Source organism: Pipistrellus kuhlii, unplaced genomic scaffold (genome assembly GCF_014108245.1).
Source record: "Pipistrellus kuhlii isolate mPipKuh1 unplaced genomic scaffold, mPipKuh1.p scaffold_m20_p_8, whole genome shotgun sequence".
Taxonomy (NCBI): Eukaryota; Metazoa; Chordata; class Mammalia; order Chiroptera; family Vespertilionidae; genus Pipistrellus; species Pipistrellus kuhlii.
Genome location: NW_023425584.1, coordinates 4,254,341 through 4,325,228, shown reverse-complemented (window position 1 = coordinate 4,325,228; position 70,888 = coordinate 4,254,341). Strand labels below are relative to the sequence as shown.

Sequence of the window (70,888 nt, the reverse complement as noted above, 5' to 3'; positions counted from 1 at the left end):
GCCCCTTGGGTTTTCAGCTTAGAAGTACCCTAATTAAGTTCACAACAACGTACCTACCTATATAGTTTACGTTTAAAAAATGTGGCTCTCCGGAGAAATGTCAATCGTTGTGCTGTTGGTATTTGGCTCTGTTGGCGAATGAGTTTGCCGACCGTGGAAGGCAGCGACCCCCGCGCTGAGAACCAGCCCTTCCCAGTGACTGGGAGCGCCGTGAACAGTCCGATGCCCAGGCCACCTGCGTGCATGCGCACGGGCGGCTGCCTCCTCCACACTGTCCCACCCCCCACCCCTGTCCTCCCCCGCCTTCCAGGCTGGCTCGGCGCCACCTCCCCAGGAAGCTGCCCCAACTCTGCCACGTGCTGCCCAGATGCCCAGAGCCCGCTCCAGCCTGAGGCCCACTCCATGGCCTCACGCCTACCGGTCCCTGTCCCAGGACACCTGGCATCAAGGGGGGGGGGGGGCCGGCGTCGCCCCTGCCTCGTGGGAGAACCAGGAAGACAAGGGAAGACTGGGGGGAACCGGAGGGACCGGTTGGGGTCTGGGCTGGGTGACCATCCACGATTTTCCCAGCGTGTTTTTTGTTTGATTAAATCCCAAAGGATGTTTTTTCCCTCCAGTTCCCTTTTCCCTCCAGCTCCCTTTTCCTTTAGCTTTTCAAGCCATGTGGTTCTGATTCATTTATACTTAACTAATTACAACGTTGGTTTTGTAGGAGCCATTTGATGTCCGCGAGCCGGCGGAGCCCTCTCGTACGATGTTCTAACCCCGTTCGCTGAGCAGCCCGGAGCGGTCCTCCGCCAGCCGTGAGCGAGCGGCGGCCGGTGCCGGGAGGTTACGGTCTGGTCTCCACTCGGTCACGGGGACCAGGCCTTGTGGTTACAAGGCCTTGGAATTTGGCAAAATGTGTCTTTTGACTCCCAGTGAAATTCTTAAAGGGTTCTCAGGAAAAAAGAAGAAGAGAACACGCACAGGAGACAAGCAGCTCTTACACGGCCAGGCCCTTCCCTTCCGAGGAGCCTCCTGCAGGCTCATGTCCCCCGGCCGCCCCCAGGACCCACGGCCGGCGTTTGATGGCTCCATAACGTCCAGGGGCCTTTTCAGATCCCACCCTGTCTCCAGGCTCTCAGAAAGTGGCATTTGTGTAAACAGGTAGGATTTTATGGGGGTACATGTGTTCTGGCCAAGCTGGCCGCCAAGCAGCTCTATTTTTTGTTCCTTGGAAGACCAAAGGAACTCAAGCCAGCGGAGGGCCCACTATGTGCTGGACCCACTGTGTGCTGGGCGGGTGCTCTGCAATGCCAAGGGCGAACAAGGATGAGAAAAGCACAGTCCTGCTCTAACGGGTTTGGCTCAGTGGATAGGGCATTGGCTTGTGGACTGAAGGGTCCCAGGTTCCATTCCAGTCAAGGGCATATAGCTTGGTTTCAGGCACATCCCCAGTAGGAGGTGTGTAGGAGGCAGCTGGTTGATGTTTCTCTCCCATTGATGTTTCTAACTCTATCCCTCTCTCTTCCTCTCAGTAAAAAATCAATAAAATATATTTGGGGGTAAGGGGGAGGAAAGCCCAGTCCTTGCTCTCAAGGAGCTTAGAGTCTAATATTCCCATAATGTGCAGCAGCAGCTCTCACCGATTGACCAGGGCAGACACTGTGTTTCCAGAACGTGCTTCCATTGGTATCTATGGCAACTTCAGAGACTGAATCTTCATAGATTCCACGAGCACATGAGGAAAGTGAGTCTCCGAGCGCTGAAGTGACAGGGTTGGGGAAGCCGTAGACCTGGGATTGGAACCCAAGTCTCTCCCTCACCCCCAAAGACCACAGTCCGTGGAAAATGGAAAGAAGCTTCTGAGGAGGACTAGGCCACAGACATTACTGTAAAGGTCAAGGAATGAGGCCGGGGTAGCCTGGGAGGCAGAGACATGAGCTAGTATTGCTGAACACCTACTGTGTGCTAGGCACCGCAACCCCATTCCACAGCGCAGTGAATGGGTGAGGAAGCTGGGGCTCCGAAGGGAGATGTCACGTACCCAGGGCCACCGGGCTGGTGAAGAGGAATGCAGAGTTCAGGCCTGTTCCCTCCGACTCCAAGGTTCTCTCCAACACACCCTTACAGATGTGATAACGTTTCCCCCCTCTGGACCCCCGCCCCAACCCGGTTCATTATAAAACCACCATCTCCTGCATTCAGCTAAATCCATATACAGTGGGATTGTGCAGATAAAACCCAGAGAAAGCCAACGTAAGACAATTTAAATAAATGCTAAACGGGGGAACGGAGCTTGGCCCTGAGAGGGATGAAATAATGGAAACCGGGTTGGGAATGATTAACAATGGAAAAGATGTCTGAAATGCAATCACCCCGCGTGGTAAAAGTGCGAGGTTCTCAGCAAGAGCGCGAGGAGGGAGCAGACAGTGGCCAAACCTGGGCGGTGGCCAAGCAAGTAGGAAAGCGAAAACCGTGAGATCAAAACCTGTCGAGGTTGGTCAAGGGAGAAGGGAGCTGGCGAGGGGGTGACAACGCGCAGTTTCTTTTGAAAAGAGAGAGGAGAGAGAAATAACTCTGCAGAGGTCTGCCAAGGCTCGGCCATTTTTTAAATGGGTTTATCTCATTTAGCACATTTTCTCATTTCGTCTTTTTGGGGAGCCTTCAAGAATTGGCTCGAGTCTCATCCACGCTGTGCAGAGGGAAGAACAAAAGCTCAGAGACAGAACAGGACTTTCCCAAGGTCGTTGACTTGGAAAGCATTAGCGGGATCGTGCGCTTGTCCTGCCTAAAAAAAAACAAAAAATCTGATGGCTTCTCATTGGTCCTCCGATAAGCTGTAAACATCGCACCAGGACCCATAAGAATCTGACGTCTCTGACACATCGTAAAACGAGTACCCCATCACCCTGAATGTTCTAGTCACAAGTTATTTTTAGTTCCTTGAGTACATTGTCTGATTTCCCATTTGGAGCCTTCGGATATGCTGTTATGCCCGCAGGAATGTCCTTTCTCCGGCCCTTGATTCATCTGCCTCCTTTGATTGCTCAAGTGTTAGCTCAAATGACTTCTCCCCCGAGGAGCCTTCCTTGACTGCACAGTCCACAACGGGGCCTTCCCACTGCTCTCTTGGACAACACCCCACCTTTTATCACAGACTGTGTTAGTCACACATTGGAGCGTTTTCTTGTCTTGTTTTCTCCTAGGCCAGTCGTCGGCAAACTCATTAGTCCACAGAGCCAAATATCAACAGGACAACCATTGAAATTTCTTTGGAGAGCCAAATTTTTAAACTTCTTCTAATGCCACTTCAAAATAGACTCACCCAGGTCGTGGTATTTTGTGGAAGAGCCACACTCAAGGGGCCAAAGAGCCACATGTGGCTCGCCAACTGCAGTTTGCTGACCACAGTCCTAGGCCATAGGCTCTAGCAGAACTGACTTATTAGTCTGAACCCTAACATGAAACACCCCTTACCAGGACCCAGTGCTCGTTCTGGATGGATTCCAAAAGAGCCTTTCTCAGGGAGCCACCCCCTCGGCCCTGCCCACTCACAGCCCCTCCTGATGGGGGAGCCCCCAGCGGGTCATATGACTCCACAGCTGCCGGGATACCACATGAACAGCAGACCTTCACACGACCCCAGGCAGGGCTGTCAAGACCTGGGATAGAATCAGCCCTGAGAATCCACACCGAGGGCATCGTGAAACCCTGAGCTGGCACATCCCAGTCCTCCTTCCAGACTTCCCAGGGAGCACTGGAGCCGGGGGCGTGTCATGTGCTGAAGTCAGGGCCTTAAGGGGCACCTGCTGTGGAGATGGGAGGCAGCAGAACTCCTGAGAAGTGAATGAAACTGGGCCAGCGCTGCCACAAGGGGAGAGACCCGAGAGCCTCGCATCCCCAGGGCTGCGTTGCTCCTGCCTGAGCTGCAATTCCAGTTCCCACCAGGGGAGCCTTCAGTGAGCCTCCTCTTCCAGGAGGCAACTAACTGTTACATCAGAAAATAATCTCCAAGGCAGTCAATCAGTGCTCCTCTCATCATTGATGTTTCCCTCTCTCTCTCCCTCTCTCTCTCTCTCTCTCTCTCTCTCTCTCTCTCTCTCTCTCTCTCTTCTCTCCCTCTCTCTCTCTTCTCTCCCTCTCTCTCTCTCTCTTTCTTCCCCTTGCTCTCTGAACTCAATTTAAAAAAAAAAAATTTTTTTTAAGGTAATCGCCAAGCAAAAGTTATATATCCAAAATCTGTTTGGGCTTGTACTAAGAGAGTGACATTAGCCACTGCAGAGTGTTTTCAGGACAGATAAGCTGAAATTGTGCTAGGCTCATTGCCTTTCTGACCTCTGCCAGGGTGGCCAGTGTAACAGTCACAACTCCTCCCGTCACAGGAGACAAAACCCCAGCTCACAGTGGCTTTGGGGACTGATGGACCCATCACGTGTGCCTTGTCACCTCAGGCCTGCTTCAGTGCCTAAGAGATGGCGATGATGATGGAGGAAAAGACGGCAGAGGAGGAAGGGAAGACAATGATAATATTAGGGATGGACTCCAGTCTCCAGATTCTCACCTGAAGGGAAGGACCTTTGGAAGTCACCTGGGCCACCCAGCTCCTGTGCCCTGTACCAAGATGCTGAGAGAGAGAGCTGGACTGTGTGCCCAAGTTGGGGAGACTGAGGCTCAGGAGGAGGGAGAGCTTGCCCTTGGTCTCCCAGCCAAAGAGGTAGCAGCGATGGACATGGAACCCCAGTCAGTCAGCTCTGAAGCCTGGGCCCTCCCCCAGAGCCTGCTGCCCTCCCCCACCCCCGGCACATGGACATGGATGTGCGCCCCAGTTTCGCAGAACGTCCGTGGCGCCTGTGAACAATTGTGCCCATGACTTCGCCCCGTGTGTTGGGAAAGGGGCCATTGCATATGGGACCCTCCTCTCTTTTTCTTTGGGCTTCTGTCTACCATCGTGAGCACCGGACAAAAGAATCGCTTCTATTGTCAAAGGGAAAGAAAGAACACAAATTATGAGAGCCACCCATATTTCAAAAGCCATTTCACATCTCCCCTGAGAGTCCGCTCCGTACAAACATTGCACAGATAGGAACAAAGCCACGCACGAAAGGAAAGTAGGCCAGCTCTGCCCGCTCCCCGCAGATGGCGTGGGGCCGTCACGCACATCCATTCTGGTCCTGGCCAGCGCCTCTGTCATTAGCGTTGGCCCACGCGCTGTTTAAAGAAGTGTCTTCTTACCATGAAAAGAACAAAGTCAAAGTGGAAACATCTCTGGACACGTTTTTGAAGAGCTGAAAAGAGCCCAGGAGAGCCAGACGCCGAGCCAGCACATCACCGGGTCTTTGTGAAATTCGAGTTTACACAGACACGTACGCCGTGGCAGCTTATATATAACGTCTCCCCGGGCCTCGAAAGCAATGGACTTACACGCAGCCTGTTGGACGCGTTTGCACACGGATGCTTTCTGGATTTCTATCAGCGGTAACGGCACCAGGCGTTGCTTTATAGTAGCCAGACAATTAATGGCATTGTCTAGACATGACCCACACTTTACATCGCGCCATGGCAGCCGCGGCCGGTTGCTTAGGCAACCGCTACTCCCTCCCCTCTCTTCCTGCCCAGGGAAGTCTCTTCCCAATAATAGAAGTTGAAAATGGTAGAGGCAGCATATAGAGTGCTGACCAATCACATGTAAGGAGAGCTCGCTAAGGAACTGCTTGGTAAAAATAAATGGGTGCAGGCCCCGACTGGTTTGGCTCAGTGGATAGAGCATCGACTTGAGGACTGAAGGGTCCCAGGTTGGATTCCCGTTAAGAGCAAGAACCTTGATCACAGGCACATCCCCAGTAGGGGGTGTGCAGGAGGCAGCTGATTGATGTTTCTATCCTATCGATGTTTCTAACTCTCTATCCCTCTCCCTTCCTCTCTGTAAAAAATCAATAAAAATATTTTTAAAAAAGAGAAGAAAAGAAAAGAAATGGGTGCAGGCGGAGCAGCCTGGTGCTTCCTGCTTCCCTTAGTGGTTGCAAAATGGCTGTAACCACGAAGTGACAAGCCTAAGGACAAAAAATAAATAAAATAATCAGCAGGCTAAGCATGGCAGAGCTGAAGGATAGAAAGATGCTGGCTTTCTGATGAATGCAGAGCCAGGAACCTACCTCAGCAACCCACCCCTGAGACATCTCCCAGGTGGGAGAACAACAGTATCTGGTAGCTAAGAGTTTGTATTGCCCAGCTTTGGGTTCTAGGAAAGGCCCTCGTCTCCTGCGCTTCCAGGGGTTCAAAGTAGGAGTCTATTCCTTTCATCCTTGCCATGACCACAGGATGCTGGTGGCTGCCCTGGGCAGAACTCCCTCTCCCGCCCGCTGCCTCCAAAGGACCACAGCTCATATGTACTGGGCATTTTCCAAGTGCCAGGCACGCCTCCGTCGCACTCCACTTGTGCTGTATTAAACCTCACAACAATGGGGTTTCCTAGTTGGAGGGGGGACTGAAAGGAGTTTTTAGGGGTAAAATAGGTAGTTTAAAAAAAATTTTTTTTAATTAAAGGATCCATGAAAACAGCCCAGGGCTACAGAGCTGCAAAGGGGTACATTTCCTTAAGACAAGGGAGTTGGCAGTAGCAGAAGTTACATTTCCATCAGACAAGGGAATTGGAAGAAGCTGAAGTTACATTTCCATAAGATAAGGGAGCCAGGAGTTGGAAAAAGGTCTATATTTACAAAATAAAGAAGGAGGAAGAAAGCCCTAAGGGAATAGGAGAGCTATAGGGAGAAGAAGGAGGAGACTTCAATACTTCAGTGAGGCTTAAGCTTGGGAGTTGCCATAGTGACCAACCTAAGGGAACAGTGACCAATCAGAGGGGATATCAAGGCACAAAGATCTGCAGGCTTTATAAACCGTTATAAACCGTTATAAACCATTATAAGCCATTATAAACCATTATAAACCATTATAAACCATAGGGGAGAGTGACTCAGTGGGACTCTTTCCCCTTCCCACATGGAGTCTGTACTTGTTTTCCAATAACTTTCTACCTTTACTATTAAAAAAAATAAAATAAATAAAAAAACAAACAAACAAAAGCTCACAGCAATCCTATGAGATAGTTCCTATTTTTAACCCCATTTTCCAGAAGAGGAAACTGAGGCTCAGGAACTTTAAGTAACTTGCCCCAAACTACACAGTACGCACGTGACTGAGCCAGCAGGTGAACTCCAGAGTTCAAGCTGTAACCACTTAGCTCTACTCTCTCACCCTCCTCTTCCTCCTGCCCTCCCCACCACCTAGTGGACAACAGAGGATCCAAACATTTTTAGTGGGTGCACCCCTTGTACACACCCAGGAGCCCAGAGGCTTGGGCCTCTAACTGTCTGAGAAACCGAGGAAGGCCTCCAGAAGAGTTGTGATGAGAGTAAAGTATGTGCAGATAAGGCAGAATCACAAACAAACAGAATGGAGGGGGAGGTTGTTCAGAGTCCACAGTTCCCAGTGTAGGTGCTGACTTCGGCTTTTTTAAATAGAAAAAAGAATTAATCAAACGCGAGGAGCTTAAAGAATTGCGAGGAGGAGTGAAGAACCACATTCTAGGCAGCACAGCCAGCAGCACTGCCCTCAATCACATCACAGAACTGGTCCAACGAGGACCTCACTCCCTTCCCCCCACGTCCTCCCGCCCCAGCACCACAGCTCCCAGCACCAGCCCGGAGGGGTTTGTCCAGGCCCCCTCTACTCTGCTTCAACAGCTCCTAAGGGCAAGGTCAGGCCAAGTGCACCTGCTTGGCAGAGCCTGGGTCCCATGTTACCCTAGCTGCAAGGGAGGCTGGGAAAGAAGACCTTGATGTCCTCAGCTCCTACGCTGGGGGATGGGTTCTGCAACTACCAAGACTCACAGGAAGAGCGTTCAGAGGCTGGGTGACCAAGGACAAGGTCGAGCATCCACTGCAGGCGGCATTGGAGGCGGAAGGAACGGTTATGCAAAGCACAGGAAGTGTGCGCCGGCCTTGGCTCAGAGCAGCGCGATGCCGCTGCGCCCCGGGAGTGTATATTTAGTGCCACATTGTGCCTCCCGAATGGCTGTGCGGACAGCTTGCCTTTGCATTTCAATGCCTTCGGTCTGCAAGGGCAGAGCCTGTTCCTGACGGGCCTCAGAAGACCTGGAGGGGTGCCAGGCGTTCCAGAGAGACTCAGTGGCTGCTGAGGAGGAGGAGAAGGAGGGGAGAGCGGTAAGAAGACAGAGTCCTATGCAGGACCCTACTGTCCAAGGCCCAAGGCCCCGGGGAAGCAATTCACAAAGGACCCCAGCCTCTGCAGAAGGCCATCCTCTTACGTAAGAACTGCCCTCTTGAAAGACACCAGAGTCCTGCCAAGAAAAGTTCCCTCTCAAGAGCTGGCTTCCAGCGGTCCCGTCCTTCCCCTCCCTCACCCCCCACAAGCCTTCACCACTTACCCTGAGGGGCAGGGGTCAACGCCTTCCTAGCTCCCTCTCCCCCTCCCAGCCATTGGTGACCTGGGCCTGGGTCACCTTTCAGATTCTGGCTAGAAAGCCGGCCCTAGGCTCTGGTCCAAATGAAGCCAAATGGAACTGGTGTCAGACAGTAGCGTGAACACAGCCAGAGCACGCGCTTTCTGCTGGAAACACGGAGGCTTCCCCGGCCAGGACAGTGGCCCGTCCCGTCTCCCTGCGCTCACCCCGGCCCCCAGCACCGCCGCCTCGCACTGGGGTGTCCCTGGCGGGCCTCGTGGGCCCTGGCAGCCCGCCCAGGAGGTCCAGGGAGACCCCTGACCCCTCCGAGACTGGTCTTCCTCCGAAGAGGCTGGACAGGCGCCTTCCCGGGCGCCAAGAGGGAAGGACCCTCTGGGAGCGCTCTGCACTGGGGGGCGAGGGGGGAGTGGAAATATGCTAAAGAGTCCTCATCTCTCCTCTGTCCCCCAAGGCCCCAAGTCACACTCACTGCCAGGAAGATGAGCCAAAGCTGAGGCCTCTGATGGCTGGGCTTCCGTGGAGGGAGCGAGGACAAAGATGGTCTGACCCTCCCCCACAATGCCCCCGGCGGACCTCGACGCCCTCCCAGTGTTGGCTCCTGTAGCTCCCGTCCAGGCCCAGCATTCAGCCAAGGGGCTGACCCTGGCCCTGCCGTCCTGCCTTCAGCCTTGACTCACACCGCCCCCTCTCCCCCCCCCCCCCTCGAAGGTATGGCCCTGCTCAGCCTGCACACCCACGGCCTGCCCATTAGCGGCTGTCCGGGAACCTCCTCCGTCCCCACGGTTAGACGGGCTCACAGCATTTTGAAGACGTGTTTCCCCTTCATGTCTGGTCCCCAATGCTACGCTTCATCCTTCCCAATGGGCAGCGACTTTCCCAAGGGCAGGAGCTCACCATTCTTTTGTGCCTAGCCTAGGGCTGGTCCTAGCGCACGGCCAGCTAGTGAGGGAAACATGCCAGCTTAGCCATGATCTCGCCTTCCTCTTAGCCTTCTCACAGACTGGCCCCTCGGTCTCAAACATGCTTCCTACCACCCACCACCAAGGCCCGTGTCCCCATGCTAAGCTTGCATCCAATCTGGCCTCACCGGCCCAGGACAGTACCCCGCTCCATGAGCCAGAAAGAGCCGGGCGCCTTCTGCCAGGGCCCTGGCCACACTTCAGCAGGTCCTCTCCGGACCAGCCGTACGCAGCCCGCTCCCCGGGCTCAGGCGCTCTCTCTGTGAGATACACGGCTGGCGTCCAGAGCAGGCCAGTGCCCCCGCCTGCCCGGCCACAGTGCCCTGCACCTTGGGCCTCCTTCCCGACACTCACTTCCTGTCCCTTCATCCTTTCTTGCAGAGCCCATGTCCCTTTAAGGAAACATAAGATGCCAGACACCTGCTTTCCCAGCCTCCTTTGCAACTGGGGCACAGGCAGGTGACCAGTCCCGGCCAATGGGAGCTGAGCAGCTGGGGACTGGGGACGCCTGGGGAAGGTCCCTCAGAAAAGCGAGGTGACCCTGCAGGGCAGTGAGGAAGCTACAAGGGATGGTGGAAAGTGGGAGGGAAGGCAGAGAACTGAGCAGGAAGTGGAAAGGGCAGAGTTAGACAATAGTCATCAACCTCTCTTTTAAAAATTTGTGAGAAGGAGATTGGATGATACCAGGGGAGGGATTATGAAGCAAAAATGATCGTATAATATAGATTTGATTAGGTAAATATCCTGGGGAGAAAAGGAAAAGAGGAGAGGGGATTGAAATCGCCTGGCCAGCATGGCTCAGTGGTTGAGCATCAACCCAGGAACCAAGACATTACGGTTGGCTTCCTGATGAGGCAGAGCACATGCCCAAATTGCTCGATTCCCAGGGTGGTGGGGGCCTGCAGAAGGCATCCGATCAATGATTCTTTCTCATCATAGATGTTTCTATCTCTCGTTCCCTCCCCCTTCCTCACTGAAATCATTAAAAATCTATTTCAAATAAAAACAAAACATCTTCATTTTTTTTTAGAAAGCCCCTCCCACAGGCTGTCATGTGACTCTTGAGCGGCTGACCACACCTCGACTCCGTGATGGGCACAACCAGGCCTGAATAGTATTGTTGTCTTTTCTTCCCCTGTCACAGTGATTGGACCAGAGCAGACACGTGACCCAAAGGAGGCTGGTGAGTGCCTTTCCTAGGCCCTGTGCTGCATGTATTTAGAAAGAGGCAGCAAGATGGTGGCAAGCCTGTCCCAGGAGGACATCTGTAAGGCGGGAAGTGAGCTGGAAGAGGAAATAAGTGTCTGATGATGCCATCAGTCACGTGGATCCGGCCATTCCTGGAGTTGCTGGAATATCCTTAGACTGTTCAGTTAGGTAAACCAGGGACTTCCATTTCCAAGTAGAATGAGGTGGATTGCAATAGACCAGTGGTCGGTGAGCTCATGAGTCAACAGAGCCAAATATCAACAGGACAACCATTGAAATGTCTTTTGAGAGCCACATGTTTTAAATTTAAACTTCTTCTAAAGCCACCTCTTCCAAATAGACTCGCCCAGGCCGTGGTGTTTTGTGGAAGAGCCACACTCAAGGGGCCAAAGAGCCGAATGTGGCTCGCGAGCCGTGGTTTGCCAACCACGGCGATAGACCGACACTCCCTCTGAGGACAACTGGAAAGGATGAACTAAAATACATATTAAAAAAACAAACACTGCTATGGAAAGGCATTGGCCACCCACTGACATGACCAGACCCAGAGGCATCAGGGTCAGGGAGCAGGAATGGTAAGGAGAGGAGCGGGTTCCGAAGCCCCTGTCCTAGGGGCACCTGCGGGCTCGGGGTGCAGGGGAGGAAGACGGGAGCGCAGACTTTCCCGGCAGAGCTCGCTCCCGGGGTCAGAGGCACCGATCAAGGTTTGGTGAGCCTCGCAGGTCTGGAAAGATAAACGCAGAGATGAAAGGGCCCGAGATTCCTGCGAGAAGGAGGAATCTGAGCTTGGCACTCATTTTTCCTCAAGATATTTGTCAGGTTCTGAAGCAAGGCAGAGAGCGTGTTTGAAAAGCACCGCTTCAGCGGTCTCACGGCGCTGAGGCGACGGGCCGGGGTTCAGGCTCAGCCGGGGGAGGCGGGCCCCGGAGATGCAGGTCCCTCCATTGCAAGGCCTGGAGGACTGTGCCCGGTGGGCAGGAGAAGACCAGTTACATAGAGACCACCCAAAACTGCACCCAGCTCAGCTCCGCTCGGTCCAGTTAGAGCCGCCCCCACCCCCTGTCTTCCTGGTCCAGAAAAAGGTGAACAAACCCTCCCCGAAGGAAGATCCCATCGTCTGGAAACATGGAAGATTCCATGCACACTGTCTGATATTCCATCAAATATTAATAGTATTGCCCGGCCAGCCTGGCTCAGTGGTTGAGCATCGATCTATGAACCAGAAGGTCACGGTTCAATTCCTGGTCAGGGCACATGCCCGGGTTGTGGGCTCGATCCCCAGTGTGGGGCGTACAGGAGGCAGCCCATCAATGATTCTCTCTCATCATGAATGTTCCTCTCTCTCCCTCTCTCTCTCTCTCTCTCTCTCTCTCTCTCTCTCTCTCCTTCCTCTCTGAAATTAATAATATATATATATATATATTTAAATATATTAGGCATTCCAAAAGACAAGACCATATGACTAGAAAAAAGGTGGTGGGGGCAGACAATAGAAATAATTATGTGAGCCGATAAATCTGCCTTTTCGCTTAGGCCACCTGGAGGTGGGTTTCCATCACTCAGGATCCAAAGGTTCCTAACGGCTTCATCCCAAGGCTCTTCCTGCCCTCTCCAGCCCACTCACCTCACAGCAGCCGAGGCAGAGCTTCAACCAGCCAATCACGTCCTTTATCTAGGTTTGAACTTGAATATTTTATTTTTTTAATATATTTTATTGATTTCAGAGAGAGGAAGGGAGAGGAAGAGAGAGAAACATCAATGATGAGAATCACTGACTGACTGCCCCCGACTGGGGATTGAGCCCACAACCCGGGCATCCTGATTCATGGATTGGTGCTCAGCCACGAGCCACAGCAGCCGGCTGAGCCTGAGTATTTTAGACCGAAGGGTTTCCATAACAAAAATCACCATACGTGTACGTGCTCTTTCTTTCAGCAGCAATGGCAATCATAGCTAGTACTTTGCATGGAACTATCTAGTTACAAATTACTTCACACACACCACCAATATTCCAGGTCATACGATGTATTTCAGGTAAAGAACAGTCTCTCTATTCATTTGTAGATGAAATAACCTGCATATGTGTTTATGTCTTGGCTACAGATGAAGAAGTTGAAGATTAGAGAGAGTCAATGACCTGCCCCAGGTCACACACAAGTCAGTGGCTCATGACGTCTTGAACCCGGGCTTCCCGATTCCACTGGACAGGGGGTCCAGGAGCCCTGGGTGCTAGTCCTGGCTCCAGCCTTCCCCGGCTCTGTGACCCAGGGACACAGGTCACCTCTCTGTGACGCAGCACACTCACTGCCCCTCCGTACTGACTGGCCCTTTCCCAGCATCCTTCACGGCGTACCCAGTCTATGTCCCTGGCTTTGGAGCAAAAGGGTGTTACTATGAGGTCTCTGGGTGCCGTTTCGGTGGCTTCGTTAACACCAGAGAATTGTATGTAAATGTCACATGAATGTGCACTCTGTGAGGGCACATGAGAGCCCTATGACTGCCCCCTCCCCCAAATTTAAGAATTCCTTCCAAGAGCATGCTAGATGAGCAGCCACACACGGCATGCCCTAACAGTTTCCCCCCTCTCTGGCTGGATTTGCATTTGAACATGAACTTGCCATGCCTAACCCAGGGCAATGATAGGCATCAGGGAGGCTCAGCTCAGAGGGCAGGGCAGGCCGGTGAGTTTCTGCTTCCTTCGGTAAAAACAGCGCTCACGATGAAGCGGACAGCATGTACGACTGTTCCTTCCATTTTGTTCGGTCTCAGTAATAACTCTGCCTTGAAGCAGGGAACAGAAGTAATGATCCCTCATTGTACAGTTTCCAAGAAGTTAAAAGAAGTGCTCAGCTTCAACAGTCAGTACCTGGCCCTCGGCAGCACCAGGACATGAGACTGAGCTTCTGAAAGGGGGCGGCTGGCCCTGAGGGCTCTCTCTAGGGGTGGGGATCAGGCCAGTAAAGGAGGAGGCCGTGTCCTTCGAACATGTCTTCCTCCTCCCCCCTCCCATCTCCTGAAGCCCAGGCTCAATGAATAGTCTACCCAGCGCCCCTCTGGACACCACTGCCAAGGCACAGAGGGACAGCAACAGCAGCCGACGTCCCTAGCGTGGTGTTAACAGGTCACATCTCCTCACCAGCACACTCTCCCCTCGCTCACATGCGTGTTTCTGGGCGTGCTGAGCACTACAAACCAAGTGCAGCTGGTCCCGAGCTGACGGCCAGGACTCCACACACACACACACACACACACACACACACACACACACACTCGTGTTTAGAGGACGCCGGCTGCCAACTTCTTGCCTGGCAAACCAGCAACATTTCAGCGGTTTATAAATATGATCCCAGTCCGTCTTGGACGTCTCAGGTTCAAGCCCATCTGTGTCAGGTGCTCGGAGGGCTCCGGGTCCCTTTCCATCCACACCCCACCCTCTACCCCCACCACGCCGTCCACGTCCCAGGATGCACCGCGCTCCCCAGCACCAAACATCTGACCTGGACGGTCTGCAGGCCCCATCGGTCATGTCAGTCTGTTCTTTTTTTTTTCTCTCTCTCTCCTGTGTTATGGAAATGTTATTTTTTCCACTCATATACCAGCCACCTCGCACCCCTCCCACATCAGCCCGCTGGAAAAGATTTATTTTGCTTTGCCGTGGCATAACTGAACATCAGACAAGTGCATCTCTGGTGCAGACGGCATATTCCTGGGAACGGACGTTTGAGACCCTGATGGATCGGCATGACAGAGCCGCCATGTGGTCCTGGCCGATGGGGAACTGGCACCCCGGCATCATGTTTATGTCCCCCCCGGGCCTCGTCAGGGGCAGCAAAGACTGTCGGGGGTGGGGGAGGGGGGACGGCTTTTCTCCACAATACGTGAGGGTTTCAGGAATAGTTGGCAGGGCCTTCAAAGAGGCCTGCTTTTTTTTTTTTTTAACATGAGATAATGTATGTTTTCTTTCTACTTACTTGGAGAAGGTCATGTTGGGCGCCACCCAAGTTCACTTTTAAATCATTTTTCTGCACGCTAGACGCGGCTTTTGAAGCCGTCCGCCCCGGCCCACGGGGAAAGCCAGTGCCCTGGCCTGGGCCCGTGGCCCCACTGTGTGCCTGGCAGCCGTCGCAGGAAGTGTGTCAGAGCTGGGTGGGCACGGGCGGGTGGGGTGGGGCGGGCCCCTGGGGCTCAGTTCCCCCGAACGGAAAACCCTCTGACGCGGCCCCGGCCTGTGCGTCTGGAGCCGGGCAGGTCAGGTGTCACCCTGGCCTCCAAGTCTCAACACCCCTTTGTGTCTGCCCCGCTCCGCTGGCCTTCAGACGGGGCGCATGGCGCAACAGCGGGCCCTTTCAAGGCGCAGGCCACAGGAAATGGCATCTGAAGGGCCTGGCGTGGAGGGTATTTTTATACCGTTCACTTTTTCCCTTTTTTTTTTTTTCATCTGTTTTCTGCATTTTTTTTTTCAGTTTGCTTTTTCTCCGTGATTTATTGTTGTATTATTCTATTTTTAAACCAAGACATACTTTCCCATCAGACGCTTTAATGTAACTCATATGAGAGCTGGAGGTGGGTGGACCTCAGACAGGAGCGGACTTCCCAAGGCCCAGATGCTTATCGGAGCCCGTCCACCCCGGCTGCCGTGGCCCGGGGGCAGCGCCGCCTCTCCGGGGTCAGGAGTGGGGTGCCGGCCCTTCCCATGGAACATGTAACCTACGGCCTCCCTGTCCCCCTCAGTTCGCCTCCCTTCGGGGTAGAAACAGGGATGTCCCAGGAGGGACCATGGGGTCACCCAACACAAGAAGGAAGAAAACCAGTCTAGCCCAGCACAGCTTGCCCACCTTGGGACTGGTCCACAGGAGCTGGATTTCAGAGCAGGATCGGGGCGGGGAAGGGGTCTGGGGGTTAGGGTCCCTTTCCTCCTCTTTGAAACGCTTCCACATCTCAGGAGACCGCCTCAGCTCCGAGCCGGCGAGACCAGGGCTGAGTCTCTTTAAAAGTAATGCCCTGGGTTACGTCTGTATAAAATGCTTTTCTTCCGTCAAGATTAAAGAAATAGCCAAAACCGGTTTGGCTCAGTGGATAGAGCATCGGTTTGTGGACTGGGGGGTCCCGGGTTCGATTCCAGTCAAGGGCATGTAACTTGGTTGCGGGCATATCCCCAGAAGTGGGTGTACAGAAGGCAGCTGGTCGATGTTTCTCTCTCATCGATGTTTCTAATTCTATATCCCTCTCCCTCTCTGTAAAAAGTAAATAAATAAATAAATAAATAAATAAATAAATAATAAATAAATAAATTAAAAAAAAAGATTAAAGAAATGGTTTGTCAGACAAATGGTGGGTGCTCAGCAAAGAGGTAGCTGGTCTTAGCATCCCAAGATCTGCTCCAAATGCCCAGTCAGTCTGAGTTCTACCGTCCAGCATCACCCTTTTATTTCCGGGTGTGCCTTCTCTGCCTCCCTTTGCTCCGCTCCCATCGGTGAGACTGTGGAAGGTAAGGGCCGCACACCATGTGGCCTCTCCAGAGCCACAGGAAGCGCCCCCCCCCGGGAGAGCAGCTGCTGCAGATGGAGCGGCTGGGATGACAATGACGTTGGCACGGTCAAAAAACCGTGGGTGGGGAAGAGAGGGATCCAAGATAGGGACGTAGAGGGAAATGAGACCAGGTCAGTTTTGCATAAACCAGGGTAAAGACTTTAAATCTTAGTCCCCAAAATGGTTAGGGCATGGGAGCAGGGTGGGCATTGAGCAAGCCAGTGTGACATGACCTGATTTACGTTCACTCACCGGGTTGACCCTCAGCTTGTTCACCTGCAATTACCTAGCCCAGTGGTCAGCAAACTCATGGGTCAACAGAGCCAAATATCAACAGAACAACAATTGACATTTCTTTGGAGAGCCACATTTTTTACACTTAGACTTCTTCTAACGCCACTTCTTCAACATAGACTTGCCCAGGCCGTGGTATTTTGTGGAAGAGCCACACTCAAGGGGCCAAAGAGCCGCATGTGGCTCGCGAGCCGCGGTTTGCCGACCACGGGCCTAGAACTCCGTTGGGAAGTGGAGTGCCCGGTACAAAGCCTGAAATATATTCACTCTGCATATCTGTTCACAGTACGTGTTATCTTAATTCTGCATCCTCACGTACTCTGCAGGGCCCAGGGGAAAATAAGCATCTACCTGGTCCCTGGGTGGCTAAGAATGGGGATAATGACAGTCAAAGAAATCACCAGTTTATAGAAAATCACAGGTTCTTTGGATTCAGATGCCGGTCTCCCATCTTTGAAGGCCCCCCTCCTTTGCTAAGAGAGGGAAAGTGATAAGTATCCTGCGGGACTGTGGTGAGCTAATACATGTAACATGTAACATACATGTGTGTGGCTTCTGGACGGGGTGCAATGGCAACTGAAGCACAGTTTAGATTTCTCAAAATCCCATAGAATAACAGGCAACGCAACTAAAGAGCAAAAATCCAAAGCCCATACATAACGTTTAAAACCAAACCAAGTACAACGGAAGCCCACAGGTCCTAAAGCACTGGTAGCCACACGCCCTGCGTGTTACTGACATCTCGGAGAGGGAACGTCGGAGGAAGCAACGAGGCATCTGATGCCCTGAACACAGCGAACCCCGAAATAGCCAAGAGGCACTCATGAGAGAGTGCACCAGGCCAGTTTTAACATGGCAGCAGAAACGGGGAGGGTTTTGCTGGGTCCAATAGGGGTGCATGCCAAAGGCCTGAAGAGATGGGTGTAGTTTCATTCCTACGAACTCTCAAAACGGCCCCACAACGCTCCTTTCTAGATCAGGGTTCCACACTGAGGAGAAAGTTCTAGAAGCTTAATAAAAATTCAACAGGACAAGGAAAACAGAGACAGAGGAATGAAAAAACTAAAGATAAAGTCAGAGAGAAAAACAGAGCCAGGAAATATCAAAAACCAAGATGCTATATTTTTTAACTTACCATGAAAGCAACAGAGGGAAGGAGTATAAAGTTACAAAAGCTTCATAAACCAGTTTTCTTCCTGGAAGTTTAGGGAAATCAAATTAACAGAAAAAGTATCAAGAACAAGTCCTATACAAAGTTACTGTAAAAAAAAGGGGGGAGGGGGTGGGAGAGATTAAAGAATAGAATAATATTCCTACAGATAATGAGAACACATCAGAAAATTTTTTTAAAAAGAGATAAAATTTCTATATTATTTCAAAATAAGTAGAAGTTATTAACAACAGAGCAAAATTTTAGAACTTCAGAAATGAAATGACAGAATTCAAGACAGAATTCAAAATAAAAGAAAAATCATGTAAATGAAGACTAAACTGGAGGAAACACAAATGCAGATAATACAACAAATAATGCCTTAAGAAAAATATAATATGGAAAATTAAAAAAATTTAAATAAAAATATACATATTTTTATTGTTGAAAGTATTGCAGATGTTCCTTTCTTTTCCCCCACTGACCCCCTCTATCCCACCCCCGAGGATTACCACACTATTGTCTGTGCCCATGGGTTAAACATAGAAGTTCTTTGGTTAAAGATAAAAGCAATTTGAGAGAAAGTTACAAATACTGAACATAGGCAAAGAAGAACCAACATATGCATAAAAGAATTCCCAGAAAGAAATCCAAGCAAGAGAACAAAAACAAATACTAAAAATCTATGTTTCAAGAATACTTCCTAAACTAAAAATATTTGAAACTGCCTATTGAATGAGGACACTATGTACCTAAGAATTTATTGATGCAACATGACCAATACCAAGTCATACTTTAGTAAAAGTATTTAACTTTAAAGAAAAGAAAACACCCTTTGGGCATCTGAGGGTGGGGGGAGCCCATGGCTTATAAGGGAAAGAAAATGTAATTGCAGATTATTTGATGCTAGTGCTTTAAATCAAAAGAAAGAAATAGCAAGTCAAAGATTTTATATCCAGCAAAATTAACCTTCAGACATAAGGGTCACAAGCTGTTGTCAACTCAATGAATGAGAATATAGTAGAATCTATAAGAGAACAAGCTTTAGACAATAAAAACAAATTATGTGTCAAACTAACACTGAGAGTTAAGAGGGAGGGAGAGATTACAGTAGGAAATGGTTCTTTGTTCTGACATGTAGATGTAGTACAATCATTCTTTAAGTAAGGAAAAAATGGATCTAGTATGTGAGAGAGAAAAAACTATGTTCAGTAATCTCAGTGGTGGTAGCATTCACATTGCATTTTGAGATTGCTCTATATATACAGTGGGACAAAGCAAGTGAGTAATTATGATATATTTTAATTTTACCATCTCCTGTATCCTTAAGAACCAGAATTTTCCAGGTGGAAGAAAGCAGATTCGATATAGTATATATTGAATTTATAAAGCAGATATAATATAAAATATGTTAATTAAAATCTCCAAAGTACTTAATTTGTATTAGAAATACCAGTATAAACACAAAAGGTATTTGTATGTAATGCCTGGCAAACAGGTGCTCAGTAAAGAGCTGAAGAGATGGACGGCTGTGTCCTCAGTGTCTACCCAGCACAGGGGAGCACCTTGCTTATTCCCAGAGCACCTCCCATTCAGAATCCCTGTGCATTCTGCCTTCTGGATTCTAACTAGGCTGATGACACCAACTGTCTTCTTTCTTTTTCTCCAAACCCATACACCCTGCTTTCTTAGGGAGGGCTCCCTGATCAGCCCAGAGCACCTGCAGTCCTCTCTCCTCCAAACCCCAAATGTCATCCGTATTTCCAGTTGGCTTTCACAGGTTACCGAAGCCATCCCCACCTCCTTCCTGCACAGAATCAAGCTATGTAACCTGACGCCTGGGGTCCAACATGATCTGACCCCTCCATCCTCGTCGGTGTTGATTTCCCACAGCCAGTTCCTCACATGCACCATGTCCTCTTCCATTCAGTCTGCCTGATGTTGTACCTGTGGTCCCTCGGCCTGGATCGCCCACCCACTCTATTCTCCACTAGTGAGTACCTTGGAGGGTCCTCTCCTCCAGAGGCCTTCCCTGGAGTCCCTCTCCACAGATTTCAGGCGGAGGTGCTCCTCTGTGGTCCCTGGTATCTCTCACAGAGCTTATGCTATCGTGTGATGGTCTGACTACAGCACTACCCCCCATGGCAAGTTCAGTATGTCTCTGAATCCCCTCGTGCCCAACAAAGTGCCAAAGCCTCCATCTCCCAATCCCCCATAAGTATCCTTCTCTACCATCCCCTCTGAGACAGGCTGAGACTCTGCCAGGGTGACGCTACCCTTGGCTCAGCCAGTTGAATACAGTATGTCCCTGGTGGTCCTCGTATGGACCTCAGCAGAGCTGAGGGCAGGGTTTGGCACTAACGGTACCTGGGAAAATATTTGTAGAAAGGAGCAAAGAATTCATAGGGGGGAAAGGAGGGGTGAAGGGACGGATGATAAAAGCAGACTGAGTGTTGTGGATCGATAATGAATAAGTTGGCATTGGATGGCTTTTAATGGTTTCCAAAGGCACAGAGAACGGTAGTTTGGGCCGGCCAATGTATATTTCCCGAACTTCACCTTGGAGACAGCCGACCTCTCCCAGCTTACTCTGTTAGTTCCGAGGCAGGAAAATGAACTTGCTTATCCCAAAAAGAAATGAAAATTCATCCCCCAAAGTCCTATTTTTCACTTATCCATTCAGACACACACACACTCCCTTCTCGCCCTTGGTAGTATATAGTTTCTGACTTAAAAAAAAATGGTTGTTTCTTTCTGTTTAAAAAAAACCTGGATTCGTTATTCAGGGAATACTAGTCCTTGCCTTGGACTCAAAAAAATATTTTATCCATTAAAATCTAACCAGGGTGTAGTAACCATAAAATCCAGCCACTCTCTTAGGAAGACGGATATCCTCAAAGATTTATGTCTGGCCGTCTCAAAGAAAATGTGTAAGATGGAGTTTTCTCAGAGACTTCCTGGCTGCTCTCCACCCCACACATAATTTCTGTTTGTATAAACCTCAGATCAAAACCCGGGAAGGGTTAAGGGAAACCTTCCTGAACCACAGGTTATGTCTGCTCACCATCCTCGGTTGACCGTTTGGAATGAATTAACCAGTCCCCAAACCAGCCCACAACTGGTTCTTGGATGGAACAAACCGCCTCTCCAGTCCAAATGGTCAAACCCTTCAGGGTCGCAGATTTGATCCAGACTTGGGGCGAGGGTAGAGTCGCAGTCATTCGCACATCCCTGTAATTGTGGTGAGAGATAATGAAAACACACCACATTATTAGTCTCCAGGATATGGTGGAGACCGTTGGAAACATCGGGATTCGGGAAGGGGTGGAGAAGGGGGTGTGACTATTTTGAATGAACCTGAGAGAAAATACTTCCCAAACCTCCTTTCAGAAGACGATTTCGGTTCCAATTTTTCATAAGGTTGGAAAAAGTTAAGTAAACGAGAACTATAGACACTTGTTTATAGAAGGTTTTTCTCTTTAATTGCTGTTTTTGTTTCGTGAAAGAAAAGTCCCATAAAATAGAAGCTCATTTCTGGGTCGGGGAGGCAGCGAGACTCCTGAGGACGCCACCGAAGGGCAGACTTGACCCCAGGCCGCCGAGGAGTGCCGGAGACGTGAACGTCGAGATTTTTCCACGGCGAAGCGTGCGACTTTCCCACCCTCCGCCCTCCGGGACTCTCCATACATTTGAGACAGTTTTTAAAACCTGAACTGTGGGACCATCTGGTTGCTGGCAAGCATTCCAGACGAGTGGTTTTCTAAGAAGCCAAGTTCTGGTTTGACTCTTTGATTGGAAAAGTATCTATTTCAATAAGGGTGATAGGCCCCTGGATGCGTTCTCACCAAGAAAGAAAAAAAAAAAAAAAACACCCGAAACCAATACTTGAAATGCCAGCAGCCAGTTGTAGGGAATTCTTTTGGTTTGCCTTCAAGGACACAAAACATCCCAAAGGTCTTCTCTTTGGCACAGAGGGGCCTGGCGTGGCACACCGGCCCAGGGTGTGTGTGGAAACAGTCAGACGTGGAAGTCAACAGGCCCGGGTTCAAATCCTGGCTTTCCCACCGGCAAGCCCGTCTGGCCTGAGGCCAGTTCACTCCTCCCCAGTCTGACTTTCCTCCTCTGTAAGATGGGGACACGAACCTCAGTCCAGGGAGGTGGTGGGGGCTCGGAGGGATGATGTTTTGGGGATTCCCACCAACCACAGCTGGCACACAGCAGGGGCGTGTGAGGGTGGGTTTCATAGCACCATCCTTGTAGCACGATGGAGCACACAACCTCTCCAAGGCCATGGGACCCCCCCTCCTCCCCCCGACCTCTGTCTGGGACCTTCAAAGAAGGCGGAGATCCTGATCTGCTCTCATTAATTCAATCAACAGACAATCTCAGGACGTGGGCTGGCACAGGGCCCCAGATTGGAGGGATTCTAAAGATGGAGGGGATTTCTCTCTCATCATTGATGTTTCTATCTCCCTCTCCCTTCCTCTCTGAAATCAACTTTTAAAAGGTTAAGAGAGAGAGAGAGAGCGCCCAGATGGTGTGGTTCAGTGGTTGAGTATCGACCTACGAACCAGGAGGTTATGGTTCAATTCCCAGTCAGGGCACAGGCCCGGGTTGCAGGCTCAACACCCAGTGTGGGAAGTCCAGGAGGAACTGATCAATGATTCTCTCTCATCACTGATGTTTCTCTCTCGCTCCCTCTCCCTTCCTGTCTGAAACTGATTTTTGAAAAAAGGTCAAAAAATAAAGTTAGAGAAAGCATTTCATCCACACTCGAGCTGGTGCCAGGCAAGGCAGACAGGAAAGTGCGCAGGCAGTCTTTGCTAATAAACAAAGCGCTATCCGAAATCCACGTGTGAGCTACACGGAGCCGCACACCTGCAGGGCCAGCCAGGTGGCCTGTCCGTGTCCCGCAGACACGGGGAGCCAGGCCCGTCCGAAGGCGGCCACAGCACCAGGTAAGTGCCCGCAGCAGGAACATGGGTGGGCGCGGCCAGATTTCTCATTCCCCAGGCAAAGCCAGAAATCTGCATTTGAATGTAGAGCCTCTGAATTTTTAAATATTGACAGTTTTTAAAAATGTAAACATCCGCCTGCTGGCCGCAAAGATCCCCGTGGTGGGCGGGCTCCGCCCAGGAGGTGGGGCTCACGCCACGCCTTGACTGGGAGGCGGTGGGGGGGGGGTAGAATTCAGATTCGCCCTTCTGGGTATTTCCCAGGTGAATGCCTCTTAGGAGGTGGTGTGGCTGGGTGGTTATGGACTTGGTGTCTGATGCCTCGTGTGCAAAGTAAGAAAGGTGGCATCTATTCAGAGAGCAGTAGTGAGGATGGAGGGAGGTCAAGTTCGTTGTATTTGCAGGATCAAGAGCCTGGTCTTCCTAGCCTTTGCTGTCGCAGCCACTGTGGCTGTGGTAATGGCTCTTTTTACTGAGAGAAGCGACCACTGGCATCTATGGCTCTGCCACCCTCCACCCCAACCTGTGCCAGGGGAGAGCCTACGCTTGCCCAAGCTTGACGCAATGGCCCTGAGACATGGACGGTGATACCCTTATCCCCATTTCATAGACGAGGAAACGGAGGCAGCACGGAGCGTGAAGGACCCGTGCAGGGTTACACAGAGCAGAGCGCCCGTGGAGAAGAGATGAAAACCTGAGCTCCTGGCTCCGGAGCGCCCCTCCCTTCTGCTCTGCCCACGCCCTCAGGGCCCGCTCCACAGTGGCGCCCGGTGCCCCCCACTTCCCCGGAGCACCGATTCCAGGAGCCCCACCCCCTGAAGCTTCCTGTGGATTCATCTCTCCTGGGCCCATGACACACCGTCCCTGCCCTGTCCCGCCCCGTCGACCACTTCCGTCCAAGGCTCCTTTGAACTGGGCTGCGAGGCGCGCCCACCAAGCCCCGGAAGCATCTCAGACACAGAGAGGCATTTCAGGTTTTCCTCCTAAAAGCACAGCCTGCCGGGCAGCTATTGTGTCCGTGAGCCCGCTGGTCCACATGCCAGAAGCCCAAAGCAGCTTACAACAACAGAAGCTGTGGGAGCCCTGTGTCCGGCCGTGGCCACACACTCTCTCTGCTTTCATGAACTTGGTCTGGGGTTCCCAACCCACAGAGCAGGGGCGGGTCTCCCCCCCGCAGACCTGACCCTCCTCCGGAGACCCATGGGGAAGGGCCAGGGGGACATGAAGTCAGGGATCAAGGTCAGTTCCCATTGGAGCAGCACTCAGGGGCCACGGAGTCCCAGACACGGATGCTGTGTTCTCATCCTGGAGCCATTGTGACCTGGGGGGGGGGGGGGGGGGGGGGAGGGGCTCAGAGGGCAGGTTGCCAAGCCCAGGCCTGTTGCCATGACAGACACCAAGCACCCCTGTGTGCTGGGACGTCCACGTACTTATTGCCCCTTTCCAGAATCTTCCCATCCCACCACGCTCAGCTACCCACCTCACTCAAGTTCAAGTTCAGTAGTGCCCCCTTGTCCGCAGCTGCACTCTCTACAGTTTCAGTCAACCACAGGACGAAATTATCAAGTGGAAAATTTGTGAAATGAACAATTCATATTTTATTTTTTATTATACATTTTTCAAATTCTTTATTGTTTAAAGTATTAAAGGAGTTTCCTTTCTCCCCCCCCCCCCCACCATTGACCTTTTCCCAGCTGCTCCCAGCCCCAGCACATGCCCTCCCCACTACTGTATGTGTCCATGGGCCATGTTCACGTACATGCATACGAGTCCTTTGGTTGATCTCTAACCCTGCCCCCTTCCCTCTATGTTGGATGGTCTGTTCGATGCTTCTTGTCTCTGGATCTATTTTGTTCACTAGTTTATGTTGTTCATTATAGTCCACAAATGAATGAGATCATGTAATATTTATCTTTCTCCAACTGACCTATTTTACTTAGCATAATGCTCTGCAGGTCCATCCCTGCTGTTGCAAATAGTAGAGTTTCTTCTTGTTTACAGCAGCGGAGTACTCCATTGTGTAGATGTACCACAGTTTTCTAATCCACTCATCTGCTGATGGGCACTCAGGCTGTTTCCAAGTCTTAGCGATGGTGAATTGTGCTGCTGTGAACACAGCATATGCCCTTTCTGATTGGTGTTTCTAGTTTCTTGGGATATATTCCTAGGAGTGGGATCACTGGGTCAAATGGGAGTTCCATTTTTAGTTTTTAGAGGAAACTCCATACTGTTCTCCACAGTGGCTGCACCAGTCTGCATTCCCACCAGCAGAGCACGAGGGTTCCTTTTTCTCCACATCCTCGCCAGCACTTGTCATTTATTGATTTGTTGATGATAGCCATTCTGACAGGTGTGAGATGGTACCTCATTGTCATTTTGATTTGCATCTCTTGGATGATGAGTGACTTAGAGCATGTTTTCATGTGTCTCTTGGTCTTCTGTATGTCCAACAATCCATAAGTTTAAGTTGCATGCTATTCTGTGTAGCATGATGAAATCTCACACCATCCCACACTGACCCTCCCTGGGTGTGAGTCACCTCTGTCCAGTGTCTCCACGTTGTTAGTCACTTACCTGCCTTCTTGGTGATCAGATCATCTGTCATGGCATTGCAGGGATCATGACCCTTATTTCACTTAATAGTGAGCCCAAAACTCGAGAGTAGTGATGCTAGCAATCGGATAGGCCAGTGGTCAGCAAACTCATTGGTCAACAGAGCCAAATATCAATAGTACAACTATCAAAATTTCTTTTGAGAGCCAAATTTTTTTTTTAAACTTAAACTTCTTCTAATGCCACTTCTTCAAAACAGACTCGCCCAGGCTGTGGTATTTTGTGGAAGAGCCACACTCAAGGGGCCAAAGAGCCTCATGTGGCTCTCGAGCCGCAGTTTGCCGACCACTGGGATAGGCCAAAGGGAAGCTATGAAGGCCTTCCTTTGAGTGAGAGTGTGAGTGTAGGGAGAAACATAGTGTATCCCGAGTGTGGTTCTATCTGTGGCTTCAGACATCCACTGGGGGCCTTGGAATGTGTCCCCCGTGGAGAAGCGGGGGCGGGCAACTGTCTACACAATCAAGGAGGAAAAGAACCATCCAGAACACACCACACCGCCTCCCCTCAGGCTCAGCTGTGTCCTGGCCACGAGGGCAGCAGTGCCAGTAAAAAGGATCCGTTAGCGGATTCCGTGCCCGCAGCCTCTCGGGATCCACACAGGGTCCTTCCCACATGGGAAAAGGAGGCCACCGTCCCTTCCACGTGACCACATCCACTTCCGGGTGCAAGAGCTTCTCCTTCAGACCCCACTCTTCCCGTAACACAGCGCCCGTGTGGTCGCAGGTCCCGGGGCAGACGGGCCTCATGCGGGACCAGCGGCGTGGCCCCTGCCGAGCAGCTGGCAGTGAGAATCGAGGAACGAATGCGAGGCGCTCAGCTCCACGCCTGGTGCTAACCCTGCAGAGGAGGGAGCATGGTCATCGCCTCAGGCTGAGGGCTTATACGGGTGACCTTCCTTTTCCTGCTCCAAGCCTGGGCGATGCTGTCACTCCCACCTTCCGGGAGAGGGCATGGAGGCCTGGCAAGGTGGCATGGGCAGGGGGTACGTGAAGGATGGTGTGAGGTTTGTCCTCAGGACTGCCCGACTCTAAGCCCAGGACCCTCCCCGCTAGCCCAAGGAAGTTCAAGTTAACGGCTGGTGAAAGAAAGCCCAGGGCGAGGGCAGACAGCCCTGCGTGATCCGCTGTCCGTCCCCCTCTCCCGGCATCTGTCGGCCAACAGCAGGGCATCCACATAAGACTTCCAGGGACTCGCCCTAACCGGTTTGGCTCAGTGGATAGAGTGTCGGCCTGCGGACTGAAAGGTCCCAGGTTTGATTCCGGTCAAGGTCATGTACCTTGGTTGCGGGCACATACCCCGTAGGGACTGTGCAAGAGGTAGCTAATCGATGTTTCTCTCTCATCGATGTTTCTAACCCTCTATCTCTCTCCCTTCCTTCCTCTCTGTAAAATATCAATATAATATATTAAAAAAAAAAAAAAAAAAAAGACTTCCAGGGACAGCCAGGCCGCAGACTGCACACAGGCACACGCAGACCCTCCCACAGCAGAGGACACCCTGTCCTTCCAGATGCAAGAGACCGGGGTCCAGGGATGTCTCTGAGCCACCACTCCGCCCGCCAGCAGGGCCCTTCCCGCTCCTTGGCGACCTGTGGCTCCTAAAAGCGAGGAGGGTTCGGCTGTCCCGTCTCAGACGCCCTCTCTCCGGTGAATTTTCCACCAAGAGTCTTGCATTCGGGAGCAAGAGGCCTTAGGAATCAAACAGCCCCACGGGGGCTTCTCCCTCGCCCTCCAGCGCCAGGCCCACCGTAACACACATCGAACCCGGGACCCTCCCCGCGCCGCGCCCGCACCTGCGGCTGGAGTCATGTGTGGGACCAGGTGTCGGGGCGTCCTCGGGCCCCGGCGCTGATTCATGTGTCTGCAGACACTCTAGACTCCGCGTCTCCGAGACGGGCCGCGGCAGAGTGCATGACGAGGTGAGCCCGCCTCATTTTCCCCTCCAGCCCCCCCCACCCCCCCCGCACCACTCACCCACCCGAAACACTTTCTTTTTCCTTCTTGGCCGCGGGGCCTGGCGTATGCTGGACATATTTTTCATTTTTCCAAATATCAATTGCTCTTTTTATTCCCTCTTCGAAGGAGTGAGTAATAAGAGTTGTGTCTGGTCCTGAAATTCCGACTGAAATAAATTAGCCCAATGACCAACGGGAGGTGCCTAGAACAATAACGGCGGAATACTTGGCGGATTACAAAGGAGCGCTGGACGGCGGCGTACAGTAAGTCTCGGAGCACCCTGCGAGCGGCGGTGCCAAGACGGGGGTGCAATGAGCCATCCAGGCAGCAGAACGCCTCATAAATTAATCCCGGTTTTTGGTGTGTTTTTTTCCTTCTTGGTCCACCGTTCACAGTGCTCCTAGCCCTCTGGCCGGTGGGGCACGAAGGAGGGTATTTTTGGTGAGGCCCTCACCCCCCCTCCCGCCCCCCACTGGGGCAGGCACGTGCCAAGGCTGTGTGTGAATGTCTGCATGTGCCCCCTCGCTCGCCTGGCATCCCGGGGGCCGCTGGCTGCAGCCACAGGAGCAGGAGAGAACGCAGAGCAGATGGGCCTGGGAGGGCAGCTCGGAGGCGGCGAGCTGCTACCTAGTACTGAGCCCTTGCCGAGTGCCAGGCGCTGGGGTGGGCGGTGGGAGGGCCCCCGTCCCCGTCCTCCTGGTGCTGGGAGCTCACACGTGCCCCAGGCCGTCCGAGCTCCGTCTCCATCTCCAGGGGCAGCAGGCAGGGGTGTGATCCGCACACCAAACCCCTCTTTTCCTGGAAGGAATCATTCGTTATTGTGGGGAGAGGGAAGGGGGTGGCATAGCCCTGCCTCTCACAGCAGAAGCTGGAGCCCTGACGGGCACCTGCACCTCCTGGCAGCCAGGGGCAGGCCTGTTACAGAGCCCAGCCCGGCAGCCGCTCCGGCCACAGCTCCGAATCCTCAGGGATCGTCCCACAGACACTGGCAGGCTGGGGGGGGGCGCCCCCAAAGAGACCCATGTCCCAGTCCCCAGAACCTGGGAGTGGCGCTTTATTTTGCAGAATAAAAAGGCCTTTGCCGATGTCATCAGATTCCGAATTCTGAGGCGAGGATATCATCCTGGATTATCTGGGGGGGGACACACCCCAGTGCATCTTTATTAAGATGGAGATGGCACACACACACAGAGAGAAAGCGATGTGACCAAGGAGGCAGCGATGGGCGTGATGGGGCCACAGGCCAAGGTGTGCTGGGACAGGCGAGGAGTGGGCTCTCCGCTCCAGCCTCCAGTGGGGGCAGCCGGGCGGGTGCCTGATTTCGGCCCAGCGACACTGACTTTGGACCCTGGCCTCCAGAACAATGAGAAAGTCCATCTCTGTTGTTTCAAGCCACCCGGGGACCATCTGTTACCCCAGCTCCGGGTCACCGAGGCAGGCACCGAGGGAATTTAGGATTCCTCGGTGGCCCTGGGGTCCGGCCACCCAGAGCTCACAGTCCTGGCTCAGACGGCTCCCGGACGCACCCTGAGGTGCAGGCCCAGCGGCTGCGCCCCTCCCTGGACCTTCAGCTTCTCCGTCCCTCCGAGGCGCTCCCTCAGGACATCCCCCCACATCGGACCTCGTCTGACTTCCGCTAGCCGAGGCGCGTCTGCGGCTCGCCATCCTACCTACGAAGCCCCGTGTGGCGAAACTGCTGCGAAGATCAGGGACAAGCCATCGTGGGACCCAATTCACGCACAAAAAAACAGAGTTCGCAGACCAGTGGCCCGCGTTTTGCCCACATGGTGCGTTTTTTTGTGTGTGTGTGTGTGTGTGTGTGTGTGTGTGTGTTTTTACACTTGAATTTGTCTCCAACATTTAAAGGTCAGGAGAGTGCGCCTGAAAGGCTGCATTCCTAGCTTTTCTTTTAAAAAGTCAGAGGATTTCACAACCCCGGGCCCCACAGTTTCATGGCGACAATCGGCTGCCCTCCGGACCACGTGCTATAGTCTGCCTCAGTCCCCCCAGGCCTTTTCCTTGTACGCCCAGCCCACGCCTCGTTTTATCCATTGTTCGGTGCCGCTATGTATTCGGGTTTGCAATCCTTGTGACAAGTACCAGTCTTTCTTCCATCAGACCAAAGGTAGGGCGCTGGTGGGAAGTTGGGGAGCAACCAATCCATTGCAGACACCCTTCCCCCCTCCCGCTGCCCACACAGGCTTCTGAGCCGCCCCCCTCTGCTCCCTCCTTTCCCCGCCCTGAGACTGAATTCCCAGAAAAACGGCCCTCAGAGCTCAGGGCAGAAACTCCCCGACTCATCACCACTCATCACCACGCATCCCTGCTCCGCAGAGCAGCTTCCGGGAAGAACCCACTGGGTTTCCCCGAAACCCTTCCTGGTCATCGCCTCTGTCCGTGACCGCCCTTCATCACTTCCGGTGCCCGTACTTAGCTTAGCGGGAGTCCTCCAGTATCTGCCTACAGCGGGCTCGGGAGGTGTTTTGCCTCTCAAGGCTGAGAGGCCGGCAGCACAGGCAAGATCACGGGGATGAGGCAGGCGGCCGTCTGGAGAGGCCCCCGGTGGAAGCAAGAGACGAGCTCTAGTCCTCTTCCTCCGACCGCCTGGGCTGGTCCCTTTCTTTCTTTCTTTTTCTTTCTTTTCTTTTCTTTTTTTTTTTTTTAATATTTTTATTGATTTTTTACAGAGAGGAAGAAAGAGGGATAGAGAGTTAGAAACATCGGTGAGAGAGAAAAACATCTATCAGCTGCCTCCTGCACAACCCCCTACTGGGGATGTGCCCGCAACCAAGGTACATGCCCTTGACCGGAATCGAACCCAGGACCTTTCAGTCCCCAGGCTGACACTCTGAGCCAAACAGGTTTTGGCCCTTTCTTTCAATCTGTTTTTATTGATGAGAGAGAGAGAGAGAGAGAGAGAGAGAGAGAGAGAGAGAGAAAGAGAGAGAGAAACATCAACTGCCTGCCTCCTGCACGACCCCTACTGGGGACCAAGCCTGCCACCCAGGCAGTGCCCTCCCCGGGAATCCAACCAGCGACCTCTCAGTGCACCAGCTGACGCCCAACCCCGGAGCCAGGCTGGTCCCTTTCCTTTTCCAGCCTCGACTTTTCTGATGTGTTTCTCCCTGGCGTTCTGTTTTGTGTTCTTTACTAAGGTGACCGGACATCCCACTTTGGGGGGCGGGACAGTCCCTATTTTTAACCATTTGTCCCCTTGTCTCGTGGCGTTTTTAAAAAAAAGTCCCGATTTTCTTTCCCAAATGGTTAAAACTCGGGACTGTCCCGCCAAGAGCGGGACGTCTGGTCACCTTACATTTCTGTGAAGAAGGAGGGAGGGGCGGGGCTAAAACCCAGGATGGTGGCAAGGGCGGGGCCTCGCTGCCCCCACCCTCTGTGACATCACCCCTCGCTGCCTGAGGGCTGCCTGGTGAGCAGAGGGCACTGGGGGTGGGGTGCCCATCTGCCGTCCGCTGCGGGGACCTCATTGCACCCGGGCAGCCAGGCCGGAGGCCATGGTGGCCCAGCGGGTGGAGCGCAGGGCGCGGGAGGCCGCGGAGCTGCTGGAGCGCGGAGCGGGCAGCCGCTGTGAGGACAAGAAGCAGGTGAGGCCGGGCCGGGTTCACCCCGCCGTCCCTCCTCCCGTCCGGGCTCAGACACGCGGTCAGGCCCTCGGAGCCGGGCGCAGGCGGTCAGCCCCACGCTGCCTGGAGCCGAGCTGGGGGGACACGGCACGGGGGCTCCGGAACCCCTTCCCCGAAGCCCTGCCCACGTGCTTCCCCGGTCCCAGCGCTGCCGGCAGAGGGCCTGCTGGGGGAGGGCCGGGTTTCTGTAGTCGCTGCTGCGGCTGTTCATCCTCACCCGAGGATATTTTTTCCGTTTAAAATTGGTTTTCAGAGAGTGGAAGGGAAGGGGGGAGAGACAGAGGGAGGAACATCGATGTGAGAGAGACACATCGGCTGGCTGCCTCCAACTAAGGTACGTGCCCTTGACCAGAATTGAACCCGAGACACTATCCACTGAGCCAAGCTGTGCAGGGCAAGGGGTTTTTGTTTAGTGTCCTGCTATATCCCTAGTGCCTAAAATGGTGTTTGGTGATGAATGAATGAATGAATAAACTGAAATAAATAGGATAATACAGTGGTCGGCAAACTGTGGCTCTCAAGCCACATGCGGCTCTTTGGCCCCTTGAGTTTTTAGCAAAGGCCAGCTTAGGAGTACCCTAATTAAGTTCATAACAATGTACCTAACCTATATAGTTTACGTTTTAAAAATGTGGCTCTCCAAAGAAATTTCAGTCGTCGTCCTGTTGGTATTTGGCTCTGTGGACTAAGGAGTTTGCCGACCACTGGGATAATACACCTGAACTGGAGCGTTCTTAGAGCATTAGTTCTTAGGACTGAAATGCAAACCTCACCTGGGGTTTCTGTCAATAGGAGACTCTCACTGTCCACAGCCGGGTGCTTCCATCTCCTCTCCCGTTCGTGACGTTTTACAACAGTCCTGAGAGGTAGCTGCTGTGGGTCCCACTCACAGATGGGTAAACTGAGGCCCAGGAAGGCAAAAGGCCATACAGCCAGGAAACGCCGGGGTGTGAAGCCACGTCTATGTGACTCCAGAGCTTTTGGCAAGGGTCACCCTGCACTCCACCGCCTCCCGGGTGGAGGGGTGAGGAGGGCTGGGACGGAGGCTGGGGAGGGCAGCCGGGCCTCCCTCACCACAGGAGGCACGGGATTGTATTCTGGGATCAGTAAGAAACCACCGAGAGGTTCTAAACAAGGAGATGGATGACCGGCCCATGAACGTCTCCAAGATACACTTAACCCGCGCCCGCGCCTCCTGGGTGCTGGGCCTGTCAGCACGACGGGATCGGAGGGGCCCCTCATACTGCAGCTCTCCCACGGGTATGGAAGCCCGGGACCCCTCCGTGCGGGAGAACCGTGAGGAGGGCCCTGCGGTTTGGGGTTCACACTGCTCGTTCGGACTCGGAGAGGCCCCGCGGCAAGGCGACGCCCTTCTGCGGACCACGGCATTGCCCCAGTCAGAGTCCCACCCCTCCTTTTTGAACGAGGGACATTGCAAACCCACTCTGCAGGTAAACACACTGAGGCTCGGAGAGGAGAAAGGAGTTGGCTCAGGCCCAGGACGTCGCAAAGAGAAAGACGAAAAGGTACTCCCCCGTCCCAGCCTTCCTCACCTCCCCCCCTGGGCTTCCACGGGACGTCAGACAGACCCCGGGCGGCCAGCCTGCGGACGGGGAAACAGTCCGCCTGCGAGGTCAGAGGGTGAGGACGTGGAAGCGCAATCAGACCGCTCAGCGGGCAGTTGGAAGAAGGGGGCGGTTCGTTCTGCGTGTTTCCCGCTCAAAGATTCCCGGGGGACACAGTGGAGGAGGGAAAAGGCACCCACCTTCTGTATACAGAGCCGTGGCTCTCACAGTGGGGTACCCACGCGGGCAGCCACTACCCGGATCGAGCTACAGAACATCCTGGTACCCGATGGCCCCGTGGGCCCCCCGCAGCCAGGATCCTGACTTCTCTCATCGCCGAGCTGTGCTGTGCGTGTGCGAGGATCTCCCGGGGATGACCTCAGCGCGCACCTTTGGGTCTGGCTCCTGTCACTCAGCAGCGGGCCTGGGAGGCTCAGCCCGCTGTCATTCGCTTTTCGTTTTGAAGTTAATAACGAGATTATCGCTGCCGGTCTATACAAGGGAAACCCGCGGCGGGGAGAGGCAGCTTCGGCCTTCAGTCTTCTTTGTTGTGGTAGCAGGGCCAGGCCTCGCCTCATGAACTCGACTACGTAAGAAATATAGGGTTTCATTCAAGTCAGATCCAGCCTGGCTCCGTCCGCATCTGGTGAGTGTGAGGAAGATTCGATGTCAGTCCACACTGCCCGCCTCCATCCCCGTCCACGTCTGCTTGCCCTGACACCGTCACGGTCTCACTGACAGCGAAGGCAGGTGTGTCTGAACCCCCTGTGCCAGGGGAAAGGAGGGGGCTGACTGCACAAAGGCATAAAGTAGGGGTGTCGAACTCAATCAGAGAAGGGGCCAAAATCTAAAATCCAGCCTAAATCGCGGGCCGAATGGTTTACTGAACAGTCATAAACTGTCATTGTGATGGAAACGCAGCGGAGTGCAGTGATGACAGCGCGGTGCGGGCCACATTGCAAGGCCTGGCGGGACGGATTTGGCCCGCGGGCCTTGTGTTTGACACATGTGGCATAAAGGAACGTTCTAGAACAATGGAAATGCTCTTCATCTCGATTGGGGTGGGAGTCCATAGGTATAGGCATTTGTCAAAACTCATGAAACTGTGCATTTCAAAGGTGTGCCTCCCTAGCTGGTTTGGCTCAGTGAAGAGAGCGTTGGCCTGCGGACTGAAGAGTCCTGGGTTCAATTCCCATCGAGGGCAGACGTCTTGGTTGTGGGCTCGATCCCCAGTGGAGGGCGTGCAGGAGGCAGCCCATCGATATTCTCTCTCATCATTGATGTATCTTTCTCTCTCACTCTCCCTATCATTTCCTCTCTAAAATCAATAAAAATATTTTAAATAAAATTAAAAAAATAATAATAAAAGGTGTGCATTTTAGCCCGGCCAGTGTGGCTCAGTGGTTGGACATCAGCTCATGAATTGGAGGTCACGGTTCAATTTCTGGTCCAGGGCATATGCCCAGGCTGCGGGCTCAATCCCATGTGGGGCTTGAAAAAGGCAGCCCATCAATGTTCTCTCATCATCAGTGTTTCTAACTCTCTGTCCCTCTCCCTTCTTCTCTGTAAAAAAAAAAAAAAAATCAATTAAATATATTTATTTTTTAAAAAGATGATCTTTCCAAAACCGATTTGGCTCAGTGGATAGAGTGTCAGCCTGCGAACTGAACAGTCCTGGGTTCGATTCTGGTCAAGGGCATATACCTTGGTTGCCGACACATCCCCAGTGGGGGGGTGCAGGAGGCAGCTGATCGATGACTCTCTCTCATCGATGTTTCTAACTCTCTATCCCTCTCTATTCCTCTCTGTTAAAAAATTAATAAAATATATATTTTTAAAAAGCCGATCTTACCGCTGCCCCATGCCCCGTTCCCCGAGAAAAGCAGGCGCCCAGCAATTCACGTGCTCCCTCCCCCCTCTTGCCCGCAGACGCTGCTGGCGCTGCTGGTCTTGGTGCTGTACGTGAGCACGGGGATATCAGGTGAGCTTTTGGGATCTGAGAAGGAGAAGCCGAGGCCACACAGCGTGGAGAGGGGTGCTCTGGAGACGGTTGCGTGCCACGGTGGTCTCGGCACTTGCCTTCTCCCACCGCCCTCCATCCCACTGCGGTGACCAACCCCCTTGATGCCAGCGGCCACTCGTCCGCCCTTGTGACGAGGTGTGTCTGCGCCCCTTCCAGGAAGAAGCTGGGAGATGTCGGAAAGGATCAGAGAATGCAACTACCAGAGTCCCGTGGCTTCCCAGGTACCATGTACCGGAAGTCCCCGAAGGGAGGGCAGGCTTGGCTGGGGAAATCCAGGAAGGCTTCCTGGAGGTGGCGTTAGCGAGCTGGGTCTCCAAGGCTAAGTAGGAGCTGGACACAATGGGGAAGGGCCTTCCAAGCAGAAGGAGTAGCGCCTGCCAAGGCTCGGGGGGACTTTCTGGAACTGGCGGCAAAGGCGTCTACGTGAAAAAGGCCCGGATGTAACTTTGGTGTCTGCCTGCCTTTCAGGGATTTGAATTCCAGACCAAGGAGCCCTCGAAGGAGCTGCTGAAGGTCGTCAGGACGTGGCTGAAGGAGAACCTGCAGGTGTTCTTAGAGAAGCTGGAGAAGGAGGTGCGGGAGCTGGAGCAGCTGGTGCGGGACCTGGAGGAGTGGCTCGACGTCCTCCTGGGCGAGGGGCGCCCCGAGGAGTCCTGCTCCTCCGTCAGGAGCCGGGTGTGAGGGGCCCGGGCTGGGACTGGGCGGGAGGCCACGGAGACGGGGAGAGGCTTGCCAGGGGCTCCCCGAAGCAGGGTCAGCTGTGATCCCTGACGTTCAAGGCAAGCAAAAAAAAAAAAAAAAGAAAAAGAAATAGAATAGTTGGGACTCTAAGAATGCTGTCGGTGCTGCTGCTTCCTGACCGCGAACCCCACCAGGAGGACCTGGGGCTCTGAGGAGCCGTCCTCCCTCGTACGGGACTCTGGGGACAGGACGCCGGCCCTGCAGGGTCCACACAGGCTTCGGCGCCAGCCCCGGGCCAGGAGCCTTCTCTCCCCCTCACCTGAGACTTTGTGCCAAATTCCTTGTCACCTCAGGGCAAATGGCCTCGTTGGTGAGAATCGGGGAAACAGACCGCCTCACAGGGTAACAGTGGGGACCAAACAGGCATAGATAGAGCGAGTGGGGAGCAGAGTAGGGACCCGGCAGAGCATTGTGCTAAGTGAAATAAGCCCGACAGAGAAAGACAAGCACCACATGATCTCACTCACAGGTGGAATCTAATGAACAAAACAGACCCAGAGACACCGTTGCATAGAACAGACTGCAGAACCTCAAAGGGAAAGCAGGGGAGGGTGGATGTGTGGGAAGTGACCAACCAAAAAAACTCGTATGCTTATATGCACCACCCAGGACAGACAGTAGATGGTGAAGGCCTGGGGCAGGACGCGGGGCGGGCTAGAAGGGGTCAATGGGGAAAGAAAGGGGACATATATAGTACTTTCAACAATAAAAATTTAAAATTTTAAAGTAAAAAAGAGAGATACTGATGGGACCACACACGTGCAGTCACTGGTGAACAAGAGGTTTGCAGGCTGATTGGGGAAACAAAAAACAAGTGGAAAAGTCAAGACAAGGCCGTTTCGGAGAAGGAGACGTGTAAGAGAGACCCTAGGCGACCACGTGCCCAGCTGCTGCTGCCTTCGGGCCCGGGGAGGCCGGGCACAGGGCAGAGTGGGAGCATCGGGGCGCCATGTGACAGCGCCCTGAGGGGGTGCTGATGGGCGGGGCTGAGAGAGGGATCCCCAGAGCTGCTCCCCGGGCCTCAGGACTTCCCCTCCTTTGAGAGGAGAGGAACCTGAGCCACGATGCAGGTCCTGCCCCACGGAACCCCGGAGGCCTGAGGAAGGAGGCAGGCCCGGTCTTGGCGAGGGGCGAGGGGCCAGCTGGAGAAGTGTCCCGCCTTCTCATCAGCTAGTGTTTCAGGCACCTGGAGCATGAGGTCAGCATCGCAAACAATAACTTCCAATTAACTTTAATTGACGGTGTTCTCCCCGCTCTCCCTTTTAATTAGTAGATCCATTTGGCAGCCTTCCGAACGCTCCCGCGGGCTCTCTCACAAACACTGATGCCCTCTGCGTTGTTTTGTTTTGTTGTGTTTTGTTGTGTTGCTTGGGGTCCGCTTCCTTTCCGTTCCTTCCACTCACAGAATGCGGGAGGGGGGTGGGGGGGAGGAGGGTGCTGGAGGGGGGAGCACAGTCGTTCAGATGACACGTGTGCTGAAGACGAGAATGTGATCATCCAGACCCATGGTCGGCAAACTGCGGCTCGCGAGCCGCATGCGGCTCTTTGGCCCCTTGAGTGTGGCTCTTCCACAAAATACCACAGCCTGGGCGAGTCTATTTGGAAGAAGTGGCGTCAGAAGAAGTTTCATTTAAAAAATGTGGCTCTCCAAAGAAATGTCAATCGTCGTCCTGTTGGTATTTGGCTCTGAGGACTCGTGAGTTTGCCGACCACAGATCTAGACAAAAACTGGATTCGGTGAATCCCGCCTGTGTATCAGCCGGGCGCACGTCTTCAGAATACAAGGGTTATCGGGAAGAACTCATCCACGCGTGGCCACGGACACAGCTTCGACATTTCGAGAAAGCGCCCTGTGTTCCTGCTTTCCAGGGCTTGGTCACGTGCTATTGTCATTTCCTGTTTACAGAGGGGGACACTGAGGCTTGGAGGGCTTGGCCTCCGGGTTAAGCTCCTATACTCCATCGGGGAGAGCCAGGATGCAGACCCAGCGGTCTTCACAGCCCCGCCTCCACCAAGCCCAGCCAAGATGCCCTCTCCCCTCCGTAAGGAGCCCTCGCCGCGTTGTTAAACAATCACATTCCGACGAGCTTTGTGAGCCAGTAAACGCCCTGCGTGTCCAGCCACTCTGGAGAGGCAGCGGGAGCTCCCTGTTCATGCACAGCTTGTCTCCCACCGGGGCGCCCGGGAACCAGGACGGGGAGGTGAAATGTCTGCCTTGTTCTAGGAGCCCCCGGGCCCAGTGCCTGACTAACGGCACCTGACTAATTGCCAAGTGCGCTACAGCTTTCCTGGTGGCACTAAGAGGGAGAGCTGTTCGTGCAGTTATAGGAAAATGCTGGCACTGACACGAAGCCATGGCCAGGGGGAACCGAGGGAGAAACGGAAGAGGGATGAATGGTGGGCAGGTGGTGGGTGCAGAGAGGGGCCTTCCCCCTCGAATCGCATCTCAGTGATGGGTGCTGCGGCCCAGCCTACACCCAGGTCCTCGGTAAGAGGGAGCAGGCTTCCCAAAGGCCTTTGCGTGAACCTCATTTTTGAAAATACCCTTGAGACCTCGCTGGTTTGGCTCTGGATAGAGCATCAGCCTGATTCCAGTCAAGGCCGCATGCCCCAGTTGTGGGCTCGATCCCCAGAGGGGGGCGTGCAGGAGGCAGCCGATCAATGATTCTCTCTCATCATTGATGTCTCTGTCTCTCACCCCCTCTCCCTGCCTCTGAAATCAACAAAAACATATTTTAAAAATCCCCTGGAGAAGCAGAGGCACGGGCTCCAGTGAAATGATTCCAAGACCAGGAAGGGAGGCCCGCTGCCAGTCTGTGTGCCATATTTTTGATGATGTCAAATAAAAACATGGATTTAATTTGTTCCCTTAATCCACAAATTTGTTCAACAAAAAATTATGAAATGCCCCACATCCAACTTGGTTCAGACTGGCTGTCAGGAGGAGGGTCGAGGCGGGTGAGTGAGAGCCGGAGCCCGGGAGCCGCCACCCCGGAGCCACCCGCTTCCAGGCGCCATTCCCGGGCGGCGATGAGCGCGTCCCGTCGGAGGGCAGGCACCAGGAGGCCGGAGCTTCAGGCAAACACCCCGTGGCCTTCTCGGCTGAGTGGCCGGGCCCTCGGCAGAAAGGACCAGGGTCACCTGCGTGCTCTGGCCAAATCACGTCCTCCCTAGAGCCTGGGCTTCCTCCAGAGCCTCGGTTTCCCCTGTTGTAGGGCGGCTGGGACATAGGAGGGGGAGCACTGACGGTGAGCACGGTGCTGAGACGCCCACAAAAGGGAGGAAAGAGAAAAGTCCAGGCAGACCCAGGCCCAGGCAGGCCCAGGGACACCCAGGGGCATCGGGCCTGGGTTTACGCTCTCCCTCTCTCGGCTCTGCCACCGTGGGGCGGCCCTTCTCAGGCGGGCTTTTCCCTGTGGAGGGGATCTGGCAGTGGGAGCTCCGGACGAGGACATCTCCTCTCAGCGCCCAGAGCAAGCGCCCTGGGTCCTCCCCGCCCCCAGTCCGGCCGTGGAGCCTGGCGGCTCTCAGATTGTCCACTTCTGAGCTTGTCCTCACAGCTGAGGGGACACGGCTCGAGGGGGGATGTTCATGCCCCAACCCTCTAGCCAGGGAGAACCCCAAGCACGAACTGAGGAGGGAGTGGTGGTTCCCAGGGAAGTCGGGGTGCTGTTTCCAGAACAGGGGAAACAGGGGCTAGAAACACATCTACTTTGCTAAAGTATCCATAGTAACAATCCACAGATTAAAAATGGATCCGCGGTTTCACCCAGCGGTCCCACCTCTGGGGGACCCAAAACACCAATCAGAAAGAATGTGTGCGCCGAAACCGGTGTGGCTCAGTGGATAAAGCATCGGTCTGAAAGGTCCCAGGTTCGATTCCGGTCAAGGACATGTACCTTGGTTATGGACACATCCCCAGTAGGAGGTGTGCAGGAGGCAGCTGATCGGTGCTTCTCTCTCATCGATGTTTCTAACTCCCTGTCCCTCTCCCTTCCTCTCTGTAAAAAATCAATAAAATATATTTTTTTAAAAAGAAAGAAAGTGTGAAGTGTGCACCCCTATGTTCATAGCAGCACAATTTACAATAGCTAGGATCTGGACACAGCCAGGGGCCTTCAGTAGATGAGTGAATAAAAAAGCTGTGGTACATTTAAACCAGGGAATACTATGCAGCTGTAAAAAAAAAGGGGGGGGGGTCCTCTTACCCTCTGAGACAGTATGGAGGGACCTGAAGACTATTATGCTAAGCGAAATAAGCCAGTGGGAGAAAGACAAATACCATATGATCTCACTCACACGTGGAATCCAAAGAACAAAATAAACGCAATGAACAAAATAGGTCCGGAGGTATGAAGGCCTGGAACAGACTGACAGATCTCACAGGGGAGAGAAGAGAATGGGATGGGAAGAAATTAACCAAAGAACATACATGCAAAACTCATGGACACCGACAGTAGCCTGGGGGAGGCCTGGGGTGGGGCGGGGGTGGGGTGGAAGAGGAGCAAAAAGGGAGGAAGTAGGAGACATGACATCTGTCATTCTGTCAACAGTAACATAAAATAATAATCTCTATATATAAAAGCCTAAGTGACAGAACGGGCCAAAAACCAGTTGACCGGTCGCTATGACACGCACTGACCACCAGGGGCAGACGCTCAATGCAGGAGCTGCCCCCTGGTGGTCAGTGCGCTCCCACAGCGGGAGTGCTGTTCAGCTGACCGATGGGCACCAGAGCCCAGGGTCACGGCTGGCATAAGCCTCTCCCACCTCCGCGGCAGCACTACCGAGTGGGAGTGGCCTGGCACCCAGCCCTGGCTTGGGCTCCTCCCCGGCTGTCTGCCGCTTCACTCACTCACTACTGCATCCCTGGGGGATGACAGACTGCCGGCTTCGGCCAGATCCCCGCCTGGCCTGTGGGGATAGGGCTGAAACCGGCAGTCCAACATCCCCCGAGGGGTCTCAGATTGCGAAAGGGTGCAGGCCAGGCTGAGGGACCCCCACCAGTGCATGAGCACGAATCTGTGCACGGGGCCTCTAATAATGAAAATAATAGCAATCCTCCAAATGCCCTCCTACCCCAGCGGGCACAAAGTCGTCCCATCTCATTTGGCTCTTAGCTCATCCAGAGACGAGAAGCGATCTTTCCGAACACCCTGGTGGTGACCAGCTATAGCAGAATTCACATCCCCCGCCGTGAGTCCAGCCCGAGTGCACGTCCGTGGACGTGGCGTGAAGGGGAACTACTCAGGAGGGGCCTAGTCCCGCCCTGCCTCCCCGCCCCCACGTCTCCACTGTGACCTCAGATAGGTCCCTCCGTGCTCCTGAACCCCCGTCTGCAGCTCGTAAAATGGGGTACGTCTACACGTCTCCAAGGCCTCGTGAGAGGATTAAGGAATAACAACCAACTTTTATTTAGTGTTTACTATGCTCCAGGCGCGATTCTAAGTGTTTTACGGGCATCGCCTCCCTTCCTGAGCCGTCACACAGCCCTCTGCGTCGGCACTTCCAGGGTCTCCGCTGCACACGCAGGAAGCTGGGACACGGGGGTAGAATATTCCAGGTCACAGAGCGAGGTGGTGGGGCCAGGACACACTCAGGACGGCAGACTTGGGGGCCACGTGCTGAAACCCCACCCTGGGCTCCTTCCAGGTCAAGTGAGGCAATGCCCACGCGAGAGCTGTATGCACTGCCCCAAGTTGTATAAATGTCACCGCTGTCATTTCTCTCCTCCCACTGCACCCCCTTCCCCCCCCCCCCCCCCCCCCCCAGCCATGGAAGCCACAGCGACCCCGTGCATCTAACACTCGGATTGCTTCCTCACAGCTGGCTCGGGCCCTGGGCTGCACCCCAGCCTGCCTCTGACTCAAGGCCAGACCTGGACACCCAACTGATCCTGTCCCCTCGAGTCCCAGCAGACTGTCTCCCCGACGTGCGTTCATTCACCCACAGTCCCCTGACTGCGCAGTGAGCTGCGGCCATGCCGGACGGTGGAAATATTTTGAAGATCGGAGCCAACACAGTCACTGCCCACATGGGCTCCCGGGGAGGCGGGGAGCCAGAGAAACGGGGCGCTGGGAGGAGTCTCAGGCCGGTGACTTACAGCAGGGAAGTTGGCTTGAGATGAGAACCAGCCGCCAGGTGCCGCGAGGGACGTGGGAGAGGCCTCAGGCAGGGGGGCCCCGGCCGGTGGGGGCTGGAGCCTGACTCTTGTCACAAAAGGGATTCTACTGCCTCACTCACATTTGTTGAAATTCACCAACCTGTACACTTTCAACCTATTTTGATTGCGTGTATGTTATACTTCAATAACATTAATTAAAAACAACAAAATTACACACCAGCTGTATGGCCCAGCAATTTCACTCCTAGCTGTTTACTTAAGACAAAAGCATATGCCCATAAAATGTCTTATATACAAATATTCATTGCAACAGCCCCAAACTGGACGCAGACTAAATATTCCAATTAAAACAGATGATTAATCTGGATTTTTTAAAATGCATGTTGCTTATAAGAGACATAAATAAAAGAATCTAGAAAGGTTAAAAGAAAAGGGATAGGAAACCATAGCCATAAAAACACTAAAAAAAGAAACAGATTCTCTTTAAAAGCAGGTATAGCCTCCTGCTAACACAGATCAAACAGACTGTAAGACCAGCAGATTGAACATAGAGAATAACATTTCATAATTACAGAGAGGTTAATTTTACAGGAATATATAACAACCCTAAATTCAAATGAGCTTAATGGAATATTTTGAACACTGTAAGAACTGAAAAAAAGAAATAATAGCATAATCATCATGGAATGTCTCTAACCGACAATACCAACAGATACAAAAATTAGTAAGTAAATACAAAGACTTCAATGACATGAGTATATCTAATTAGTTTGGCTCAGTGGATAGAGCATCGGCCTGTGGACTGAAGGGTCCCAGGTTTGATTCCGGTCAAGGGCATGTACCCTGGTTGCAGGCACATCCCTAGTAGGAGGTATGCAAGAGGCAGCTGATCGATGTTTCTAACTCTCTATCCCTCTCCCTTTCTGCAAAAATAAAATATATTTTTAAATAAAAAAAATAAATGACATGAATAACAAATTTGATCACACCACCCACCCAGACGCATATAGATTTATGGCAAACATAACAGTGTGATGAGGAAAGAACTGTCGTGTCCATAAATGGTGCAAAATCAATTTCCCAACCTTATGGAAAATATGGACACCGACTCTTACCTCGAATACTGTACTCAAAATTCTATTTCAGGGGAATCACAGCCTAACTGTGGAGAGTACAACAATAAAGCTTCTAGAATAAAACACAGAAGTATACATTTATGGCCACAGATAGGCAAAGACTTCTTAAACAAAACACAAAGAACATTAAACATAAAGAAAAGATCAGCATATTAGATTATTTTAAAATCAAGAATTGCTTTATCAAAAGACACCATTAGGAGAGTAAAAAGGTAAACAGAATGGGGTAAGACATTTTCAATATATAAAGAGAACTTTATACTGAGTATAAAGAGAGCTCCTACAAATCAATAAGGAAAAAATGGGCAAAATCTTGAACAGGCTCCTCACAAAAGGGCATAGGCCGATGGACAACTACCTGCCCAAGAACCACAATGAGACACCCCCGCCCCCCCCCCCGCCCCCCCCCCCCCCCCCCCCGTGAGGTCAGAACGTCTACGTTTTTAAAAACGGACACAAGCCAAAATCGGTTTGGCTCAGTGGATAGAGCGTTGGTCTGTGGATTGAAGGGTCCCAGGTTCGATTCTGGTCAAGGGCATGTACCTTGGTTGTGGGCACATCCCCGGTGGGGGGTGTGCAGGAGGCTGCTGATCGATGATTCTCTCTCATCGATGTTTCTAACTCTCTATCCCTCTCTCTTCCTCTTTGTAAAAAAGCAATAAAATATATATATATATATATATATATATATATATATATATATATATATATTAATAAATAAATAAATAAAAATAAAAACAGACACGAAGGATGCGGGGTGACAGGCACTCGCCTACACTTCCATGCAGTGTGAACGGGTACCAGTGCTCTGGAACACGCTGGGCAGTACCAACTAACGCTGAACACACACGTGTCTGGTGATCCAAGAAAACGTTCCACTCAAATGTGTGCTCTCAGAGAGGCACCTGCTGCACGGACAAACACACACCTAGAGAGCCAACCCCAAAAATATCACAGCAGCGTGGTTCTTAGCCCTGGAGAAGGAGAAGCCATTCACAAGTTCATCGACAGCAGAATGAATAAGCAGATAGTATTCTGTCGGTGAATGGAGCGCCATCCAGCAATGAAAAGCCCAACCAGGACATGCCAAACCATGGGTAAGTCTCCCAGAAACACTGCGACGGGAAGGGTACAATTCTCCATGACCCCATTCACGTGCAATTCAGAATCAGGTAAAACGAATCGATAGCGATACCTGTCAGGAGGATATTGGCTACTCTTGGAGGCAATAATCAGAAGGGAGTACAGCTGGGCTGGTGTGGCTCAGCAGTTGAGCATCAACCCAGGAACCAAGAGGTTACTGGTCCAATTCCCAGTCAGGGCACATGCCCAGGTTGCGGGCTCAATCCCCAGTGGGGTCCTACAGGAGGCAGCCAATCAATGACTTCCTCTCTCTTCAACATTTCTGTCTCTCTATTCCTCTCCTTTCTCTCTCTCTAAAAATCATTAAAAATTATTATTATTATTTTTAAACATGAGAGTACAAAAGACACTCTGGGATGCTGGTGATATGCTATATCCTGAACTGGATGGAGGTTACATACTTGCATTCACTTTGTAAAAATTCATCAAGCTCTTCCCTAATGTTTGTGCATGAAACTATATCATTATCCTTCAGCTTCAACGCTGAGCAAAAACAGAGCATATGAAAGTCATTAAAGTTCACGAAACATCTCGCCCTATCATTTGACTCCCAGGTAACATTGTGCCAATTTCCGCCAGCATTCCAACCAATCCTCCCCGAGTGCGGAGCATTATCACCTTCAAAGGCATTCTTTAGCTTCATCTTAACTTGATTTTATCCAACAGCCAGCAACCAGTGATCGCATCTCAAGCTACAATGAATCCAGATCAAACTCTCTCTCCACTCCTCTCCCCTCCCCGCAAGCCCCCACCAAGGCAGTGGGAAGGGAGAGGGAGACGTGGCAGGGGGCCCAATAGGACTGATTGCGGAGTGGGCCTGCGAGGCACTCAAATCCCTTCCTGAGAGCAGCTTTGGAGGAACGGCCGAGGGCGCTGGGGAGGGGTCAGCCTGGAGGAGAGCGTCCTGGGCAGGCGTCAAGAGGCCTTACTTCTTACGCAGCTCGACCACTGCCTTGTGGTGACCTGGGCAAGTGCCTTCCTCTCTGGGCCTCTACTTCCTATCTATGAAGTGGAGGGTTAGATTCGTGGGTCTCCAAGGCCTTTTTGGAATTGGTTACGGTCACACATGGTCCTGTGGGTCTCTATGTAACAGTGTTAAATGCTCTGGGAGGCACATCTGTGTACATGTGCTTGAGCGGGACATTTCATTGGCCAGAATGCTCCTTAGGGAGGGACGTGCATTTGGTCAGGGATGTGAGCCCCAATGGGCACCTGAGTGCGTGAGGAATGGGCGCCTGGAGGAAGGAAGGAGATAACTGCTCCCTCCTCCTGAGAGGCAAGAGGAAGAGCGAGGACAGAGCAGCGCAGACAGCCTCCAGGACAGTTCTCAGCCTTCCTAACGCCACGACCCTTTAACGCACCTCCTCATGTGGTGGTGGCCCCCAACCATAAACTTATTTTCATTGCTGCTTCATAGCTGTAATTGTGCTACTGTTAATGAGTCGTAATGTAAATATCTGTGTTTCCTGATGGTCTTAGGCTCTGCAGCAGCGGTTCTCAACCTGTGGGCCGTGACCAGGTTGAGAACCGCTAGCAGGGTCACCTAAGACCATCGGAAGACACAGATATTTACATTAGGATTCATAACAGCAGCACAATTGCAGCTATGAAGTAGCAATGAAAATACGTGTATGGTTGGGGTCACCACCACATGAGGAGCTGTATTGAAAGTCGGGGCATTAGGAAGGTTGAGAACCACTGCTCTAAAGCGCCATCAGCAACATCACTAAGTACATGACAGGCTGGGGAGGACTTCCTTGTGAAAACGGATGAAGGGACCAAGCTCCCTGCACAGACAACCTGGGCCAGTTCCCAGGCGGCCCATGCAAACCCTGGGCAGGCGGCGAGCGGAAGCATCCACAGAGACTGGCACGCGGTGGAGCAAGCACTCAGCTTCCTTCCTTTCTTTATTTCTTCAATCTATTTGTATCGATTTCAGAGAGGAAGGAAGAGAGAGAGAAATATCTATGATGAGAGAACAGAGAATCATTGGCCAGCTACCTCCTGCACAACCTCCAGTGGGGTTGTGCCCACAACCTGGGTATGTGCCCTGACCAGGCATTAAACCATGACCTCCAGGTTCCTGGTTTGACGCTCAACCACTGAGCCACACCAGCTGGGCAGCACTCCGCTTTCTTAGCAAGGGCAGGGAGCTGGGGCTTGAGTTTCATGGAGCCCAATCTCCAGGGCCCAGGAGCCCTCGGGGACAAACAGGTGACCGCCCTCCGCCTGCATGAAATAACCTGAAATTGGCTCTTCTTACTCCCCTCCCCTCCTTTCCAGCTGGAACCCCTGCCCCCACTGACCTCTTGCCCAAGGGCACCCTCACGGGGCCCGGCGAGTGCCGATGGCTGGCCATGGGTGCTTTAAAAACATGGCCCTCTGCACCCATCGCCTAGGCTTCGCGCCCTGGAAACCGCCTCCCCGTCCCTCTGTTGAAAACAAGGCTGAATTCATAATTTCACCATTTTTCAAAACTGCCCGGCTCCAAGAGGGGAAAGGGAGCTCTCAGTAACCCCTATCCGGTAGCCAGGAATTAGCAAGGAAAACACGGCTTCCCACTCTCTAATTGATGCCTCTGCCAAGGGCCCCGGGTTCGTGGGCTCCCAACGGGCGTCTCCGGGGAATTCGTCCCGGGGAAACACATCCTCCCAGGCCACGGGCACTTCCTGCCGCCCCCTCAGGACCCCGGCCTCCTGGACCACTGGTTTTCCTAATGAAAACCCACTTCTATTTCTGAAAGGAAAAATGACTTGTTCAACCCCTCCCGGGCCATGTCTCCCGGCTCCCCCCCCCCCCCCCCCCCGTCCCTCCTCCCAGAAAAACGCATTAAAGTAAACAAACTGGAGATGTAAAATGAAAACAGGGCCCGCGGCACCTGCAGGGCCCGGGCGGCTCACATTACAAAGCGCCGTCTGAAGTGGCCCCCGCGCTGTTTCCATTACCCACAGCCCGTCCTCCCCACGGCACGGCCAGCGCCGAATTAGTCAGATTACATCAGGATAGGTTTTCCCGCAGCAGCAGCCTTTGGAAACACCTGCCTGACACATTTCAGACGTGTGTGTGTGTGCCGGGGCCAGCTGGGCCCTCCCCTCGGCGGTGGCGAGGGCCTGTCAAAGTCTCAACAACAACAACAAAAAAAAACAGGGGTTTGGGTCGGACTGAGTCAGACTGGGTGAGATGCCCGTGCGGAGCTCGAGTTGCTGCAGACGGACGCGCTGGCACCTCTCAGCCACGCTGTGACCGCGTCCCGCCCCTGCAGCCCTCGACGGCGCCAGGATGGCCCTGGAACCCGGGCGCCTGTGGCCGAACCCCGTTTGGGGGACGGTGGGGAGGCAGGCTGGGGTACCGGTCAGGGAGGGCTGGAGTGTGTTCTCAAGGGAAGAGAGCAGAGCCCGTAGCTAGGCAGGGAGCAGGTGCACCTGGGCAGGTGAAGCTCTGGATCAAAGTGGGGAAAAGGCGGGGGGGCGGGTACACACCCCCCCCTTCTTCTGTAGCCTAATTAACTTTTCACCTTGACAACCTCCTCCCGCTTTCGTATTTATTTTGTTACCACTCAGTAATTACAGATAATTTACTTTTCCAAACGATCTGCCGTAGCTGGAGCGTGGTGCCCAGGACTGCGGGTTAAATAAGTGAGAGCATTAAACTGTAATAGGGAATGCAATTCAATGAGCATGCAAATAAGTCAGGGAGCACGACAGGGACTCTTGGGGAAGGCCTCTAACATGTAGCAAGTGGGGGAGGGAGGACCAAGCTGCAGAACATACAGGTAAGACCTCACGTGTTAAAAGGGGTGGAGGGAGCCAAGGTGCATGCGCGTGCACAGACCTGTGCAAGACGGTGCGCAGAAAGCGGGTCAGGAGAAGTACTAGTAAACCACCAACAGTGACCGCCCCGGGGAGGGAATGGGGCCAGATCGCTGAGGAGGCCTTCCTTGTTGTCTCCAGAATATGCTGGAAATGTGTGCAATGAGAATGGAGGCGTTTGTCACCTGTGTAACAAGTGATGCCCATCTATACTAATAAAAGGGTAATACGCAAATTGGTCACAACACCCTCACAGCAACAACCAAACAGCAGGCTGTGTGGGCCAACCAGGTCAGCAGGGGGATTAGCGAGGGACAACCCAATGACTGGCCAGTAGGCTGCATGGGACAACCAGGCCGTCAGGGGGGGCAGTGAGGGGCAACCAGACTGGCAGAGGGGCAATTGGGGGTGACCAGGCCGGCAGGGGGGTGGGAAGTTGGGGGCGACCAGGCTGGCAGGGGGACAGTTAGATGAGATCAGGCTGGCAGGCGGAGGTGGTTAGGGATGATCAGGCTGGCAGGGGGATGCAGTTAGGGGCAATCAGCAGACAGGCAGGCAGGTGAGCAGTTAGGAGCCAGCGGTTCCAGATTGTGAGAGGGATGTCCAATTGCCAGTTTGGGCCGAAACTGGCAATCAAACATCCCCCAAGGGGTCCCAGATTGGAGAGGGTGCAGGCTAGGCTGAGGGGACCCCCTCCCCTGTGCACAAATTTCATGCCCTGGGCCTCTAGTAGTAACATAAACCAGAACGTGTGTGTGTGTGTGTGTGTGTGTGTGTGTGACGGGACGGTGTCTCAGCACCAGGCGCGGCCCTAAATCCTGCAAGCTGAAGAACCCACGCCTGCAACTGTGGGGTGGGCCTGGCCCTGGGACTTGCTGGGCTCTGAGTCCCTGGATGTTCTCTCGCCCTGATTGGGCTGAAGGCCAGCCAGGGTGTGTGCTGTCCACTCAGGTCCCAGCAGCTGTTGTCAGTGACACTGTCCATGGCTCTCAGGCCCAGTGGATAAAAGTTCTCCGACCAACCAGCATGGATGGACTTCCCGACGCGGCCACTCACAAGCAGCTGGACTCAGGACTTCACCTTGACCTCTCGGTGCCTCGTTTGCTCAGCTATGAAATGGGTGGAATGGGAGCTACCTAATAAGGTGGTCGTGGGAATTAAAGTAGGGGAATCGGGTAAAAAGCACTTAGCACAGGGCCTGGCCCCTGGGGAACTCTCTAAAATGTGAGTTGTTATTAATACGGTGAACACAGTAAAGGTTCTCCTTTTACATTTACACATTCTAAACAAGGGCCTGGAAGGGCCCAATTCGGTCGATCACGGGTGGGGAACGTCTGGCCCGCGGGCCATGTAAGGCTCGCAAAGTCATTTGGTCTGGCCCTGCCAGGGCGTTAGGGCTGAGTTCATGAAATGTGTGACCAAATACAGCAGGCTAATTTTAAGCGGATAATTGTGTACGGCCCTCGAATGATGTTATAAATACCCAAACGGCCCTTGGCAGGGTAAAAAGGTCCCCACCCCTGCAGACGACGCACATTTCCCCCTAAAATAGGCACAGGAGGCTGCCCGCTGGCAGAGCAGGCCGCACGGATGCCTGCGTGCCAGGGGAGTGGGCTGGGACCTTTCTCCCTCATCAGAGAGCTCTTTATGCATCAGGGACCTATGGAGACACAGGACTCCAGTGTGCCTTGGGGGAGGCACCCAGCGGGTCACCCCGAGGGCCAGGGGGACAGACGGGAAAGCCAGGGAGACGCTGAGCGGGACTCCCGAGGCCAAGAAAGCAGCCCGTCTGGGCCCGGGGAGCCAGAGGCTGGGCGGCTGGCGGGAGCAGCATGGGGAGGGGCGGGAGGCGTTCCTCCCCGCCGTGGCACCTGGCCAGGGCGCACCAGCTGTAGCAGAAGGCCAGGGTCCGACTCAACAGCCAGCGCTGCTTAACGCCAGGAAATTATTGACCTGGAGAGCACCCGTAGACGATCGTCAAAAGCAAGGCATGCCAGGCCCAGCCGCCTCCTCCCCCGACCGGCAGGAATCCGAGTCTGAAACCGGCCCCTCGACTCCTTTGTCTCATACATCACAGCCCAGATCGGCAGCACAGGGCCCCCCGGGGGGCCTGGATGGCTGGTGATGATGTAAGGAGGCAGAGCAAACACAGCTGGCCCCGGCGTGCCGTCTACCGCGAGGGCGCCGGGGGGACGCGCGCCTGTCCCCCAGCACCAGCCCTCACAGCTGCTCGGCTCCCGCCCCGAAGGCTCAGGGTCCCCGCCACCTCGCATGGAAGGGAACACATGGCTCGGGCCAACGAGACGTGCCTTTCATTTTTAACAAAAATCAGGTGTAAGTAAACGTTTTTAAAGGGACTGAGATGTTTGGGGTTCTCCTTCCCTGCCCCCGTCACCAGTGAGTTCTCCTTCTCGCCAACGTTACCCAGTAAGTGCCACTCTCAAATTCATCCCCGCTGCCACTCCTGGGCTGGGCCTCGTGATCTCTCGCTCAGAGTCTGTAACAGGGGTTCTCCACCTTCCTAATGCCGTGACCCTTTCATGCAGCTCCTCATGTGGTGGTGACCCCGACCATAACATTATTTTCATTGCTACTTCATAACTGTAATTTTGCTACTGTTATGAAGTGTAACATAAATATCTGTGTTTTTCTGATGGTCTTAGGCTGTACAGTAGGGGTGTCGAACTCAATCAGAGAAGGGGCCAAAATCTAAAATCCAGCCTAAATCGCAGGCCGAATGGTTTACTGAACAGTCATAAACTGTCATTGTGATGGGAACGCAGCGAAGTGCAGTGATGACAGCGCGGTGCGGGCCACATTGCAAGGCCTGGAGGGACGGATTTGGCCCGAGGGCCTTGTGTTTGACACATGTGCTGTACAGCATCGATCCTCAACCTGTGGGTCGCGACCTTCAGGTTGAGAACCGCTAGCAGGGTCGCCTAGCTTACAGGTTTGATCTCCAGTCAGGGTGTGTATGGGACAGTGGTCGCCAAACTCATTAGTCAACAGAGCCAAATATCAACAGCACAAATTTCTTTGGAGAGCCAAATTTTTAAAACTTAAACCTCTTCTAACGCCACTTCTTCAAAGTAGACTCGCCAAGGCCATGGTATTTTGTGGAAGAGCCACATTCAAGAGGCCAAAGAGCCGCATGTGGCTTGCGAGCCGCAGTTTGCTGACCACGGGTATGGGAGGCAACTAATTGATGTTCCTCTCTCACATCAATGTTTCTCTCTCTCTCTCTCTCTCTCTCTCTCTCTCTCTCTCTCTCTCTTTCTCTCTCTCTCTCTCTCAAAAAAATAAATCAATGAAAGCATATCCTCGGGTGGAGTTTTAAAACAAGGAAGCCTGTTAACAGTATGAGGGCTGAAACAAGAAGGCAGAGAGCCACCTTGCTCATCCTCAGCTGGGACCACATCCACTGGGGGACTCACATTCCTCATTGCTCTTCACCTGTCTGTAAACAACCCAGAAGCACTCTGTTGATTGGGAGATTACAAATAAACTTTAGTAAGTGGATTTGCAAATACAAAATCCACACATGATGAGGATCAACCATATTTATTACCACTTACTGCCTGCCCGGTACCTCTTTTTCCTACTTCTGTCTGGGAGCAGAGTGAGCATGTGGTCAGGGCAGGCACATAACCACACAGAGCCAATCCTAATGTCCTATCCCCTTGGCTGCTGTGATTGGTCCAGAGATTGGCATGTGACCCATCGCAGCCTATCAGAGACTGCTCCCAGGATTGTTCTACTAGAGCTGGGAGGAAAGAATTTGGGGGATGGGTATAGAAAGATGTAACTCTGAGCTGCTGATGACCATCTCAGGAAAGCTGGTAACTGAGGATGGGAGAGACAGAGAGACACAGACAGAGAGACAGAGAGAGAGACCGAGATAGACCAGGTTCTGTCAAGTCTGATTTTTCAATACTCCAGGTCCTGCAACAGATCCCCTTTTTTGCTTACCTTAATTTAGTTGCTTTTTACAGCAAAGAATCCAGACTAACACAGCCTAGGAGGCCCTTCTGATATGACCCCCATCTCCCTGACATCATGTTCTTCCTACAGACATTATGCCCCGTGACACAGAAACACTCGGCGTTCCTTACGTGAGCTCTGTAGCTTCTCGCCTCCACATCTGCCTAAGCTGTCGCCTCTGCCAGCACCCCCTTCCTTTCCTCCTCAGCTCAGTTTTCCTGCCCTTCTCTGACCTCTCACCTTTAGCCACCAGCCTCTCTCGGAGAACTCCGAACTCTCTTCAGAGCTCCTATTGCGCCCAGACCAGGGTCCCCCTCCACAGGTTCCCTCCATGCCCAGCCCCTCTCCTATCTCAACGCAAGACATTGAACTTCCCTGGTCATAGACCATGAGGCCCTGAGGGCAGAACTGATTCATATACCTGGTAGTAGCAGGGCCTGGGCACTGGGAATGCCCCCAAAACAGCTGCATTTATGGCCATAAGTCCAAAGTCTAAGTCTCTACTGTCACTTCTTTCCTGAGACTGAGTCAGTGTGGCCAAGCGAAGCCGTCAAGGAAACACTTCACACTGAAGGACGGCTCGCGGTTCAGAACGCCCTTCTCCGCGCACAAGTTCATTCTAGCCTCACAAGAGCCCCGGGAGGCAGCTGCACCCTTCTCTCCCTTTGAGGAAACTGAGGCTCAAGAGGACAGGATGCTGTCCCATATGGGTCGCTCGTGGCTGACAGCAGGACACGACGCAGGCTCCCTGGCTTTGAGGCCAGCGTCCTGGACCATGGTGAAACGCTGGGCCCTTCTTGGATGGACTGTCCTTGGAACTCAAGATGCTTGTCAATCTCACCTCATGTGCATGAAGAATTGGGTGGAAAATACGACATATGGTGAGGAGCATGGCCCGTCCCTGCGGCAGGAACGTGTGCTCTGGTGGAGGAAAGAACACCTCATCTTTTACCGGCCCCGGCCAGCAGGTACTTGGTCAGGAAATAGACATAGTTTCTATGTTTCTTACAAACCCAGCCAGCCCTGTTCCATTTAACCCTCTCAACCTAGGGAACCGACTCCTCTGTTTTTCCTCCCCCCGAGGAAAACCCAGGTTCCAGAGTCAAGTCCCACCTCTCAGGCACTCCCTCCATCCCAGGCAAGGCAAGGCACTTGGTCTCCCTCTCCGCCAGTGGCATGAGGCAGGTGTTGGAATGATTCCCATTCTACAGATGAGGTCACTGAGGCTCAGAAAGAGAAGGTAACGGCCAGAGGCCTCACAAGTTATTTATGAAAAGCCAAGCCAAGATACAAACCAACATCCCTCTGACTCCGAGGCTCCTCACGCCGAAGCTCAGCAGATCCTCTCCTAGCAACCATTTCACCAACCATCTGGAACGGATTAGCACACTGAGGCGTCATGCCGGAAGAGTGGGTGTCGGGCCGTAAACATCGAACCGCCGTGTGAGAAAGAAGGAAACAGTGCATCTCACCACCACGCTCGCCGGGCCTCTATTTCTCATCGGGGCCTCCAGATCAGCGAGTGGAACAACAAGCCCGACAGATGTTTTTCCCCCACCGAATTGGCCAGCGACTGGACTGTAATTGTGTCTGTGCCCAGTGCCAAAACAAGAGGCCAATTAATCCGGATCCCATTGGCCAATATAGTGGAAAGAGAAAATAAACAAAGCCAGTTGTCTGAGGGAGATGACCCAGTTGAGGACTGAACCTCGCTACACCGACTGGCAAATTTGGTTACACCGGGTCACCTTCGGGCCCTTTGGCAGGCCTAGCCCAAAGCAGCTGAATTCTCCGGGTGCTGCTGGCAGGTCCATACAGGGCCCCGCCCCCTCCCCTCTCAGACCACATCAGCTTGACGGTGGGAGCTGCGCTGTCTCCCGTTATGTAAGACCGCCATGCTGCAGGCTTCTCAGAGGTCTCCGAGTCCGTTATGTAAGAGGCACGAGCTCACGTCTCTGGAGCGGACCAGGGCAAAAATGACATTTCAGCTATTGCACAAGCCTTGAAAAGCAGTGGCTCTACAAATAAACAGGGGTTTTGGGGGGAGAGTTTATAAGCCCAATAAAGATGCAACGGGGGCCAGGCAAGATGAAAAGAAGCTGGAAGCTGTGGCGAGCCACCTTCCGAGGCCTTGAAACACACAGATCCAGAAAATTCCTCACAGAGAAGAAGGAAGGGGCGTGTTGTCCAAAACACCAGCCCGTCACTTACTCTCCTCCCGCCCCACCCCATCGCCACCACTAAATTGTTTGGATTCGGTGTGCAGAGTAAGAGGAAGCCAACGAAGGATTTCATCAAAGAGGAACCCCATCGTCCACTCCTCCTCTGGCCCTTTACGCAGGCACAGCCCAGCTGCCCAGCCCAGCTCACCTCAGGCAGAGCTGAGAGCCCAGGGCAGCTAACAGACACCTTCCCTGCTCACCTGGATCACAGCACCTTACCCATGGGAACAGCCAGCAATGAGGAACACTTATTAAGCACTGGCTGTATACCAAGCCCAGTCCTGAACACCTTATCTACACTACCCCACACGATGCCCACAAAGCTTTGGGTAGATGCTAATCTCAAGCCCGATGTAAAAGCGGGGCATAGAGACGTAAAATGACCTTCCACCGGTCTCCCCGGGGTAGGAGCTGGGATTTGAAACCACACACCAGATTCTAGAACCGTATCTGTCCCCTACCCCTGAGACAGAAGTTAAGAATGATCGAGAATAGGTCAAAATGCTTCATTCACAGAGCAACGAAAGACACCCCGACTCCAGCTGGCCAGAGGGAGTTCGTTTATCTGTTCAGACACCAGCAAGTCTGGTGAGGAGGAAGGGGGACTTCAAATCCGATTGGTCTGGTGTATCGACGTGCCATGAGGGACTTGGGTCTTCCTGTTTTTCCATCACTGACCTCAGAGTCACCTTCATCCCGAGGCTGGTTGCCCTGTGTCTGTGGGCTGACCGGCCACAGCCGCCATGGCCCCAGGCCCTCGGTAGGTTTGCTGCGAGAGGAAGAAGCTGGGCTCCCTGCGGTCCTCCCAGCACAGCGAGCATCCTTCTTCTCCCGGGAGGCACCTCCCTCCGGCTCCGCCCGAGCTCGCCCCAGCCCCAGCTGAGCGAGCTCTGAGGGAATGCTGCCAGATCGGCCCTGAAGGTCTGGGCTACAGGAGCAAGCAAGGTACCACGTCCTCGCTCACACATCTCAGCCTCCCAGAGCTTGTCCATGGCTCGGCATGAGCAAGGCACTGCCCTCAAGTCGGTCTGGGGGCAGCAGACATGACTAAGCGAACTAGAGAATCGTCGAAAAGAGTCATCTGTGAGAATTCATAATCTGAATTTAATTATCGAGGAACATAAGACAAATCCCAACTGGGAGACATTCTGCAACATAATTGGCCTTTTTTTTTTTTTTCAAACATGCCATGAAATGCAAAGGAAGACTGAGTATCTCAGATCTGAGGAGCTTTAACAGACATGACACCTACATGCAATATGGAATCCTAGACTGAACCATGCGGACAGTTGGCAATGGAGTAGGGTCTGTAGATTACTTAGCAGTATTGTACCATGTTTCTCTGAAAATAAGACCTACTTACAGGTTTCCTTTAGGGTGAAATATAAGGCATCCCCTGAAAACAAGGCCCCCCCTAGGCTAAACATGAGAGATTTGGTCCACTGATTCTGAAAGAAATGGAGTCACAAGAAATTCACCAGGAAATTCAGGAATTGGATTGTTATGATGATGTTCCAGAAGATGATGACATGATTGTCATTGAATAAATTAGTAAATTCTTGATACTGTAGGATTCACAGTTTGTCTGGTTTGTGTTGACAACTACCATACTACCGTACCGTATACAGGTAATAAGTTTCCTTTATTTTCATTTAACAATAAATGTGTACCGTATTCTTCTTCATGGGAAAATAAGACATCCCCTGAAAATAAGACCTAGTGCATCTTTGGGAGCAAAAATTAATATAAGACACTGTCTTATTTTCGGGGAAAGAGGGTATCAACATCCATTTCCTGCTGTGTTGTATATTGGTGAAATAAACTATTAACTTTCAGTTCTTTTTTGCAAACAAACAAACAAACAAACAAATAAATAAATAAATAAATAAATAAATAATAAAAGAGTCATTTGTTAGTTCACATAAAAAGACTCAGCCAGGGCTGGCCAGCGGCCCAATGTCCTGCCTGGTGTAAATCGCAGTAAAACTCTACGCAAGTGGGGTGCACGGGCACCATGAGACGGGGGCGCCCTGAGGAAAAGTAGGTCCCGTTTGCCTTATGACCCTCTGGAACCACGTACCGCTCCCTGACCCCAGCCCGCTCCCAGACTTGTTTGTCCCTCTGGCTCTGCGCACCAGAGCGGTGGGTGAGAGACGCCCTCCACTGGCACGCTCTGCCCCAGCTGGGCAATTATCTCTGCTTCCCAGTCAGGGGAGGGGCTCAGACACCAATCAACTCAATTTATTCATTAGCTCGCACAGCCCGAGTCATGTAGAAGAAAGTTGGCTTCGGTGACTGAGTTTCCAGTCTGGCTTCGAGCATTCCAGTAACCCCGTTTCTTTTCCTTTCGGCCGGAGAGCCCTCTGCTTGTCGCTACCCAGGTACTGTTTATGCGGGAAGTGGGAAGGCCAGAAAATGACCCCGGTTCCCAAAATAGGTCAGCCTACCCATCTCATCTTCCCAACCCCGGGCAAGCAGTCACGAGGCAGAGAGAACCGTAACCTCAGACGTTGGTAGATCTGGTGCTACCGCCCTGCAAATCCACGGCACTTGCTCCTCATTCTTGCTGATGGCTCACAGCTGAGATCCATCCTGGGGGTTGCCCCTGACAAAGACTCTCCTTGACTAAATTTTTTTTAATTTTCTTAATCCTCACCCAAGGATTTTTAGAGAGAGTGGAAGGAGGGGGAGATAGAGAGAGAGAAACATCGGTGTGAGAGAAGATACATCGACTGGTTGCCTCCCGCATGTGCCCCGACCAGGCCGTCTCAGCTTCAGAGCTCCCAGAGGGATCACAGGTCACCTTGTCGTCTGCCTGGTCTTGCTTCCCTCTCTATTTAGGTGACAGCTAAGGGGGAGGAGGGACTGTTCCCTGAAGGAGCCACCATGGATGGACCAGCAGAAGGAATCAGATACGGGAGAAAGGGGACAGACCACAATGGAAAAGGGAGCGTTTACCATGTGGGCACACTCCCTTGGGAGACAGGATTTAACCCCTGGCGAGGACCTCGCTCAGGAGAAAGCACTACACACGCTCCTTGGCCTTCAGAGTGGCCACACAAAGGGAAGCAGAAATGCTAGCGCTTCCTTCCTCGATGATGGAAGCAGGGATGGAAGGATTCAGAGTCACGGGCACACAAGAGTGGACAGGTTCTCCAGCTCTGCTCTGCAGATGGCCTAGAGCCGGATCAGCAAACTGCGGCCTGCGAGCCACAGCAGCTCTTTGGCCTCTTGAGTGCGGCTCTTCCACAAAATATTATACCACGGTCTGGGCGAGTCTGTTTTGAAGAAGTGGCATTAGAAGAAGTTTAAGTTTGAAAAACTGGCTCTCCAAAGAAATGTCCTTCGTTGTCCTGTTGGTGTTTGGCTCTGTGGACAAATGAGTTTGCCCACCACTGGCCTAGAGGATGCTCCATGTCTTGGTACAATAGGTAACACGCTGGTGAGAGGAACACAGGCATTACTGAAGTTCGGGGTGGTGGTGCTCATGTGCCAGGCTGAGGGCAGGAGATGCTGTGACAGGACCCTGTGACAGTGAGTGTCTCACAAAATAAGGGGCCAGGGGGTGGTGCTGGACCATCAGAAGCAAGGCTGGTGTGACCGCAAGAGTAGTTGGAAAGACAGACAGGCGGAGACGTGGTGAAGGAATACACACCCTTAGTAGCAAAACAGAGGCACTCCCAAAGGCTAGTTCTCCAACCAGGGTGGGGAACCTTTTTTCTGCCAAGGGCCATTTGGATATGTATGACATCACTACAGGCCCAGTGCACAAAATTCATGCGCTGGGGGTGAGGGGTCCCTCAGCCCAGCCGGTGCCTCTTGCAGTCCTGGAGCCCTTGGGGGATGTCGCCATCAGTCAGACATCCTTAGCGCTGCTGTGCTCCTCAACCATGAGCCCAGCTCAGGGCTGCTGGCTGAGCGGCACTCCCCCTGTGGGAGCACACTGACCACTAGGGGGCAGCTCCTGCATTGAGCTTCTGCCCCCTGGTGGTCAGTGCACGTCATAGCGATGGGTCATTCCACAGTTTGGTCGGTTTGCATATTAGCCTTTTATTATACAGGATTCCCAGGCTGTCCAAAATTATCAACATAAAAATTAGCCTGCGCCCTAACTGGTTTGGCTCAGTGGATAGAGTGTCAGCCTGCGGACTGAAGGGTCCCAGGTTTGATTCTGGTCAAGGGCACATCCCCAGTTGCGGGTACATCCCCAGTAGGGGGTGTGCAGGAGGCAGCTGATTGATGTTTCTCTCTCATGGATGTTTCTGACTATTCCTCTCCCTTCCTCTCTGGAGGAAGCTTGGCCATGGCTGGTCTATTAATTAGCCTGCTATATTTGATCAAACATTTAATTAATGCACTCCGAATGCCCTGGCAGGGCCAGACCAGATGATTTCTTAGGTCTTACACAGGCCGTGGGCCGGACGTTCCCCACCCTTTACAGACAATGAGAAGACACGAAGGGTGACTCATCAGGACACCACAGGAAGCTGTGTCAATAAAAAGCTAGGATTCCGTGCCCAGTTTCCAATCTGAAAGTTGTCAATGAAAGGAGAGTCCAGGCCCCCGTGAGGAAGAACCCTAGGCAAGTGCAGTGAGTATAGCCAACTGCCAGGTCCCCTGATCATTCCACAGAGGGATCTGTAGCCATTAGTCACCTAAAACACCCAGGCTCTGGGGAATGGGTGTGTCTCTGTCCCTGTTACGAACGCGTGCTGAAAGCAGCGTGCATGCCCGTGGGACAGACGGCAGCGCGCACGCACAGCCTCGCGCTGGGGCTGCAGGAGCGCTCCTGTCCTGTACCATAGCACGGCCCGAAGGGGTCCGGGCCATCTGGGCGTTTTGCAGAGTATCCCACTCACCATGGGCAGATATCACTGCACCAGTGAGATCATGTGAGTCAAACTGGGTAAGTAAGGAGCGGCAGGTGTGTTTGGGGTCCCGATAAGGCACATGGACGCGCAAGGCCGGGAAAGAAACCTTCCAGAAACTCAGAGACTCTCTCCATCGGGAAATCGTTAGGGATCCTGTGGTCTGCAGCGGTCACCCACCGGTGGTCCGTGGGGTCCGAAGGCTTGGCCATGGCTGGTCTAAAGCATGCAGGAGGAGATTTACCATAAAAGGGGGCATCGCCTAAGAAATAAAGGACAGCTGCCGTGCCCACCTGAGACCCTGGCAGTGAGCAGAAAGCTACATCAAGAAAATGCACCCAGCCGAAACCGGTTTGGCTCAGTGGATAGAGCATCGGTCTGCGGACTGAAAGGTCCCAGGTTCGATTCCAGTCAAGGGCATGTACATTGGTTGCGGGCACATCCCCGGTAGGGGGTGTGCAGGAGGCAGCTGATCGATGTTTCTCTCTCGTATATGTTTCTAGCTCTCTATCCCTCTCCCTTCTTCTCCGTAAGAAAATCAATAAAATATATATATTTTTTTAAAAAAAAAGAAAGAAAGAAAATGCACCCATCCCTCCACCCACCCACCCAGACTTGTTGAAGGCTACTCTGCATTCTGCCCCACACCTGAGGTCAAGGTAGGGTGAATAGGGAGCCATTGGATGGTGTCATCACCGGGACCCAGGAATGCCTGGGTACCCTGCCTTTTACCACCAGTTAGAAACAGCAGCCCGGAGAACCCTTATAAAATGCAGAGCACCCCAACCAATCCAAGGTCAAAGGAAGGCCATGCATCTCTACTTCAAATCTCCCAGTTATCTACCCTCTTCTAAACTCCCTCCAGCGGACGCAGTGGACGGTTCCACCCAAACCCAGACCGTCTCAAAGAAAAGAGGGCCCGGGGGTGGGTGGGGCAGGCGGGGCTGGGCGGGGAGGGCGCACATTCATCAGGAGAACGGTGAGGTCGGGCCGGGTTTCCCCCCTGAATCATGGGTGTTTTTGAGGTCGGTCTGTGGTGTGCACACGCCCTAGCCTCAGAATGCTTGGCCCGCGAGCGCTCGCCAGCCTCCCCCCCGGGTCTGCCCGCCGCTGGGACAACAAACACCGTCCGCTTGTACACAGCGAGCTCCAGGCGGCCGGCTCTCACCCTCTGCTTCCAGCATGACCCGGCAAGCGCTGGCGCCGGCTCCTGCGCTTCCAGGTTTCGGCGGGGACAGAGGCTGGAAATTGGCCTCTGGAAGCACCCTTGGCTGAACTGTGCGAGTTCATGAAAAGAAAGAAAAAGAAGAGAAAGAGAGAAAGGAAGAAAGAAAAACCAGGGAGCCACTGCTCCAAGAACTCCCCACCAGGCTGCCCTGGGGTCCCTCCACCTGCCCGTTCCCAGAGGAGGGTCGTCCTCTCGATAGACTAAAATGCCCCAAAGCGAGGACACACCACGCGGGGGCACGGGAGGCACAAGAGGCTTCGGTATCCGAGGGAGCCGGATGCCTGCTTTGCTTCTGTGCGGTCTCTCTGAGCCTCGGTTTCCCCATCTGCGAAACGGGAATGCTAATGGACTCCGCCCCGGCATCAGAGGAGCGGCTGGGAGCTGGCTAGCACCAGCAGATGCTCCCGGAGCCTTCTGGCCACAACCAATTCAGCTCCCACAGACGCGGCGTTCGCCGGAGCTGGAAAGGGCCAGAGAGAGCATCGTGTCCAGCTGCCAGCTGCCTGTTCCGTCCGGACAGGCCCTGGGGCGTCTGCCTGATGGCCGACCTCACCCACGGCGGGGAGAGAGGTTTCAAGAAAAGAAATCAAGGCGAGGTTCTCTTTGAAGTAAAACAGCAGAAGGTGCATTCCCCTGGCCCGGTTCCTGAGATGCCGCTGCCTCGTGCGTGCAGCCGTGGCTGCTGTGTGGGGCTGCCACGTGGGGAAGGAGGGGGGTGAGCGGGTGCGTGGCAGCCAGGCAGGGGTCCACGGCCGCCCCCACACGGAGTCCCCCGAGGCCGATGCAGGGGTGTAGCTCGGCGCTGCACTGCAGTACGGCGGGAAGTGCCTCCAACACAAAGACAGCGGAGGCAGCAGCTCTCTGCATCGCCAGGACCGCCCACCCCCAAGCAGCACCAAACCGATGCATTGGACACATGTGTCAAACACAAGGCCCGCGGGCCAAATCCGTCCCGCCAGGCCTTGCAATGTGGCCCGCACCGCGCTGTCATCACTGCACTCCTCCGCTGCGTTTCCATCACAATGACAGTTTATGACTGTTCAGTAAACCATTCGGCCCGCGATTTAGGCTGGATTTTAGATTTTGGCCCCTTCTCTGATTGAGTTCGACACCCCTACTTAGGAGAATGTACTGAGGAGTCCAGAGGCAGGAGAGCTGTCAGCAAAGCTTGGTTAGCCGCTCGGTGGAGGGTTAAGAAGGCCTTTTCCCTCTCTGCACCCCGCGTCCTGCCCACATCTGCCCCCTTCCAGGCTGCCCCTGCTCTGGGCCACAGGTGGCTGCCAGCAGCAGCAAGGGCAGACCACAAAGGCTTCTTTCCCCCGCTCCCTCGCCCTCACGGAGACCAGGGTGAGGAGCTGCCAGCCCTTCTCAGGGCCAACCAGGGTCACTCCTGGAGCTCGGACCCGGCCTGCCTCCCTTTGAAGTGCACGAGCTCGGTGGGGCACAGCCCCAGCCGGGTGCACATGCCGGGAGAAGGGGGTAGAAGCCGGGGGTGGACAGCCGTGAGCCACAAGCACACACCTCACCCTCAGGTGCCTTGCCCCCTGGACACGCGTCAGCTCGGACCTTCCACGGCTGCCCCCGGAGGCAGAGGGCAGATCTGACCGGACTGTCTCCCCCGTGCGGCCAGGACCCTGGTGGACGTGTGTTTTGGTGGGAAGGGCCCGGGGCTGCACAACTACCTGAAACCACGGTCTCCACCTTTGTTCCAAGGAGCACAGCGGCCCGTGGTTCGGTCTCGGAGGGGGCGGGAGCGGCATTGTCATTGCAACAGAAAGGGGACCCTGGGGTGGAGGAGGCCAAACAGGCCAGGCTCGGGGTCCCCTCCCACTTTGAGGGCACACATCTGGCCCTGGCACTCCCTTAGAACAGGTTGCTGATGGCCACTTGTGAGTCACAGCCTGCACTCTGGCCTTGGGCCCTGCCCCACATCCCACGCCAACACTGAGGCCCCTGCCATCCAGAGCCCAGGTTCTGCTGAGACCTGCTTCCCCAGTGGCTCTGAGCAGACCCCTCATCCTTCTGTGTCCCGGGGGCACCGCCTGCACACAGAGGGTCAACACTGTCACTCTGCCAGCCTGGAACCAGCCCGCCCAGCCACGTCCTCGCTGTGTGACCTCGGGGAGCTCCCTTGACCTCTCTCAGTCTGTTTTCCACTTATATTGCAAGAGCAGCCCACCGTTTACACCAGCAAACACGCTGCTCCCTGGGGCACTTTGTTGGCGATTACCTTTGCAGAATCTCTTTTTTTTATTATCAATTAGTGGCCCAGTGCACAAAATTTGTGCACATGAAAAGGGAATTAATTAGAGGCTATATTTTAAAGTTGCTATTTGCCCTTTCTCTGTAATAGAAGTGTCAGAGGCGAAAGAAAATGTTAGTAAAATGTATATGAAAATCTCCCCCCTGTCAGAGTCTGGGGCATCCCACCAGTGGGCACCTCAAAATCACGCAGGACCCAGACCCGGCCAGCCCCACCCCTGTCAAACCCCGCAGGTCCCCTGTCAAGCCCTGCCAGGTGGGGGCACGGCCTCAAGGTCGCCCGATGAGGCCTCAGGTCCCCCAGCCCCAGTGCGAGGGTGCGACAACTATTTGCATATTAGCTCTTTATTATATAGCATAATCCCTAGAATGGCTTGACCTGCTCAACGTTAATATTAATGGTATCCAGGCTCCATTAAAAAAAAACACAACTCTTTGTAAAGGGAATTAGAGGCCCCTAAAGACAATATGTGCACTAAGTGGGTTGGGAATGGCCCCCCCGGCTGGTTCCCCAGAGCTTCATAACCTCCTGGAGCCTCTCTGATGGGGTGCTTAACGCTAAGTCCCCATCCCAGCTGGTCTGGGGACAGGCCCCCTGCCCCTCAGAACCGCCTTTTGTGGCTGCTGCTGACCGCAGCGTTCAGCTGACAGTGTCTTTCCACGGCCGCTCCAGCCCTCCTGCCTCTTGGAGCCCAACTGCGAGGCTCAACTGAGCCCTGACGGCGAGCAGAAAGCTGTGTGGAGGGAACCCACCCGTCCCTCCGTCCACCCTCCCCCGGCTGGAACAGGAGCTCCCCCAGACTTGGCACCTCCTCTTCTCGAACGTGGGCCCTGAGAGCTGGGACGACGCCCCTTCCCTCTCGGTTCCTGGTGCCCACGGCAGGGCCCGCGTAGAGCTGGTGCCCGCACACGTCGGTTGAATGAACGAGCAGACGAACCTCCCGACAGCTCCCAGCACAGCGCCGGGCCCTCGGCCCTCCCGCCGTGAATCCCGGCTGCCCGGCTGCCAGGGTTTGTCCTAATTAATCCCTTCGCCTGTTCCTTCTTTCTTCTCTCCTTTGGAATCGCCGGCTCCCTCCCGCGTGCGCCCCAGCCTCTGCCACAGTAACCTCTTTATTCCGTGGAATAATACCTAGACTATGGGCAGAGTGACATAAAGGAAACCCCGTGAGTCAGCACATCGGTGGTAGGAAAAATACAGGTGACCCGTGAAGAACCTCGCCAGCCCTCCCGAAGGCTGCGCGCTCGGACCTTATAAATCACGGCGCCTGTCCCTCAGGCTGCGCCCGGCGAGGCGGCCGCGGCCCACGGGCAAGAGGCCGGTGACACAATGGCGTGTTGATGCCGGTTATTTACACAGAGTTTCCCACGTCGGCCTGGGGTAGAGAGGGAGGTGATGTCACCGGGCGGCCAAACAACTGTCAGCTGTCTCGCTGGGATGGCCACGCCTGCTTATTTACCCAGGGGCCTGCGGACCGCAAGGCGGACACCGATGCGGGGCCACAAAGACGGGAGCTGGACACGTGGCCGTGCCCGCTGACCCAGAATCACCCCCCTTCTAGGAATGTGTCCTCACGAAGCCACCACAGGGAGGGACGCTCCGGGGCTGCTTCCTGGAACGGCATCTATGATAGAAAAGAAAGCAAACACACAGCCTCTGCTGGGAGGTGGCGAGGGAGACTGGGTTGCTTCCACTTAAAATCGTGGTTTGCAGCCATTAGCCAGGGTCAGGAGGTCCTCTCTCCTGCTCTTCCCTCCCATCCCCTTCCTTTCCTAGTGACTCTGTCTAGAAACCTCAGGTGGAGCTGAGCAAGGCAGAGGTCTGCGGGAGGGGAGGGTGGGAGTTTCCGAGCGGAGCGGGGTGAAAGGCCTGGACAGGGGGGTGGCGGTGGCAGCAGAGGCCCGGCCCAGGGGGTTGAAGCGGGAGTGACGAGCAGCAGGGTGGCCTGGGCCAGGGTGGCTCACCAAGCAGGTCACCCTCAGGGAGGAGGCAGTGGGGGCGGCCTGAGCAGGAGGGAGGGCAGCAGCCCCAGGGGCCAGCACGGGCTGTGGAGCCTGGCGGGGGGCGAGGAGGGAGCAGAGGGGAGACGAGTCCCACACGGCAGCTCAGAACCCAAGTGGTGAGCTCACCGTGTGATCGGAGGGTGAGTGGCAGGGGCAGGGATGAGGTGGCAAGAGCATCAGCAGATAATATATTCAGCGTTTCTCGGTGCCAGAGAAAAATGTTACGGATACGAAAAGGCAGGAAACCAGAAAGAACCTGTGGTATTTGATTGGAGTTGTTAGTGTGAATTCATGGAGACAGACGGACAGAGAGGCGTGTGTGTGTGTGTGTGTGTGTGTGTGTGTGTGTGTACTTAATTCCCTTGCTCTGTCTTCCGAGAGTATCTAGGAGCACAAATAGCTCAACAGCAGTGAGTGCACCTAACACTTTCTGAACACCATTCTCCACTAACAGGAGCCAGGGGTCTGTGGAGAAATGGCTGCTTGAAAGAGGCCGTTTGCTATAGGCCTGAGAATCCCTGCATATTCTTTGTGGTTGTTGTAAATCTTCACCCAAGGATATTTTTCCATTGGTTTTTTAGAGAGAGCAGGAGGGAGGGGGAGAGAGAGAGAGGGAGAGAAACATCGATGTGAGAAAGACACATCAATTTGGTTGTTTCCTGCACATGCCCGGACCAGGGCCAGGGATCGAGCCTACAACCAAGGTATGTGACCAGAATTGAACCAAGGACCCTTCAGTCCAAGGACTGACATTCTATCCACTGAGCCAAACCAGCCAGAACACTCCTGCGTGTACTTAACTGGCGTGCTAAGAATGGAAGGCTCTGCCCACTCATGCCAGATCTCTCTCAGGGTTGTGTTTGCGTGAGCAACTTTGCAGAATGAGTATTGTCTCCTTCCAGGATGAAGCGGAGGCTTGCTTAGTGCTTGCTATAAAAGCAGTGGGTTCCCCGCACTCAGTGTTCTTTAGCCATAAGGCAAACACACTGCCATGCATCCATCCGGGCCATCTCACATGGCTTGCATTGGACTTGGGGGCAGGAAAACCCATTTCATTTGGGGCAGGACTAACAGAGCCTTTTGTCTCTGACTCAGAAGTCTCCTGTACTCTGCCAGCATCCATGAAAGATTAACAATCTCCTTTGTTTGTAAGTAGGGTAAAATAGAACCCCAGACCCAATGATTGCAGGGCCACGCCAGGAAAAATATGAGACACACCTCCGTAAATAAAGTTGTTGAGGGGAAGATGGGGGTAAGAGGGAGAGATCAACCAAAGGACTTGTATGCATGCATATGGGCCTAACCAATGGACACAGACAACAGGGGGTGAGGGCACCAGTGGGGGGTGGGAGGGAATGGGGGAATAAGGACACATATGTAATACCTTAATAAAGAAATTTATAAATAAAAAAATAAAGCTGTTGTGTGGACTCATCATGTTGTCTAGATGCCCAGTGACATTTTTTTAAATATATTTTATTGATTTTTTTATAGAGATGAAGGGAGAGGGATAGAGAGCTATTGTAGAAACATCGATGAGAGAGAAACATCGACCAGCTGCCTCCTGCACACCCCCTACTGGGGATGTACCCGCAACCAAGGTACATGCCCTTGACCGGAATCGAACCTGGGTCCTTTCAGTCCGCAGACCAACATTCTACCATTGAGCCAAACCAATTTTGGCCCCAGTGACTTTTGAACATCCTTGACATATATACTATGTGTGTCCTACAAGTTGAAAAACCCCACATAACAGAAATGAAGCTACAATGTCGGCTGGAAATTGGGTCAGGGCTTTAGGCTGTTGTCTAGAACCTTCCCTTCCAAGTCCTCTGTCAAACAAAGGGAAAGCACCAACAAGCAACGATCAAGTGAAAGGAGGTGTCCCTCCACCCAAGATTACTAGCGTGTTTTAATTTTTTTGTTTTAGAGAGGGTAAGGAAGAGAGAGAGAGAGTAAAACATCAGTTTGTTGTTGTTCTTATGTCTGCATTCACTGGTTGCTTCTTGTTTGTCCCCTGACCAGGGATTGAGCCCACAGCCTTGGTGTATCGGGATGATGCTCCGAGCTAAGCGGCAGCATCTGAGCTACAGGCTAGGGCCCCAAGGTTGCCATTTTAAATGGCTCCAAAGAAACAGCCAAGCATGGATTGGAGAGTTGGGCAGAGCACAGAGAGAGTAGATAGAAGGTGAGACTATAGACTTAACTCTTCTGCTTTGGATACTTCCACATGAAAATCAGCAACTGGGCCTCTACTTCCTGTTTGAGGGACGTATATTTCCAAAACAGTCTGGCCTATGATAGCCTGTGACTGTGGAGGTGGCTAAACATGATCCTTGGCAGTCAAACTCGCACCAAGAGTAAATGGGCTCCGGTAGTTGTGCAGGCCCCCAAAAGACACCTGCCCTAACATCTGTCTCAGGTGCAGCTAAGATAACAGACCGGCAGTGTCTCCCCACATCTGGACCTGCAGGGTGGGCTGCCCATCACTGTTCAGAAATCCCAGACTTCAAGAGGGGTGCAGTAACTGACTTTGGAGTTTGGAGTTTGGACTATTCTTTACTACAGAGAAAAAAGGCACGTGTGGAGGTTGGGCAGCTGAAAATATGAACCATGGGCCAGACGTTTTTCATTGGCCACCCAACTGCCACAAACAGCTCTCTTCTTTCCTCTTGTACCAAAACTAAAAACAACTCACCTTGCCAGACTCCTTTGCAGCTAACCGTGACCATGTGACCCAAGTCTGGCCAATACAATGTAAGGGAAGTTGTTGGCCTGGACTTCCAGTAAGTCTTTTTTTTTTTTTTTTTAATTGATTTTTCACAGAGAGGAAGAGAGAGGGATAGAGTTAGAAACATCGATGAGAGAGAATCATCGATCAGCTGCCTCTTGCACACCCCCTACTGGGGATGTGCCCGCAACCAAGGTACATGCCTTTGCCCGGAATCGAACCCGGGACCCTTCAGTCCGCAGGCCGATGCTCTATCCACTGAGACAAACCGGTCCCAGCCCAGTAAGTCTTTTTAAGAGATAGGCTCCTCTGACACATGTAAGGCAATTAAACTTTCTCTTTGAAAAATATAAAACACATTACATACCACACTAAGTCTCCTTTGACCACCTCTCAAATTCTAGCCTTTTACCCTCCTTTCCTCTCCTGTTATCAGTTTAATGTGCCCCCTTCTAGGCCATTCCCATGTACCATGCACTTTAACATATTTGTGTTTGTATATATTCAACATATGTACAATATATAGATGGATAGATAGATAGATACACACACACACACACACACACACACACACACACACACTGAGTGGCCAGATTATTATGATCTCTGAACGCATAATAATTTGGCCACTCAGTGTATACCCTATATAATAAAAGGTTAATATGCAAATTGTCCCCTCAACCAGGATTTTGACCAGCAGGCAGGCTGGCCAACCGCCCATGTCCCTTCCCCCTGACCAGGCTGGCTGGACCCCACCCATGCACAAATTCATGCACCAGACCTCACACACACACACACACACACACACACACCACACACACACACTGAGTGGCCAGATTATTTCAGAGATCATAATAATCTGGCCACTCAGGGTGTGTATACAACCTTGGTATATGATATGTAATACTATGTTGTGTTAGGGGTTACACAAATGGTCTCAGATGGTAATCGTCATTCTGCAACTTTTTTTTCCATTCAATAATACATTGTAGAGAGATTTCCATGCCATACTATAGAACTACCTCATTCTCTTTACCCACTTCCTCATTTTCCACAGTATGGATGCTCCGCAGTGCATTTAGCCGTTTTTTTTTTAAACGGATGGACATTTAGAATGTTTCCCGTTTCCCTGTTTACTGCTTGCTCTTAGAAACAACGCTGGAATGAGCACTCTTGTCCACAGCTCTTGGTGCACATGTGCAAGTATTTCTCTAGGGGAGATACTCCAAAGTGTAATAGCTGGGTCATAGGCTATGCACATTTTTTATTTTTATGTCCTTTTAAAATTTTAATAGATCCTGCCAAATTTCCCTCCAAAGTGGCAGTACAAATTTATAGTCTCTCAGCCGCACATGAGAATTCCCCACACTCTCACCAACTTAATTTTTTTTTTTTTTTCCAATCCGATGTGTAAGAAATGGCTTCTGGTTGTGTTGCCTGGCGATTTTCTGGTGAGTAGTGAGTTCGGCTTCATTTTTCTGCCTCCTCTCTCAGCGGGGACTTGTTTGGGCCCCAGCAGCTCAGCAGGTTCAGGTCAAGGATCTGCATCAGGCAACGGGAACCACCGGCGCTGGGCCCGATGTCTTTGCTGCAGGAACTCAGGGAAATTCATGAACCTTCCTGGTTCAAAAGCAGCGTGGGGAATGAGGGAGACAGCGCGTGGAAAGGACAGAGCCCAGTGCCTGGCACATCAAAGCACCCATAAATGCCATCTCTCATCGCCAGCCTCGTTATTGGTGTTATGACTACCATCTCCTCTTTTCTGATGTGGGATGGGCGGCTTCTGACATGGCTTCCCCGCCATCCACGCCTCTTGGTTTTCACACCCTTGTGTAACCTCCTCTCCTGGAGCGTGGGCTGGACCTAGTGACTCGCTTCTAATGAAGAGAGGACAGCAAAAGCGATGGGACAGCCCGGCCTGGGTGGCTCAGTGGTTGAGTGTCAACCCATGAACTAGGAGATTATGGTTTGATTCCCAGTCAGGGCACCTGTCCAGGTGATGGGCTCAATCGCCAGTAGGGGGTGTGCAGGAGGCAGCCAATCAATTATTCTCTCTCATCATTGATGTTTCTATCTCTCTCTTTCTCCCCCTCCCTTCTTCTCTCTGAAATCAATAAAAACATATTTTTAAAAAATTTTAAGTGACCCGCCGGGACCGGTTTGGCTCAATGGATAGAGCGTCGGCTTGGGGACTGAAGGGTCCCGGGTTCGATTCCGGCCAAGGGCATGTACCTTGGTTGCGGGCACATTCCCAGTAGGGGGTGTGCAAGAGGCAGCTGATCGATGACTCTCTCTCATCGATGTTTCTAACTCTCTATCTCTCTCCCTTCCTCTCTGTACAAAATCAATAAAAAATATAATAAAAAAATTTTAAGTGACCCAATTAAAAAAAAAAAAAGATGGATATCACAGTCATGCTTAGGCTATAAAAGTAGGGGGCTTCCATCTTGCTGACACACTCTCATGCTTTTACCATTGGTTTGTACACTTGGATGAAGCAAGCAGCCCTGCTGGAGAGGCCCACAATTCAATAAACTGGAGTGCCCGTGGGCCATGAGCCAGTGAGAAGCCGAGGCCAACAGCCCAGGGAGAGCTGAAATTTGCCACCAACACATGTGTGACCTTGAAAGCAGATTCCCGGTCAAGCCCTCTGATGACTACAGCCCTGGGTGAGACCACGAGCACTGCCTGTGAGAGGCCCTGAGCCAGAAGACGCAGCTAACTGTGCCCAGACTCCTGACCTACGGAAACCGTGAGAGAAGAAATGTTGATATCTTGAGACACTCGAGAAATGTTATCTCTGAGACACTTTTATATTCACAATATAAATTTCTGAGGAGACAGGCTCCACTGAGCACTTTGCTTGCTCAAGAACAGGAAACTCAGAATCTCCCCTAAAAACATGGCAAGAATGTGTATTGGGCTGAAAACACACCTGTTGAATTGTTTCCTAAGATAAAGATGCTGGGGGCTATTTCAAAGATAATAGCATTACCTGGGTATTTTCAGAGCCTATAGCTTGATTTTGCCACCCATAGTGAAACAGGAGGAGCAAGGGCTTGGCGGCCAGGTAGACTTGGCTTTCAAGTTCAACTCTGCCAGCTGCCAGCTGGGCTGCCTCGGTCATGTCACTTCTCCTCTCTGAGCCCCCATTTCCTCAACAGTCCAAAGAAATTGAAAAAAGCAAACAACCTCACTGACTTCACCTGCTGCATCGTGGGGATGCAGTGATATCTGACTGAGCCATCTTCAAGCGCCCAGCGCACAGTAGTACGGAAATATTCCTCTCTTCTCCAAAGACTCTCTTGGCCCTGGAGTCTCTGCTCCTTCACAACCACAGAAAACACTCAAATAACGCATCACTGTGATGGTGCAGAAGACAGACCTGCTCCGTTGAGCTTGTGTAAAAAGAAGAGAGACGCCCTGGCTGGTGTGGTTCAGTTGGTTGAACACAGTCCCATGCTGGCTCAATTCTGGGTCAGGGCACTTGCCCAGGATATGGGATCCATCCCCAGGAGGGGGTGTGCAAGAGGCAGCTGATCAATGATTCTCTTCCCCCTTCTCCCTTCCTCTCTCTCTAACATCAACAAAACCTTTTCTCTTTTTAAAAGAGAGGCCCACAAATGGACAATGTTGTAAGAGAATGTTATGAAAATTGCCGAAACCGGTTTGGCTCAATGGATAGAGCATCGGCTTGGGAACTGAAAGGTCCCGGGTTCCATTCCGGTCAAGGGCATGTACCTTGGTTGCGGGCACATCCCCAGTAGGGGGTGTGCAAGAGGCGGCTGATCGATGACTCTCATCGATGTTTCTAACTCTCTATCTCTCTCCCTTCCTCTCTGTACAAAATCAATAAAATATATTTTTTTTTAAAAAGAGAATGTTATGAAAATGGCTGTCTGCATTTGCCCTCTCTTCAGCATTAGGAAGGGGGGAAAAGAGAATGGGAGTGTTCCCTAAAGGGTGAGAGTTGATTTTCCTTTTAAGTTCTCAGATGATCTTTTCAATCACGTCTTCGCTAATGAGGGGCTGAGAAGTCAGAGTCGGCTGGCTTCGGAGGGACTTTATCTGAGGCACTTTTCCTTCCTTTTTCCAAAAGAAACACTCGCTCTAAAACCACCATCCTGCACCTGTCCCTTGGTTTAAGGACTCCCCCAGAATGATGCTTGTCTTTCTAAACTTGATCTCGGGCCAAGCTTGAGCAAAAAATAATCATTTTCTCTCAGCACAACGATAAGAAAGAGAAGGAAGAGTCCACTCTTTCTTACCTTTTGTTAAATTT

General features: G+C 52.9%; 1 protein-coding gene across 1 annotated transcript; it reads left to right on the top strand.

Moving 5' to 3' along the window:
* Positions 1–30,613: 30,613 nt before the first annotated feature.
* Positions 30,614–35,038, top strand: SMIM23 (small integral membrane protein 23). The gene is made up of 4 exons (XM_036423886.2): positions 30,614–30,730; positions 34,264–34,315; positions 34,514–34,578; positions 34,826–35,038. The coding sequence occupies exons 1-4, from the start codon at positions 30,641–30,643 to the stop codon at positions 35,036–35,038; spliced, it is 420 nt and encodes a 139-aa protein (XP_036279779.1). The 5' UTR covers positions 30,614–30,640.
* Positions 35,039–70,888: the final 35,850 nt, after the last annotated feature.

Excerpts from the sequence above, each read along its gene's own strand:
- SMIM23 (XM_036423886.2), top strand. The coding sequence starts at position 30,641 with ATGGTGGCCCAGCGGGTGGAGCGCAGGGCGCGGGAGGCCGCGGAGCTG. Across the intron at positions 30,731-34,263 it reads GCTGTGAGGACAAGAAGCAG|ACGCTGCTGGCGCTGCTGGT; the intron begins GTGAGGCCGGGC and ends TCTTGCCCGCAG. Across the intron at positions 34,316-34,513 it reads CGTGAGCACGGGGATATCAG|GAAGAAGCTGGGAGATGTCG; the intron begins GTGAGCTTTTGG and ends CGCCCCTTCCAG.